Source organism: Lygodium microphyllum, chromosome 17 (assembly GCF_053477565.2).
Source record: "Lygodium microphyllum isolate KBCC chromosome 17, Lygodium_microphyllum_v1.1.10, whole genome shotgun sequence".
Taxonomy (NCBI): Eukaryota; Viridiplantae; Streptophyta; class Polypodiopsida; order Schizaeales; family Lygodiaceae; genus Lygodium; species Lygodium microphyllum.
In genome coordinates, this window is record NC_141151.1 from 77,392,535 (window position 1) to 77,464,623 (window position 72,089).

The following is a 72,089-nucleotide window of genomic DNA, read 5'->3' on the forward strand; positions in this document are numbered from 1 at the left end:
GGCTTTGGCTGATAGATGGGTACACCAATGAGGGAGCAGGGATTTCGTGTTGATGCGTCATGCACCCCATATGAGTAGAGCAAGGTGTACTGGTTTGATCTTGGAAGTGGACTCTTCAATAGTTGGGGGATCCATCATGTGACATATTTGGAATAGTTGTAAAATGCCTGAAGAATCTACTCAATATCTATTTTGGAATGTGTAGAAATCAAGGGCAGGTTCTATGCGACTTACATAAGGCTATTTGGAGGACGGTTTTTTGCTCAAAAATTTGGGAAATTTTATTAGCTTCACCTTGATCTATACTTCCAGCTTGGCATAAAAAAACTATAGAAAAATTGCAGGAAAAATGGTCAATTTTAGACTCGTGTTTTGATGCATTTTGGGTCATAAGGACATCATTTGGGATCCAATTTGGATGGTTCTTGTTGGGAACTGAATGTATGATATGTTGGCATCATGGATGGATGTATATGATAGTTTTTTGAACGCATGTATGACAGTCATATTGCTGGAAGCTATTTTTACATGCATTTTTGGACTATTTTTTATGCTTTTTTGGTCTCGGATTGGACCATTGATGTTTCAGATTCGGGAATGCTGCTGAATACCATTTGTGGACACTTTGTATTGCTGGTTTTTCTAAATTTGTAGCAGTCATAATGTCTGATAGGGCACAAATCATGCAGATTGTGGGAGACAAATTGACCAAAGACAATTATAGTGTTTGGTCTTACAGGATGGAGAATTTTTTGATGGGTAGAGGTCTATGGGATCTAATAACAAGTGATGATGAATGTCCAGAAGTTCCTGAACATCCAACTGAAGAGCAAAAGAAAGCATACAAGGATTGGACAGGGAAGAACATGAAGGTTTTGCATTGGATCTCCATATGTATTTCAGAAACCTTGGTTCCTCTTTAAAAAGGCAAGTACTTGTAAGGAGGCATGGAAAATCATAGAAAAAATGTATGGAACATGTACAGAGGCTTGTAAGATCCAACTTAAGTAGAGATTACATGGTGCATGGAGAGGCAATCACAGTATCAGTGAGTATGTGACAGAAATCAAGCAAATTGCAGAAGACCTTGCATCCTGTTAACCCCAACACGAAGAAAGCAAAATGAAATAAAAAAGACGCAGGGAAAAGGTGAAAAAAAGATAGCCCGACTGAAGAAAGAAGAGGAGAAAAGGCCAAAAGCGCAAGGGAAACCTTCAAAAGTCCAAGGCAAATGCAAAAGGGAAAAGGTGCATTTTAAATTACAAAGGCGCACCCTGAAATCTTGTAAAAGAGTGCCAGGCAGTGGGAAATCTGGAAAGCTAAAACAGAAGACAAAGACAAAGGCCAAGGCAAAGAGAAATGGAAGACAAAGGTGCATAAGGAAAAGTGCAAGTCAAAACTTTTGTAAAAGAGCGCAAGTGCATCATGGTTTAACTCAAGGAGCACCGGGCTCTCACCCGTGCAATTTGTAAATGTAGACGGGCAGTGGAAAGGAAGCTAGGAAGATAGAAGGACAATGGGAAAAAGGGCCTAGGCTACGGCCGGCCATGTAAAAAAGGGGAAAAGGGGATGATCACCCAAAAGGGATTTAGGGTTTTGTATATAAAGTTGAAAAGTGAATGAGAAGCTCATTCTTGTGTGTGGAAAAAAGTGGCTCTCCTCTTCTTCTTCTTCTTCTTCTTCTTACTTGCTTGAGCTTGTGCTTGAGAGAGGGAGTGTGAGGAAGTGAGTGTATGAGGGTGAGGGACCATGGGGTGGAGAAGCTCTCAATCTTCTCCTCTCTTCTTCTCTTATCTTCTCTTCTCTTCTCTCTTGCTCGTGGTGATGGAGCTTGGAGCGTGGGGCTTGAGGATGGAGCTTGCTTGAAGCTTGCACTTGGATCGTGGAGCTACCGGAGTGCACGGGAGAGGAGCTAACTCAAACGGCATGGAGGTAAGCTCACTACACCCATAGATATGGATGGCGTGTCGGCTATGTGAGAGGTAGCCATTAGTGCTCGGCTTGGAACGCTTGAATAAATAAGCGGTCTGTGGGTCTTGGCGGTTGAGCGAAAGCTCCCACATTTTGGTTCCATTGCCGGGACCTACGGATTCAAGCCTTGAGGACTTGTGCGCTTCGAATCGAGCATCGAAGTAAGGGCTTTCCCCGAACCGGTACTTGAGATAGGTAGGAAGTGAGGGGGTTGAAGATGGTATTCGATCTCCTTGGCAAGTAGGTTTTTTACTTTTTTGAGATTTATGTTGTGAGATGGAGTAGTGTAGGTATTTACTTTGTGAATTGGATGCATTAGAGTAGGAGAAAACAAAGAAAAACAAAGAAAATAAGCATCAGGGTTTATTGTTGCAAAACAGGGTAAAACAGGGCAAAAATTGTGCACAAAATGGTAAAAAGCTCGCTTGTGATGCCTAAGGTTGGCAAGTAAGTGATTGGGGGCTTCAACACCAAGAGGCCAAGGGAGAGCTCATTTGTGACCATTTCAGTGAGTGAGAGAGAGAGAGGGAGAGAGAGAGCCATCGCATGATTCGCTCCGATCTCGCCATCGACAAACCTACTGCTCTATTCAGGTATATGAATCCCTTTCCCTATCCCCCTAGATAGAATCTGGAGGTTTATGCTTGCTACGATTGGGTAAATCGCACGAATCGAGCAAGATCGACATCTCGCTGTCGTCGTCGCACCGTGTTCGGCCTGTCCGAGCGGTCGCTTCTGGGCCGAGTCCCAGAATCAACCCTCGGCCCTCTTTTGATCGGCCCACTCGGCTCGAAACCCTAATCGGCCCTCGGCCTAGACCCACTCGGCCCGTCCGAGTCGACCATTCAGACCATCGACCAATTCGGCCCTCTGCCACATGTCAAATTCGACCCTCGGCCCAAGTGCCTTAGCCCGTCCGAGTGACCTCATCCGAATTGACCACTCGGCCCGTCTGAGTCTACCATGTCCGAGTCACGAATTTGGCCCTCGGCCCGTGCGCCTCGGCTTGTCCGAGTGACCCACTCGAACCCTGCAATTCGGACCAGCAGGGCCGAGTGTAAATTGCTATCAACTTCTCAGAAATTTGACCTGGCCCGGCTAGAGTTCAGCAATGCAAGCTATCGAAAGTCCTTCTGACGCTTAGAACTTGATTCTGGCACATGGAATAGACGAAATTGTAGGGAGCAGCCGCTTAGCAACTTGAAGTAGGTAGCAGCAAGACCCAGAGACCTAGATGCAAAACGTTGAGCAATTAAAATCTGATTGGTCAAAAACAAACGAGGCAACATATTAGAAAAACCCTGAACCTCGAAATTGACCCCAAAGGCTACATAGAGCTAAAGGCACATCAGAGACCCATCACCGAGCTGAAACTTAGAACATTAGTTCAAAATTTGGCTAAATCGTCCTCCAAATTGCGCATGGTGTTTACCGCAACGGCTCCCCCAAATTAGACCTTAGTGTAGTAATGGCTCTACACGAACGTGGATCCTCATTGACAAAAGAGCAACCAAAAGCCAATACCCAAACTGAGAGAAACAGAGACCCTAGAGCCTCAATGGGCCAATCTAGCCAACAAGGACAAGAAGGCCACACTGCAAAAACACATACGTATTGCATTCGGACTATATCTAGTCAAAGCGGAAGGCAACAACCTCAGGCTACAATAGTGAGAATGACTATATATGACAGTCCTGACAATAGATGCTCCTTGAATAGCCCTGCACTAACGAGCTAAGACATCAGTGGAGAATCTACATCTGGTCCTGTAGTTGGGGACTCAAAGGCATTTGTCAGAAGGCTTAAATTTACAAGCCAAGACCCGGAAGATGAAGACATAGTACCACCTGCTTATCTTAGGGTCAAACTCACCGCGAAAAGAGAGCATACTATTGATGCTCTGATTGATGAAGGAGCAGATTTTAATGTCTTGACCTATGAGGCATGGACCCTACTAGGCCAACCAGAGCTGACACCGACTAATGCAACTCTTAGCCCTTATGGGGGACCTTCACAAGCACTCATAGGGAAGTGCAATATCCTTGCAACAATTGAAACGGAAATCTTGCCTATCCTATTTCATGCTCCTCCAAATAGTGCTAAATATGGTAAGGAAACCCTCCTGGGAAGACCCTTCAAAAGGGCAACCAAATGTGAGGCTGACTATGTAGCACAGAGGATACACCTAACACTACCGCGTGTGAGGATAGTCACAACCTTTAGTAAGGGTGACCTCATCAAACCTCTAGGGAAAGGCAAGGAAGGTGCTGACGTAACAGTCAAGCCTACTATCGAGAGCAAGGACTTGTTGGAAGAGCTGATACAAGCACAAGTCGAACAGTGAGAACTAATGAGTGAGGCCATGCTTGAAACAAGAAGGTCAAGAGACAATGCCAAGGAAGGGCTTTGGACTTACAAATATCATAGAAGACCCCAAAAGAAGCCCAAGCCTTATAGACGAAGGCATCAATGGAAGTTCAGCACAATGCCGCAATGGATATCCAAAGCGTTGCTACATGCTCAAGGGTATTATGCAGGTAACCGATGGATGTGGGTACCAAAATCCCCTACTAAACCATCTCTATCAGCTGAAGGCAAGATTGCATCAAAAGCAACGAAGCATAGGAGGAAATCTAAGAGAAACTCTAGGTCTTGAGGCGAGAGACCGGACACGAGTGTTCGAAAGAAAGAGCCTCAGCTTAGCATGCTTACTAAGCAGATGTCATATGTAGCCATTGAGCATGCACAAAAGCCATTAGTGCCCAAAGAGCCTTTGATTTTCCAAGAGGATAATAAGCATCATAGGCACAACATTGCTCATGGCAAGGCTGATTGCTCAACAAAGCAAATGGCACAATTGTCTAATAGCCTCGAGCAAATCATTCAGCCAGTGCCAAGTCCACCTAAGAGTCCTAGATCTCCTACATCCTCTTTTTCCAAACGGACAGAGGAAGCACAACAACGGTCGTCAATGGCGGCTGCTCACTCCCAACCTCTATCTCCATCAAAGCTTCCAGATGTCCAAGAGGCAGGACACAACACCACCCTTAGCTCTCAACCTAAGGATATGCCTGTGCAATCCACCGTGGCTAGCTCAACTGATACTTGATCTACGCAAGTGAATGCTCTAAGGGCAACAAAAGACACGACCACTTCCAATTGCCCTAAGGACTTGACACCGCAATCCACCAATAGTAGGAAGTCACAGCCCTTGGCCGTGACAATGCCCCTTGCTGAATGTGTCCTTAGTAGTTTACTTGTGGAGGAGGTGTCGCAACCAACTTCATTAACAACTCCTTCACTTCCAAAGCGCCTAAAGCCTAGGCTGGACGAGTTAAAAACATGGGAATTGGCTAAAGAGCTAGACTCTCCCACAAGGGAGACAATTGTACCCTCACAACCTGGCGAGGCTAATCAGCAAGCCATGGCTATGTCCCATGAGGACACAGTAGAGAAAGGAAATGCTAAGGCCCAACCAAGCACAACAACGGTTGACCTAGTCCAAGGTCCTGAGTCGTTGAGAGATGCACCTTCACTGACCAAGAAAAAGAGGAGAAAATAGCGAAAACAACAACAGTTGCTGATGGTTGTGGACCCCAAGAACATTGAGACGAAGAGCGTTGGAGAGCTGATGAATAAATCATCGAGTCCATCCACCAATGAACCCATTGATGCCTCTCCTAATAGCAGTGAAACCTCAGACACATCCGTGTGCTCTCAAAAATCAAAGCAGTCATTACCATCAATGGCTGCTTGCAACACTCAACCCACCGACAATAGAACTTGCATTGACCAATCAAGACTGGATATAACGCTGTCATGACAGGGTGACAATCACATCCAAGGAGAACCATGACGCAATAAGGAAGCCTCAGGAAAAACATGGAGACCCCAAGAGCATAAGAAATCCTAGCATTGGCCAAACTTGCGCATCTAGGCCTGAGCCCCCAGCTATGCTAAACCCCAGGCAAACCCCTAGAACCTTGCATGAGATAGCAACCGAGCAAGCCCTCGTTGAACATAGAAGTGTCACAGAGTGCTTGACTGAGTTGGATGCTAAGCTCAAAGTATTCGCATGTGTCTATGTCCTGGCAGACATGTGCGCATTCCCTAAAGAGCAGCTTGAAGAATACTTGCCATTTCCCTTATCTTGGGAAGAGCAAGAACATCTTGACGAGCACTATAATAGGCTCCTGTATGAACGCATGCGACTCATCTCTGGCGAGGAAGCCAACGAACTGTGCTTAACGGTCACATTCAATGATGAACTCTGCCAACCAAATCTCTTAGAGATAGAGCAACTAAAGCAACTATCAGAGGGCTGAAGTCAATTTGAATAGCGTTGGTATGAAAACCACATTGCAATGGCCGAACTAGGAGCCCAGATCATGACAGCCTCAGAGGAGCGATTGGCCAAATGGCGGTCTCAAAGAGACCCAACCTATGTGGCACCAACTACCCTTCGAGTGCTGACTGCCATTCGGGGTATGGACTTAGCTAAACCTAGCCAAGAGAACCCTCTGTGTGATAAGGTTCTCACTGAGGAGGAGTTACATGTTGCTAGTAGACTCGGACAAGGTTCCATGCTACTCGATGTTGCAAAATATCTGTCAGTATTGAGTAAGCTGCGATGCGTGCGCCATGCTCCAGTACAATCCAGAGTTCTACAATTGGCTTTTATCCTCATGAAGTGACATGGATTCATGGATATGTATGTAAGTAAACAATGGCTTTTGTGACCCTGTATAGACGCTATGAACACACACAAGCAATAATAGTCAAGCGCAAGGAGAAGAGTTGGGGTCAACAGGCTAAGCTCATCCGGTCCTCCTCTCACCACATATTTAGAAGTTGCATGACCATTTCCACCTTTGGGCGGAGGGCATGCACCCCTCATTGCCACCATGGGAAGCCCTGACCAACATCTCTGATGATGTAGGTAGGGTACAGTCCCTTTCTATACACCTTTCCCTTTCCAGTCTATCCTTTTGAGGATAAGCCCTGCCCCAGTCCATGACCACTAGTCCACGTAACTCAGCGTGAGCCAAGATTTGCTAATGGCTAGAGGCTAAATGAACATCATCACGGGGGCCATCCCTCTACAACAAGCACTACACGTCTCACCCCTCCCCTTCTTGTCATATGCGCTTGAAAACCCACACTATAATCCCTCCCATGCGAACGATTTTATTCCGTATCAAGGCCTACCCCTTGATTCGCATCTTGCAGGTCCCCCTACAAGAAAAACATGGAGAACCTATGGTAGCTGGCTTGCAAAGATGCCCTCCGTGGACGACGGGAACATGCAGCACACGCCCCTCCGCCAGTGCGCTACGTGCCCACCCTCAAAAGGTATGCAAAGAAACGAGGTCCCAAGCGACACCGCCCCGGACGAAGGCCGAAGAATCCCCAGGCCAAGGGAGTTGAGCTTAAAGAAGCACACAAGATGTGGCAACACCAGTTGCACAAACCCCCAACGGACACTCGGGCACCAGGTGCTCAAGGGCAGAAAGGGCAGCTCGGGACAGGGAAGAATTCAATGACTTGTTCAAAGGCATTTTGGAAACGTTGGCGGCCAGAGATTACACCATTCATGTCCCAGCCGACATGTTCCCTGCCCAACCTAACAGGAGCCCCGCACCAGCAGAGCCTCAGTCACCTGACCACCCGAACTCACCCTGCCTTGTGCAAATCGAGTAGCCCCTATGATGTACAAGCAGCTTGACAAGTCATCATGCCATAACTTTTTGTCTTTTGATGAATAAATGGGCAAGCTCTCCACTTGTACACACTTCCTTTACCTATCGTTAATGTATGCCACGTCTTTAACAAGCAATGGAATAGGCATTGCAATTAACATCATAGCATTTTGAAAAGTTATGTCTTAACATGATTGCATTTGTTCGATGTACTTGACACAAGCAAGCATATACTCTCATGAAGTGACAAGTGGATGCAAGATGACACAGGTCTTCGTGCAAACGTGTTCAACGCCCAGGTCACTGCAAGACCACCAACCACACAGAGCCACAACAAAGCCATGCTACCGAATGCAAAAAATCACCCTTGTGAGTGCCCACATTGCACAAATCAAAGCATAGTCATGGGCTAGACTCTCTTCTTCGGTCAAGCTCTATAGTGATGTCACGATGGTTGCTACCTCAATCATACCAACATCGCAACCACGGCTTCTCTAACAACGGGGCTAGGGCACAATCATCACAGTCATGTCCATTTCCTGAGCCCTCGAAGCTTGACATTTCCCATAGCCTCAATATATTGCAAGCATTGTACTCAGGCAAGGAAAAAAAAAAGATAAGAAGCACCCACGATCACAGTACCACCGCACCTAGGGATCCTCAAATTAGGTGCATCCAGTGACATGGGTCGACTGGCTCCATGCCTAATTCCCTAGCCCCCTAGCACCCCCCACAATAGTTCAGGGCACATCAAGAGCAGGACAGACCTAAGGATCTTGTCTCACCTATGGTTAGACCTGTCACCCTGACCCATTCATACAATTCCCTCTTGCACTCTGACTTAATACCATTGAATCAATTGTGGTAAACCCTGCATGAATGGCCATGAGCAGTACACTATCCTCATCGCACAGGTCCAATGTCTACCAGCTACCAATAGTGCAGTATCAGTGCGTTCTATTCTATTACATCGTGCAATCACAATGCACAGAATGTCACATACACCTTTGCGTGTACTTCTTCCCACCATGGACGACTTTGCTTCATCCACACGTCGTTATGAGGAACCAGCACGCGATCTTCTATCTTTGTAATATCTAAGTATGCACGAGCACTCACATAATATCTACACCAGAGTATATACACAGTTTGGGTCCTCAAGTGTAGGACAATACTCTTAGCTTGCTTAGAGTTTGACCTATCTCCCAAACTAATTGAACTATGTCTTGTGCACGATAAAGAAGACTAGCACTTCCCCTAGGGAGAAATCACCTATGAGAGGTTTTCAATTGCAGGTATAGAAGACTCCAACGAGGGTGTCGTTCGCTCTTCATCAACACTCAACTCTGAATTCCTATCCGTATCACCCTGTAAGCCTACCGTTGTACTCCATCAGTGCAACACCCACAAAGCATAGCCCTGCTACCTACCACCTACCATTTAACCCACAACGTGCCCCCAACGACCTTCCTCCCCACCACTACCAACACTCAGCTATGGCAACCACAGACGTCCTTGGCACCCACGTCTTTGGTGCATGCTAAACGCTTGCTACCTACGACAGTGAGTGCCATGGGACTGGCACTCGTCTAGGAGGGGGTAATGTTAACCCCAAGACGAAGAAAGCAAAATGAAATAAAAAAGACGCAAGGCAAAGGCGGAAAAAAGGTAGTCAAGATAGAAGGACAATGGGAAAAAGGGGCTACGGTCGGCCATGTTAAAAAGGGGAAAAGGGGATAACCGTCCAAAAGGGATTTATGGTTTTGTATATAAAGTTGAAAAGTGAATGAGAAGCTCATTCTTGTGTGTGGCAAAAAGTGGCTCTCCTCTTCTTCTTCTTCTTCTTCTTCTTCTTGCTTACTTGAGCTTGTGCTTGAGAGAGGGAGTGTGAGAGTGTGAGGGAGTGAGTGTGTGAGGGTGAGGGACCGTAGGGTGAAGAAGCTCTCCACCTTCTCCTCTCTTCTTCTCTTCTCTTCTCTTCTCTTCTCTTCTCTTCTCTTCTCTTCTCTTGCTCGCGATGATGTAGCTTGGAGCGTGGGGCTTGAGGATGGAGCTTGCTTGAAGCTTGCACTTGGATCGTGGAGCTACCGGAGTGCGCGGGAGAGGAGGTAACTCGAACGGCATGGAGATAAGCTCACTACACCCGTAGATAATGATGGTGCATCGGCTATGTGAGAGGTAGCCATTAGTGCTCGGCTTAGAATGCTTGAAGCCATAAGCGGTCTGTGGGTCTTGGCGGTTGAGCGAAAGCTCCCACACATCCATTAATGCACCTGTTGATGATGATGATTTAGTATCAGTGACACTAAATGGACTTGGATCAGCTTTCAAATCTTTGGATACCTCTATTTCAGTTAGAGGAGGCTCTATGCCTGACTTTGAGGAGCTTATTGGATTGCTACTTATAGAAGAAATCAAGTTGGGATTGAATGTATCTAGTAGTGGCAAAAATGCAGGTGGAGACAGTGTTTTCTATCACCAGAGAGGTCATGGCAGCACATTTAGAGCTAGAGGTTCTTCACTTGGTCGTAGTAATTATGGTTTTGCTCGTGGAAGAGGTAACTTTGGTCATGGTGACTTCGTGCATAGAGGCAGGGGGAGATCTTTCCCTAGAGGTAGAGAATGGTCTAGTTCTTCACAGAGAGATGGCACTTGTCATTATTGTGGGCAATTTGGGTCATTTTGAGAGGGATTGTTATCATAAACAAAATGCTATGTCTAGGGGCTGTAGAAGGACCCAATTGTTGAGTGTTGAAATGACTTGTTTTTTGGCTGATTTTTGTTGTTTTTGAGAGCTGAATGGTTGCTTTTATGAGATGATTGATTGATTTGGAAGTGGTTTGAGAGTGTTTTGGATGATAATGATTGTGTTTTGGAAGTTCATGATGTTTGTTAGTGGTTATGTGATGTTCTGATAGGTTCTGATTGGTTCTGTATACCTTCTGTTTTGCTCTGTTTTGGTCTGTTTTGTTCTGATTGTCTTCTGTAAGGAGGGATGGAGTATTGATTGATGAAGATTGAGATCCTATGAAAGCTTATTGAATGGTTTGTGAGAGTTTGGAATGGTTTGAGAATGAGTTATGAGGTTTTGATGACCTTCTGTAACCTTCTGTAGGTCTTCTGTTCTGTTCTGTTCTGTTCTGTTTTGTTCTGTTCTGTACTGTAGCTGTTCTGGTACTGTTCTGTAAGACTGTTCTGTATGCTTCTGTATGTGTTCTGATGGATGAGAGTGTAGCTTGGGGAAGTTTTCTAGCCTTGGAAAGAGGTGAATACAAGTGCAAAAGAGCTGAAAGAAGTGGAAGAAGTAGCTGCTGAAGATTCAAGTGAAGACTAGAGTGAAGTGACAGTAGTGAGCTATGAAAGGATACTGTAGTGGCTCTGGTGACTCTTCATATCAGACATACCTCTTGGGAGGGGTATCCACGACCTAAGAAGGATTATTGAGGGTGATTTTTGAGAGATTGTAGTGAGAATATGATGTATTATTGATGGAGAGAGAGAGAGAGAGTCAGAGATAGCCAATTCTACTAAAACAGAGTGATTGTATATGAGAGATTGAGAGAGAAGACTATGAAGATATTGAAGATGAATACTATGTGATGTATTTCCATTCAAAGATGGTGTATTCTTTCGCTTTCTTTGTTCTATTGATGGATTTTATGAAGATATTGAAGAATATGGTTGATTCTATCAAATCCGTGGGAGGTCTACATGATGCTGCATGAAGATTTGTTGTGCCTGGTGTTCTTTTCTTCATTGTGATCATATGAAACATGATAAACAAGCTTGTTGATGTTACAAGATAGATTTTCTTGCAAGAGAATTCCCTTTTCCTTGGTGTTCCTCTTGGGGCTCCATGTTTTTGGTGCACAGCCGGGGAAACTTGCCATCAATAAGCACCAGAAGAGGCTGAAAATGAAGGAAATGGCATTGCCAAGAAGAGAAGAATTCAATGGATGTTTGTAAAGTTCCTTGTTCCAGTGAAGAGTTGGAATTTCTCATAATCAAAGCCACTTTCCACAAGAAGTTCATCTCACAATGGCGGAAACACATCACCATCATGATGCATGCTCTATGTGGTGGACAGTTTTCCTCTTCCTGTTGAAGCAGCAGCAACTTGCATCTTGGTGGCCAACTGTTTGGGAATAAACTGAGGAGCAGAAACAGAGAGAATGACCATACATGGAAGATTTGGCATTCATTGAGAAGTTTCCAGACCTCATCAAGTGGGAGATTGTGAAGAAGCTTCAGGAGTCTTGGTCTGTAGAGGTTCACAGAGACAAGAAGGAAAAGAGTTGGAATTTGTTCGTGGATGCTCAACAGCAAGATACGTGGGATGCTTGGTGCACTGATAATCTTCTGTTTGTTCAATTAGCAACCCACTGGAAGTTGGTAGACAGAGTGTTCTTTACAACATACACTATTGAAACCATCAGAAGCTGGCATTACTATGATGATGGCACCACCACAATGCTTAGACGTATGCATTTTGACACCTTCAGAACCGAATACCTTCCCCTGTGCAGTGGCATGAAAGCAGAATTCAGGGACGTTGAAAAGAAAGAAGTAGAAAAAATGTTGGCAAGAGAATCCTCCAGGGACTGAAGCCTTCTGTTAACCCTCTGTGGAGCACTAACAACTTAGTGGAGCCAACCCCCTGATGAATGACGCAATAAAGAGGCAAGCGTTAGAACGAGTCCAGAGGTACGTGAGAAGAGAGAAAGCAAAAATCAAGGCTGAGAACGAGCTCGCAGCAGAAGCTGCCTTTGACGCCCTTGCGGAACTCTTTACAGAAGTCCCAATGGCACATCAAGCCCTTCCTCCTCCTGCTGGAGGTCCACTTCCAAGCCAAATCCGTCCTGGAAATATTGATGACAGGCCAGCGAATGTAGTCCCATTGCCAGTTTTTAAGGGAGAGTACAATGAAGACCCCGATCTTCATGTAGCAGAGTTTATGGTAGCGTGTGTGGCTAACAATGCCAGAACCCCTGAGCATTGGTTAGCAATATTCCCCGCCACTTTCAAGGGCGTGGCGTTTCAGTGGTATGAGAGACAAGCAGCAGGAACTTTTGGCACATGGGACGACCTGAAGTTGGCCTTCCTCACTAAATTCAGGCGTGAAGGTTTTGAAGAGCGGATGAGAGAGGAATTTATGAACCTAAGTCAGTCTTCTGGAGAGAGAGTGGAAGCTTATATCTCACGAATGGAATCCATCCTGAAGAGATGGACTAACCATAATCTAGATGATGGCATTCAGAAGGGGGTGTTTCTCAGAGGATTACAACCAGAAGTCCGTAAGTTTGTGGAGCTGCAAAGACCAGCCACCCTGCAAGCTGCAACAGAAGGTGCAAGGCTGTACGATGAAGTGGAAGCTAGATTAGCGATGAATACAGGAAGAGGAGTCCTACCTCCTCTGATGCCAGAAATGATGTATCCACCCAATGCAGTTCCTGGGACTGTCCCCTACCCTTACCAACAGATGCCCCCAATATCACAGTACAGTGCACCAAATCCACAGTGGCCACAATCCATGCCTCAAATGGTGGTTCAACCACAACAACAATGGTCCCAACCAATTTCCTCAATGCCAAATCAGCAGCAACAGTGGAATCCTACCAACTGGAGCCAACAGCCAACAGTTCAAACAGGAGCTCTGAATCAGAACCAGAACAGAGACCCCTCTGTACCAGCCCAACCCGTTTATGCAGTGATTACAGAGACTCCTCAAAACCCTCCTGCCAGTACGTCCGGAGGAGAAAGCTTGAAGGATTATTTATCCAACTCAGTTGCAAACATCAAAAAGGAGTTGATGGATGTGATTACAGAGCAGCTACAGACGCTGAAAGTGAATACCGCGAGCATATCCAACGTTGCAGGAGCAGGAAGAGATGTGATGCGGTCAAATACTTGGTGTGGTAAGTGTCATCAAGCAGGCCATTTAGCCACTGAATGTACACGAAAACCAACCATTCCTAGAGCCTTCTGTTCCTACTGTTTGCGGAAGAACCATACAGAGGACATTTGCTCTCTGAAGGAGATGCATGATAGGAGAAGGAAGGAAGAAGATACAAGATTCAACTTGCTGGAATCCAAAATGACAACACAAGATATTGGACCCAAGACTAGAGAGTTTGGTCCTAATTTCGGACCCAGAAGATTTTCCTCTCAAAGTTACAGAGGAAGATAGTCTGGCGGTGGTCAGAGATCAGAAGTGGAGTGTTATAGATGTGGAGAAAAGGGACACATTTCACCAAATTGTCCAAATCCCAGAAGGTCAATGGATTACAAGCCCTTGTGCAGTCGATGCAAAGTGAAAGGTGAGAAGGATCGAAGCTTGCACGCGAGCTATGGCGGGAGAGCAAGAGCAAGAAAGAGAGAGACAAGAAATGGGAACTCCAACAGTCACAATGTGTGACCGGGCCTTCCTTTATTCAAACTGTCACTAAAAGAATAAAGAATAAAGTGACGTGACGGGCGCCCGCCACCTGCAGTGTGCAGTGGCGGGTATTGTCAGTGTAGTAATACACAGGGCGGTACGTCGGAGGCGCCTTTACCCCCAACAACCTCCCACTTAAAGGCGAATCTGCCCTAGTGAGAGAGAAAAGAAAAAAGAAAAGACAGTACAAATGTACATAGGTACAAGGGATGAGGAAAGGTGACATCTCATCCAACGCCCATCAACCTCCTGAGGAAGGCAAAGCGCTCAATAGTGAGGCTCTTCGTGAGTAGATCTGCAGGATTCTCGTCAGTGGAGATCTTGACAAGGTCAACAGACTTGTCCTCCACGACACCACGTATGAAGTGATACCTCACCTCAATGTGTTTCGTCTTCGCATGGAAGACCGGATTCTTAGCCAACTGAATGGCACTCATAGAATCCGAATGCAGTGTAGGTGTAGCATCAATCCCAAGGTCAGCAACTAGATGGCCTAACCATATGGCCTCCTTGCAAGCCTCAGTGGCTGCAACATACTCGGCCTCAGTGGTAGACAAAGCCGTACACTTCTGAACCCTGGACATCCAAGAGACAGCCCCTCCAGCATAGGTGAATACATAGCTAGAAGTGGACTTCCTACTATCTGCATGTCCTGCATAATCGGAGTCAGTGTACCCCACGACCCCTGTATCCTGGCTGCCATAGCAAATACACATATCTGCTGTGCCCTTCAGGTATCTCATGATACCCTTCACAGCATCCCAATGTCTGCTGCCAGGTGTAGCCATATAGCGTGCCACAACACCAACTGCATGCGCAATATCTGGACGAGTGGCTATCATGGCATACATCAAACTGCCCACGGCTGAAGCATAAGGGATCTTGGCCATCTCGGCCCTCTGCTCATCTGTCTGCGGACAATCGACCTGTGATACCTTCACATAAGAAGGTAATGGACAGCCAATAGGCTTTACGTCCTGCATGCGGAAGCGCTCAAGGACTTTATGAATGTACTCCCGCTGTGAGAGATACAAAAGTCCCTGATGCCTATCGCGCTTAATGCGCATCCCAAGTATATGTGAGGCCTGTCCCAAATCCTTCATCTCAAAGCTCTTCTTCAGCTGAGATTTAAGAGCATCTAGCTCATCATGAGCTTTCCCTACTATCAGCATATCATCAACATAGAGTACCAAGATAAGCAAACTGCCATCACGGGCTTTCTTCGTGTAAAGACATGGATCCATAGCACTCCTGCTGTAGCCCTGTGACTGCATAAAGGCATCAAACTTATGATACCATTCCCTAGGTGCCTGCTTCAAGCCATACAAGCTCTTCTTCAACTTGCACACTAGGTGCTCCCTGCCAGGTTCTGCAAAGCCCTTAGGCTGATCCATATAGATCTCATCATGCAAGTCCCCATGTAGAAAAGCCGTCTTGACATCCATCTGATATAGATCTAAGTCAAGCTGTGCAACCAAAGCCAAGACTAGACGCAGGGTGGTCATCTTAACCACAGGAGAGAAGACCTCATCAAAGTCCACACCATGTTCCTGCTTAAAACCCTTTGCTACCAATCTAGCCTTGTATGCCGGCTTGGGGTGTCCAGGGGTACTTTTCAGCTTGTACACCCACTTGCATGGCAAAGCCTTCTTGCCCTTAGGCAAGGCAACCAAATCCCAAGTCTCATTCTTATGCAGGGAGTCTATCTCAGACTGCATAGCCCTCTCCCAGGAGTGACTGTCACCCCTCCGCATAGCCTCATCATAAGTGAAAGGCTCTCCTACATCTGTAACAAAAACATAATGCATAGAGGGCTGAAATCTGTCAGGTGGACGTCTGTCTCTAGCAGACCGTCTCACCGTAGGCTCTGCTGCCTGTCTAACTGCCTGTCCAACACCCTGGCCCTGTGGAGGAACTGCTGCAGGCTGTACTACTGGCTGTGCTGGAGCTCTAAGCTCCTCCTGAAAGATCACTCTGCAGATCTCAACCACCTTCTCAGGCTGCCTGTGCATCTTGTCTTCATGGAAGACGACATCATGGCTGCGTACTATTTTCCACGCCTGCGGATCCCATAGGCGATAGCCCATCTCTCCTGACTCACCATAGCCAAGGAATATGCATTTAATGCTCTTTGGATCCAATTTACTCCTCTTGTCCTTGGGCACATGGCAGAATGCCTCACATCCAAAGACACGGAGATGCGCATAAGAGGGTGGCTTACCAGCCCAAACTTCCTCTGCAACCTGGAAATCCAATCCACTGGAAGGCGATCGGTTTATGACATGCACTGCCGTACTAACTGCCTCAGCCCAAAAACTCTGGGGTAGGCCTGCATGGCTAAGCATAGAGCGCACACGCTCCTGAATAGTCCTGTTCATGCGCTCAGCCAAACCATTTTGGGCGGGGGTGTAAGGGGCGGTCAACTGACGCTTAATACCCCTGTCATCACAAAACTGCTCAAAAGCACGTGAGACATATTCTCCCCCATTGTCAGTCCTAAGGCATTTCAGCCTATACCCAGTCTGGTTCTCAACAAGAGCAAGCCAACGCTGAAAGACTGCCAAGACATCGGACTTTTGCTTTATGGGATAAGCCCACACTTTCCTAGAAAAATCATCAATGAAGGTAACAAAGTACTTCGCGCCACCCATAGACATACACGGCATGGGCCCACAAACATCTGAATGCACCAAAGCCAAGGGCTCACTCATGCATGGCCTACCCGATTTCTTATGCGTAGACCTATTCTTCTTACCATAAAGACAATGATCACACGAGTCAAAACGTGCATAGTCCAAAGGTGGAAGATACTGCAAACCAGATAACATTTTCATTCCCTTCAAAGACATATGCCCCAAATGGGCATGCCAAAGTGATACATGTGGGATAGAGCCCACTGCCAAAACATGGTCTACAGAAGACCCAGATACAACAAGAGGATAGAGGCTGCCAGCCTTGGCGCCTCTAGCAAGCACAAGTCTGCCTTTGGTAATCTTCCAGGCAGAATCCCCAAAACAGACATGAAACCCTGCATCATCCAACTGTCCTGCAGACATAAGACTGCGCGTAAGCGCAGGTACATGACGTACATCCCTGAGCAAAAAAGAACTGCCGGTGGAAAACTGCAACTGAATATCTCCACAGCCCACAATATCAAGAGACCTGTCATCTCCAAGTCTGACTGATCCAGATACAGTACGGTAAGAGTGAAACCACTCACGGTAAGGCGTCACATGGAAGGACGCACCTGAATCCAATAACCAGCACTGTGCATACATACTAGGTGTCTCAGTCAAGTGTGAAGCATCAGAAGAACTAGCTGCAAGTATAAACTCATCACCACCGTCGGACTCCTCAGTCTGCGTGACATTAATTTCCTCAATCTTGACGCTGGACTTCGCAGGTACTATGCTGCAATCAGAGGACTTCTCCTGCACTTTATCTTTCCCCTTATCCTTGCGCTTCTCATTGCGCAACTCATGACACTGTGGTCTAATATGGCCCTTTTTCCCACAATGATGACAAGTGACATTTGCATTGCGCCCACGCGACTTACTACGCGACTTGCCACCACAAGATTTAGAACGACCCTTCTGCGAGTCACGGCCTCGACCATTACCACGGTCATACCTGTCATTCCTCCCTCTAACTGTCAAAACATGACTACCACGAGAGGCATCCAAGTTTTTGCGATTCACCTCTTCCTGAAGAAGAGCACTCTCAACATCTGCCAATTTTAGAGTAGCACTAGAGGCACAAAGAGCAGTACGGAAAACATCCCATGACTCATTCAGAGTCCCAAGCAAGAAAAGAGGAGTTACTTCCTCTCCAAAGGTGATATCCTGCGAAGTCAGGTTCTTCAGTATAGCATGGAACTGGCTCAAGTGAGCAGACATAGTCGCATTATCCTTCATGCGCAGATCCATAAGCTGCTTCAACCAGTACATTTGACTCGCCGGACTTTTCTTATCATAAAGATTCTTGATCTTATTCCATAGATCCCATGCACTCTGTGCTTCCTCAAAGACATTATAATGTACCTGTTCAGTGAGAGACAATACAATCGTGGACTTGCATAGCTCATCAAGTTCAAGCCAGTCGTCATTGTCCATAGTTTCAAGCTGCTCTCCACTCAACCGAAGTGGCTTAATCTGAGATTTCTGCACCAAGAACTGCCAAATTTGACTCTTCCAGTAAGAGTAGTTGGTACCATCCAACTTTGTAATGTTAAAGATGGCACTATCATGCGAAGATGACGCCATTATGCAGGCTGGAAATGCCCAAACAGTCCAAAACTGCTTGCTGTTTTACTGCAGAAACTGCCCAAAAATGACCAAAACGGGGTCCAAAGGGCGAGCAAAGTGTGCCAAAAGTTGCTGCCCACTTAGTACTAGGTGAGGTACACCAAATCAGGATATTTCAGCATGAAAAGTACACCTCAGTCCACCAATAACTGCTTGCTGTAATAAATTGCATGTATGCAGTCTAGAGAGCAAACTGTCCCAAAATAGGATCCAATGTCAAGCAAACAATGCTAGGTCCAAAGCCGGCATGAAACGGACATAAGCAAGGCCAATGACAGTGAAAAGAACATGAGCTCAACACCGAAGCATGTCAGAATAACATCTGCCAGTGAAAGGCACACCCCCAGATACTCTAGGCAAAGTGTTCTTGTAACTGTCAAAACCTGACACAAATAGGTGTCTGCTCAAAGAGAAAGATCCAAATATGAGACTCAGCTCATAAGCATCCTGTGAACCAAGAGTACATCAATGCATATCCTTAAAGATCAGAGTATGATCCCAAAGTCTCAATGCGTATGTAGCTACTCAAGACATAAACTGCTCCAAATACATGTAAGTGCTCCAATAGCATGCAACTGTCAAAGGTCAAGCAAGCATGTAAAATGCTCCCACTGGCACAAAAGGCGTATAAAGCAAGCTCAGAAGCTCAAACAACCCAAGAGAAAGCACCAGTGATAAGTGACCCTGTCAATGCATCAAGCGCATCCAAGAGAGCATGACATACATGAAGCACCGGTCGTATTAACCATGAAGCAATACATAAGCCCAAATAAGCTCTCGGTCAACTCAATGACATCCAAATAGCAACCAAGATCAGTGATCAAGTAAGCCGGGAATGCTCAAATACATCCAAATCCAAGCTCCAAATGTCGGTATGGCATACACGAACCAAATAGCATATGTCACGAACCAAAGCATGTAATGCAAAAGCCTAACTGTCAAGCAGAGACATGAGGCATAGGCGGTCCATGAGCATGCCAAGTCGGTCCAAATGCTAGTGAAGACGGAGCTAATGCGAAGCTCAAAAGCATCCCATAATCTCATACATATGCTTCAAGCCGTCCCCAAATGTCAGAGACATCATGCCAAAGCTCAAAGCATACATCCGGTATCGGTAGGTAAGTGCCAAAGCCTGTAAAGTACCTTCAGCCCACTGTTATTCCAGCATGTATTTACTATTCTAAACAGTAGATTTCAGCCCCGAATTCAAGCCAAAATCATGGTCAAACCAAATGCATACATCCCCAATACATCCGGGTAGGTAGTAGACCGCATACGGGCATCAAATAAGGTAACCGGAGTAGAGTATAAGCATCAAATGCCAATGCCAAGTGTGGCTGCCCTGTTTCCAGCACTATATAACAGTAAATAACAGTCCCAAATCAGCCAATATTTCAAGCCAAAATCATGGCATAATCATGTGCATACATTCCCAAGGCACTAGGCATCATGTAGACCGCATACGGGCATCAAATAGCACAATCGGAATGGAGTATACGCAACAAATGCTAATGCCAATGGTGCTGCCCTGTTTTCAGCCTGTTATGATAGTTTATGACAGTCCCAAATCTGAAGAGATCAGCCCCGAATGATCAAGACCAATGCCCAAAGCTTGAATGACATCAAACATGAAGTCTATAGCCCTCTTGATCAAGGTAGAGAGCAAGAAGCAATGGCCAAGTGTGGAGCTGAAGTAGATGAGTGCTCACAGCCTGGAAAAAAATGATGCAATCTGCCCTGTTGGTGTGAACTTGCTGCTGCTCCACATGGGCTGAAAAGGGGGTAATGGGGGGCTCAATGATGGCCCAAGGTAGGCACATACCAAGCCATGAAGGCCCAATGCAAAGGGGAGGGAAGATATGAGCTATGGAGCTCAAGAAGAGTGGCTGCCCTTTGTTCCTGCCCTGTTTCAATCTGAGAATACACTCAAATGCCTGCAAATGCTGAAGCAATACCTCAAGGGCAAGGCCCTGATGAAGCTCAAGAAGGCCAGGATGGAGCTCGGGAAACCGGGGAGAGTCGGGAGCTCAAGAGGTCGGCTATGGCTGCCGGGATGGAGACCCAATGCGTGAAGCGAGTCGATGCGAAGGTCGGGAAGCACCGAGTCGAGCTCGAGCAAGAGAATGCCAAGCTCTGATACCAGTTGAAAGGTGAGAAGGATCAAAGCTTGCACGCGAGCTATGGCGGGAGAGCAAGAGCAAGAAAGAGAGAGACAAGAAATGGGAACTCCAACAGTCACAATGTGTGACCGGGCCTTCCTTTATTCAAACTGTCACTAAAAGAATAAAGAATAAAGTGACGTGACAGGCGCCCACCACCTGCAGTGTGCAGTGGCGGGTACTGTCAGTGTAGTAATACACGGGGCGGTACGGCGGAGGCGCCTTTACCCCCAACACAAAGGAGAAGGCCACACTACAAAAGACTGTCCAAGCCCAGCCCCAGTGAAAAACAGTGCTACTGATAGTCCGGCCAAGGCCCAAGAGCCTACCTCCAATTTGGTGGAATTGGAAGTTGCTGCCATCACGCGTGCAAAGCAGAAGGAACCACCTATCCAGAAAGAAAATAACCCTCCTGCCAGAACAGTGAAGTTCAATCTTCCACCAGAAGAACAGAACAGAACAGAGCCTAACAGTGCTGTACAGAGCACTACAGTGCCACAGAGAGTTACAGAGACAGTTACAGAGACAGGACCAGAGGTCCAGGAGACAGAAGAGGAGGAAGTGCCACAGGTGGCAGAAGAAGTTCCCATGATGCCCCTGTTGGAAGAAAGAGGGAAAATGAAAATGGGTGTTGCCCCATTCCCTAATCGGTTAGAGAAGCCAGTGGATCCTATTAAGGAATACGATCTGGTCAGAGATCTAGATACCTTTAAACCAAACCTTACATTCCGACAATTATTGATATTGTCTCCCAGTTGCCGGAAAAGGTTCAAAAGTATACTGACAAGAAGACGTGGTTTAAGGATTGCTCCCTCAACAGCAACAAAGTCCAACAAGGCTCCAGAGCCTGTAAAAGAAGTGGATGTGGCTAATGCTTTCCTAGATCCGGGTACTCCAGAGACTGGCGTGTGGATAGAAGGCTGCTTTATTGCAAATGCACTGATTGATGGAGGTTCATCAGTGAACATTATGATGGATGTTACAATGAAGGATCTAGGCCTACAAGGTGTGCAACCCACCCAATGGCTCATCAGACTGGCGGATCAGAGTAGAATCAAGCCTTTGGGTATTCTCCCATATGTGAAGACTACAGTGGCTGGAAAAGATTATTGGCTAACCTATTTGGTGGTGAAGCCAAACTCTTATGGTACATCCTATCCTCTGTTACTGGGCAGACCATGGCTTTTTGAAGCCCGAGCAAGGACGGATTGGTTCAAAGGAACCTTGACCTTGGGTAGAGGACCCAATAAAGTGGTGCTGAAGCTATATGGTTCTCAAAAAGAACATGGATCCACCTCCTTGGAATTATCTTCTGACTCCCCTAATGAGGCTACAGATGGACCGTCAGCAGACGAAGATGCTGTCAAACAGATCCTTCCCAAGAAAACAGTGGCACATTCCTTAACAGTGGATACTGTAAGCCGACTTCCAAAAGATGCAAAGCCATTATCAATGGGTGAATACTTCCTGCCTGAACCAGGAATGACTTCTGAAATCACTTCTGACAGTGAGATAGAAGCATGGATGTACTGCTCTCCCTGTTACATGGCCATAGCAGAGACAGAGACAGAGGCAGAAGAGGAAACAGAGAATCTGTTCTTCTGTTACAGAGCTCCTACAGAGACAGAGACAGAAGCAGAAACAGAAGCAGAGACAGAGACAGAGACAGAAGAGGATGGATATGATATGGACGAAGAAGATTATGAAAGTGAAATGGAAGAGTCTATCCCACCTGAAGAGGATACATTTGAAGAAGAAGTTCCAGAAGCATCAGAAGCAGACGAGCTCATGCTATGGGACAGAATGGTAATGGTACCATTTGGTCTAGTAAATGGAACTTCTTATATGCAAAATTCTTATAAGACGTGGGTTAAGAAGAACAAGCCGTCTTTTAGCAGTGGCTCTTGCCGTCCTAACCCATCCTTGCCAAAGAAAGATGATGATGATGCACCGTGCCAACAAGCACCAGTCCGACAAACCCAACAGAAGATAGAGGGTCCCTGTTATGTGACATTCTTGGATGTGTCATCTTCAGAAGAGGAGTCTTCAAGCCAAGAGGTAATTAGTTTTGAAACCAAACCCGAAACGGCTCTAATCCCATTTCAACATCTCAAGGAGAAAATTAAGTCTCCACCAAAAGAAGAAGTTGGTTCTAGTGGGACATCAGAAGAGGACACCACTCCTTTGAAGGAGTCGGATCTGTACCCAGAAGCAATCCGTGGAACCTTCATCCGTGAAGTAGAAGGTGAAAGGCAGTTAACCTTTGTGGATGCAGAAGGCATTGAACGCCACTTGAAGGTGGGTAGCAGTCTCCCAGAAGAGGAGTTGTCAACCTTGTACAACTTGTTGAAAGAAAATTTGGACGTGTTTGCATGGTCCTACAAAGACCTAAAGGGGATTGATCCCACAATATGTCAACATCATATTGACTTGGAGCCTGATGCCAAGCCAGTACGGCAACGACAGAGGCGAATGAACCCGAATTATTCCACATTGGTGAAAGCGGAGCTGCTGAAGCTTCTAACCCACATTGGGGTTTCCCATGTAGCATTGAGAAATTTAGCTTATTCTATAAAGAAGTCGAGTGGTACCAAAGTTTTCCGCTCTGTATGGTCAAGTGGTGGGGTAGGGGTTTCAAAGTCCATATCCTTTCTAGGTCTATGATTTTCAACTTGAAAAGGGATACCAACATGTAAGAATAAGTTTTTTTATAATAGACTTAGAGGATTCCAACCAATTTCTGAGATTAGTCGCATCTGTTGTCCAAAGCTTAGTGATAGCTCATCATGCTAGATTGAACAATGCAATGTGAAAGATAGAGGTAGATGTGTGCGTGTTTGTGTGGCCCTCTTTGCATGCTTTCTAAAGAATGAAAGAGATATGCATGCACAAAGAGTGAAAGATAGAGGTAGAGACTATTGGTGTGAGAGATAGTTAGCTTTGTTCAAGATCCTTAAAATTCTATATTTGATAGGAAAATCTCTCTATATCCACATTAGATGAGCATTAGGGAAGCACGATTGCTCCATGAGATTGTGTATATCTTTGCTCTATCGTACATATAGCATTTTTTCACAAAACTTGTACGATTAGATTAGGTAGGCCGAATTGGGAGGAACTTGTTCATTAAAGGAATTTAGATTGAAGGAGCAATTGTTGATAGGAGGAGGATTAGATAGAAAATTTTGTTTAAAACCCCAAAAAAGGTCATAAAAAGAATTTGTATAATTCATGAAAGTGGCTTGTTGTGTTGTATGATCAATCTTTGATGCATACAATGCATTTTGGGCATGCTTGAGGGAAATAATTGCATAACAAAGCACGAAAAACTAGTGCATGAACTCCAAGGAGCTAGTCCCATGAATTTGGACTAGATTTGAGCTTTGGAACACAAACACGGGTGATAACTTGCATGTAAGATTGAAATTGTGTCAATCTATGAATTGCACCACTCTACATGAGTATCAGTTTTGATAGTATGCATGAAAATCAGATTGCGTGAGTCTTGGTTCTCAAAATAGTGAAAAACCTACAATTTTTTTTTTGTATTTACTACCATTCAATCCACTTCTCACTACTTTTGATTATATTAACATGCTTGGAAAACTTTCAACATTGATTACACATCACTTGCTAGTACTAGGAAACACTGACTTGACTAGTTTGGTGTTTTGGTTGCTCAAACTAACTTGGATTGGGATTCTTAGAGTTTAAAACTGCTCTTAACCTGCTATTGATAGGCAAAAAGCACATTTTGCATTGAGGTTTGAGCATTAGTCTATATAGCAACCTTATATTGGCATACTCTTGAATCCTTCTTGTGCCTCTTGGAGAGTTCTACCACCATTCAGTTCATTTTTGCATTAGTGTTTTCCTCTTACTTGAGGGCTTGAAGGCATCATTGTGGGTTGGAAAGTAAGAGCTTGGCTCCTGCATGTCTCCCTCACATGTCCAACGCACAATTGAGATTTTGCACCATATGAAGAATGGAAAATGTTAGAAGAAAACCTAGGGTACAATGTTTAGAACCTTTAAATTCAAAGTACTTAAATTGCTCCATGAGTTCATATTATCATAATGGTCGATGTGCACTCATTGATGTGAACATGAATTACCTCAAGTCACTAGTGCATGAATATGAATGACCTCAACTTAAGTTCACTTCTCTACACACTTGCAAGTGACAATCATATTAACCTCTTTCAAACAAACATTACTCTCACCTTGTACAACCTTGTTATAAAAGTGATAAAATTTATAAAAGCATTGAAAAACTTGAAAATCTCTAAATTGAAAGTTTTCACATTTTTGTTTTCAATGGATTTTTTTCCATTGGTTTCCAACAACTTTTTCCTCCTTTGCTTTTGGTGAGCACTCTACTATTGGAAACATTTTCATACCTTCATATCTGAATGGAGTATAGCCTTTTTAGCAACATTGAGATAAGAGGTTACACTTGCAAGAAACGGAGGTAAAGAAACACCATTGATGCACTAACATGATACTTTTCAACCAAGGACAAAATACCTCTTGTGATTTGGTGGAGACCATATAATAGATTATTGATTCTCGTAATTACACTTATAGTCATCTTACATAGACGTTGGTTGCTTATCTTATTGCAAAGGATGGATGAGATCTTCAAGTGATTGACACAAGTAATGGCAACCTAACCGACACGACAAATAATTGTAATGTTATATGTGATCATTGAATGACTTCATTGATTGCAATTCTAAATTTGACCTTATGTAGTGAGTACAATGATGTGTTTGAATGAGGTTAGGACCCTTTTGTTATGGATTTGGGCCTTGCTTTTCAGTTTCCAACCCTATGTGGATGCTTTTATTATACATAATAGCTTCTTGGAAAAAGCAAGTCTAAATTATGTCAAAAGCAAGCATGTATATTGAAATTTTGAGTCTCTTGGATAACTCAGAATTGTAAAATTTTGGGCTTTATAAAACCACGTTTATTTGGAATTTTTGTGGACTTGAATGCCATTTTGTTAGTATCACAAATAAAATTCACAAGTGGATACTCAAAGCCTAGGCTTATAAGCACCCTCAAATAAAGTTCAAGCTACTTTCGTATGTCAAAAGCAACATAATGAAAAATTCACCACCATACTATATAATGCTTAAATTCTTTCTTATTATACAACATTTTTTCCACAACCCAAATGCTAATGAATAGTTCTTTCAAAACAATCATAGTCATTCCATTTTCTTTCACAATCTAAACTAGATAGTACCACTTAGAATTGCATGTTATAAATTTTGTTGCTTTGTTTGCATTCCATATGCTATAGGGTTGCCTTCTTTCTTTTGTAGCTCATTCAATATAGGACAATCAAGGGACAATCGCACATTATTCTTGTTTTTCAAGCATTCACTATCATAAAAAATCACTCCCTAAGGTACTCCATAAATTGATAAACTAGCATTGCACATATGCTTCACATGGTTACAATGTTGTGAACCATACATATCCCACATACGCATCCCTTGGGATATTTGCCCCCATTGACTACACCACACTTTTTAGATAATCAAATCTACACATCTAAGGTAAAAGCCCAACTCAAAGTACTAAGCACAAATACATTCTTGAGATGAGCATATGGAGGTGCCTTCTAGTGATGTCAATGGTGGACGTCATAGGGATCTTGTGTGACTAGGTGTAGTAAACTCCACACCTATAGCACTTCTTGATTGGCTTGTGAGTGAGAACATGTATTGTAGTGTACTAGTGGGTCATCTCTCCTTGCTTTAGCTTTCATAATTGCTACTTACCCCCTTTTCTTACCTATGGGCTATGGCATAAAAAATGGGTTATCTCACAAGGATTATAAATGTTAAGATGTTGGACTTCAATGGGCTAAGACTATGTGAATGATTCCTTTTATTTTCAAATAGAAAAATATATAAGAATCATTAAGTAATAAATTTACAAATTTAGTTCATTGGCTCTCAATATTAGCATACTTTATCATCACTTGGGTAGATTGTTCCAACTTTTATGTTGTGCATTGCATAGAATACCCTAAATTGGATGCCACAAGTGGGTAGATCCTAAATTGGATGTCACAAGTGGGGTGATCCAAGAGCTCAAGAAAAGATTAGTAATTTGTGGTTGGTCTCTACACGGTGGATCAAGGAGTACATGTTGAAAATGTAGAGCTCTATTCATTATGGTAAATATAGAGTTCTATCTATGAATTGATAATTTTAAGATTCTTTCATGTCTCCAACTATAGTATGCTTATAAAAAACTAAACTGTAAAACTTGAAAGAATGTAACATGTACACTTAGAAGTCTTAAGTGTGAGAATGTTTTTATGCACTCTTGAGAGAATAACCTAGGAATCCTCCTATTGATTTCAACCTAATGGCAACTTCAAAAAGGGGCATGATTCAATGGTCACTAAGATCAACCAATAGAAGAATGATCTTTGCCTTTTCTTTTTGCTTCGTGAAATGTGAAAGTTGAAGAACTGTTACTTTAGCTTCCTACTTTCTATCACTAAGAGGAACCTCCACCCACCTACATGGATTCCCTAGGTCTTTTTACAACTATTACTAGCAAGGTGCATGTTAAATTTGTAGGTTTCCTTGTATTTCCAAGCTCCATAAGATTCTCTTGTGCATATTGGAACCAAAGTTGCAAGGCATTTGCCTTGTTAATATCTAGAGAACCTTCCCAATTCATTTTTTCTTTCCAATATAGTTTCTCCTCCTTCTTATGGAGATTTATGTGTTCAACATGTAGGAATAAATAATACTATGTTAGTAACTTAGACTCGATCATCAAAACAAAGAAGTCATTTTCATTTCCAAGCATGTTTGTGCATAATTAATACCATACATAAGGTAATCATTTCAATTAACTTTCAAGCCTCTTGATAACATCACTTCCAATTGCATCAAATAACATCCAGCTTATCATTTATCATTTCAATGTTTCATGTCAAAATGGCTCTCACGTGAGTAATATTATAAGGAAAAAGACTATTTATGTACACATACATGCTTAACATGCTCAAGCCTCTTGAAATTTATTTGTGATTGAAAAGTAAATAGATCTCCTTAAACAAAAACACCTTGACCCATGATTTTGGGTTCTTAATATATTACTTGTCATAAAATAAATGCTCATTACCTAGGCATGAGTCACTACATACTACAAAATGATGTGCCTGTTCCATTTTGCTTTGTCCACGTTTGTCTTGCCCAAAGAGAGAGAGAGAGAGAGAGAGAGAGAGAGAGAGAGAGAGAGAGAGAGAGAGAGAGAGAGAGAGAGAGAGAGAGAGAGAGAGAGAGAGAGAGAGAGAGAGAGAGAGAGAGAGAGAGAGAGAGAGAGAGAGAGAGAGAGAGAGAGTCCATCACTAGATATAGCATGAGCATGATGTCAATTGCCATGCTTGTGCTTCCCAAATCAAAATGGCATGCTTTGATCATAATACTATCTAGTTGTCCCCAAAAGTTAATTTCCAATGTCCTTGAAAGTAAGTGTATGAAAAAGTCTCAAGACCTTATTTCAATGTTGAGGCCTTGATGGAACCACACATTCTTTTAGGGGTCTCTTCATAATCACACCTCACCTACCTATCACCTATGTTGCACTATCTCTACCTCTCTTATGCCGTCTTTTCATGCTTTACTTCTACTCCATGAATGTATGTGAGGTAGAATAAGAGAACTCAAGAGCTCGAGCTCAATGAGTAGTCATTAGCACCTCAAAGCTTATCATTATAATCCAAATGGTTTGGAGAGAAGCTTTGATAGTCTCTAGATATGTGATACAAACTTTAATAGTTCCTTATCCTTGCAAGTAAGTGCATGAAAGAGTCTTAAGGCCTTATTTCAATGTCAAGGACTTGATAGAACCACACATTTTTTCAAGGTCTCTTCATAATCACATACTCACCTACCTATCACCTATGTTGCTCTATCTCCACCTCTTTGATGCCTTCTTTTCTTGCTTCACTCCTCCTCCATGAATGTAGGTGAGGTAGAATGAGAGAGCTCAAGAGCTCAAGCTCAATGAGTTGTCATTAGTACCTCAAATTCTGTCATTATAGTCCAAATGGTTTGGAGAGAAGCTCTAAGAGTTTCTTGATTTGTGTGATCAAACTCTAGTAGCTCCTTTCGATCTATACTCCTTCGATCCCTTCCCCACCAAACCGATGAGAGAGAGGGATAAAAAAGAGAGAACACTTGAGAGAGAAATATCAAAGAAGCTCTCATAGTCTCAAGCTCAAGAATCCTCTCACATAAGCATACCTCACTCTCGCTCAAGTTTAAGCCATGGAAGATAAAGAAGAGAGAATAATTTAAAGAAAGGAGCACTGACAAGATTGCACATGCCAAGTTTATCTTTAATAATGTGGTTTGAACTTTATATAGAACTTGATTGTCACCTTGTTTAGCCTATGGTTGTTGATGCAAAGACGAAGGGTCCCATCCTTCTTCTTTTGGAACAACACTGGGGCTCCCCATGATGAGTTACTTGGGCATGATGTATCCTTGATCTAAGTGTTACTTGAGTTGCTCTTTTAGCTCAATGGCTTCTAGAATAAACATACGATAGGGTCTCTTTGCTACTGGAGCAACTCTTGGTGTTAGCTTGATTTCATGATCAACTTCTCTTTGTGGAGAAGTTCAATCAATTCTTCCAAGAACACATCTACATATTTCTTTAACCAAGATGGCCCTTCTTTAGTTTCCTTCCCTTGCTCAAATTTATTTAGCTTGATTAGGTAGAGCTATGGTAAAAGGAATGGCTGTTATGCGGGTATATTGGCTCTCGAGGGCCCTTAGGGCTACATAGCCTCATGCCAATTGCAGGCCTCAATTGCCCCCCTCAATGAAAATCTCATGCCAAAGAAAGTGACTCCCAAATATACATATTCTCCCATGTGCTCACTACATCTCCCCAAATGTGAACTCATACATAGATCGAGTCACCCATGCTACCAATGTGTTGAAAACAATGACTTTGGTTTCCCGAAGATTCATTGTGAGATCTCTATCTCTGCAAAAAGTATGTAATGTATCCAAGTGAACATTGCAAGCCCTTTGATGAGTCTAAAATGAGTACAATATCATTGGCATATAATTAAAATCGGTATTAACACTCCAAGTAGGATAGCTCTAGCTCTAGCTCTAGCTCCATCTCCCTTGTTAATGTAGCTAGACACCTCGTCTATATATAGTCTGCATAGTGTAGGTGAAAGGGGGCATCCCTATTTTACTCCTTTGGTGCTGTCAATCCTCTCATACGTCCCTTTAGGTGTGTACATACAACTTGTCACTCTCTCATACAATGCCTAAATGCCTCATTGCATGAGAGAGAGAGAGAGAGAGAGAGAGAGAGAGAGAGAGAGAGAGAGAGAGAGAGAGAGAGAGAGAGAGAGAGAGAGAGAGAGATTCTCTAAATTTTGCATTATGCAAATTTCAAAATGGAGTACCATCTAAAGTATGATTTACAATGGAGACTTCTTTACACTTGCCATGTATATGTATGTGTATATGTGTGGCTTGACGATGCGATGGATTTGTGTGAGTATCTACTAGTTATGCTTAATGTAGCACAATCTCACATAGCTATAAGTGTACCATTGTCACTTTCTATAAGTCCATTGAAAACAATGAGCAATTAATTGCATGACCCTTGCCCTTGTCTTTCTTACATTTTCTTTCATTTTTGTTACAATACAAAAGGTAAACTTTTACAACTTTTAGCACGCCACTATATAAGGAGACATGGTGCCTTTTGAGATGTGGGCACCTCTTTGCACTGAGCAAAATGCGGCATAATGTGAAGTGTGTGCTTCACAATGACATCCTAGGAGCAAAGCAATGCTACTACATATCAAAGTGCTTCACAATGACTCTTGAGAGTGAAGCTATTCTACCACACAATGCAAAGCACACTAGTGCATCTATATGTTTTTGTTTTTGTTGTTGTAATTTTATTATTATTATTATTATTATTATTATTAGTGTTGTTGTAATGAGATGCCATTTCTCACAGTTCATTTGGCCCTGGCCTCTCAAGTACATCCACTTTTCTTCTTCTCTAAAGACTTGCATTATTGTTGTGAAGAGTTAAGGGGGAAGTCAAAGGATTGGATCCTGCAAGACATTTAGAACACACACACACACACACTCTCCCTCTCTCTCTCTCTCTCTCTCTCTCTCTCTCTCTCTCTCTCTCGGTCTGTCTGTCTGTCTCTGTGACAGACCACCATCGCCTACCAGTTGAATTGCTGCATCCTTAGTCACATCGTGAAATCATCTTTACCGGATCGCTGCATCGATCGTTTGTCTTGATCAAGTAGCGTGCTTTTCGTCGCGAAACGCTTAAATATCAGGTATTAGTCTCCCTCTGGCCAGTTTCGCATTTCTGAACGCAATTCTTCATTCTCCTTCCAAGCACATGCACATGTAGTTTTGGCACATGGTGAAGATGTTACTCTAGCATCTCGAAACACGGTATTGCAGTCTACCTGACTCATGATCACGATACCAGGCATATGATTCTAAAGCTTCATTTTAAAAGTCTATGCAGACAACGGAAAATACTGAAGCTTCACCTTTGATGAGGTCTGCTTACCCTCTCAAGAGGTTTTGATCATAGGTTGGCAATAACTTTCGGATGATAGCTAATGCTTAATGTTAATTGTAGCGCCACTTCTTATTCCGCTTGGTCAGATATCTTGGTTACTAACCCTATGGGAGGAATTACAAGGTATATTAATTGGTTGGGTGTTACATAGCATAATGCCAATTATCATGTGGTCACTACTTAGTAATAAAAAAGGGCCGTTTTGACGGTTGCTAACAGATCTGCAATCGGTGGGCAACCTACCCTTCAGCAGCCTATAGGATTACAGCATCACTATCAACGATTGCTTTTGTCTGCTCTGCCTGCTTGGATCTCAATCAACTCCATCGTATCCACAATCATCCAAGCACTTTCTTCCAAGATATGCCTTGGAGATGGCACCAAAGGGCTCCTAAAAACTGTAGCATTAGATAAAGGACAAGCGTAGTGGATTACAACTATCATAGGTAGTCCAAGTAGGAGCGAATTAAGAAAGACGATCCAAAGTTTCCAACCATGTGGTCCACGAACCACCACACAATGAGAAGAAATGAGCGGAAGATTCCTCCAATTTCCAAAGGTGAGAAGCCCAATACTTCTTCAAAGGGTGAAGATAACGGGGTCTGTTTGACCATGGAGGCCACTTTTCAGAAGAACTAGTATGTGAGCAAAGCTAAAAAAATGTGAAAGCTGACTAAATCCAAGGGAGCTTTGGTAAAGTATTGGAACTTGCAATCGCAATCGAATATTGACATTGCCCCTCATCATTTGTTTCTTATGATGAAGACATCCTCATGGCAAGCCCCTACACACAACTTGCAGATGAGGTTTAAGTATTTGAATAGACATTCCCTTGGCATTTGGAAAAGTGGGAGAAGTACATTGATTGGGGAAGCTAGCCCCAGTTATAAAGCCCCTACATGTAACAGTCTTTATAAAAGGCAACTTGCAAATGAGGTTATATATGTGAACATATTGGCTCGGCATTTGGGAAAGTGGAAGAAGTATGGATCAATGTTGTATATGATGGATGATTTGATACTTGAAGTAGACCCTTTGGTAATGTCATTGCTTCGTCCATTATGATCATGGACATTGGGCCATAAAATGCTCTACAAATATGTATTGTTAAGGGCTAATTGTGTCGACTGGATGATTGATAGGGCAACAATGGCCTTCTATCTTTTATATTGGATACACTTGTCACGGTTTGAACTTTTGTTGATATTGTCTTTGATGCTATATTGTCAAAAGCAAACAAAATCGTCACATTCATGACAAATAAGCATATAGTTTTGTCTTTTTATAGACAATTCTGCACAAAGCAGTTGGTGAAGCCATGTTTAAACGTTTATTACATTAGCAAACTTGTTGGATGACAAATGCCACAACAGCCTACACCGCATGAATGGAGCTTGGACTATAAAGAGAGTTTGTTGCACTATGAGAGCAATGCATGTGGCTAGCATCATTTTTGGCCCTTGGGGTTTCTTCTTTGATAAAATGTGGGGCAGATTTGAAGATTCTGCATCTGTTTTGAAGTCCTTCCGCCTTCTACATAGGGAAGGTGCCACTATGGCCTGTGTGCATGAGCACACTAATTGCATGGCTGAGAAGATATAAAGCATATCAAGAATAGATGCTAATAAGTTTGAAGAGATCAGCAGCATTCATTCCAGACGTTTGACGAGGTGGCAGCACATTGGGCACCCTGATTTGGTCATTTTCGGCCTATCCCCCAGACTTGCACAGCAATAGCCTGGTGACATGTGGCATTTTTGGAGTATTTCTGCCTTTTTATGATCAGTCAGCTATTTTATGCAAGTCCGGCTAGTTTCTTGGTATTTTTCTATTTATTACTGTTGCCCCCAGAATCTTCATCAGTCTCATCATTATCATATTCTCTAAACTCTGTTCTCTCTCTCTTCTCTCTTCTTGTCAGCATCCCCCTCCTGCTTGTCCAATGGCCTCACTTACTTGCCCTTCCAGCATTCATGGAGGGGCCAATCATGTCACATCAGTCTAGTATCTAGTCCCAGTTTGTTCCAGCATTATTCAGGGTTTTATTCTTTTCTGTGGTCTTTTCTTTTTTGTGAATAAGTGTATATTAATGTATGGAAATATTTACATCAGGCCTTCTCTGTGTTCTCTCTTTCTCCCCCCTTCCCCCCGCCCCCCCCAACTGCTGTGTTCCTGCTTCAGCACTTGCATGGTATCATTGCCAAGTGTGCATCTATACGAGATTGTTGCAGCGTTTTTGTGGCTTCTGTTCTCTCTTCTCCCCCAACCATCCATACAAACCTGCTTGTGATTTTCTTCGAAAGGCTCTTTCAGTCACACTTCAGCGGGCTGGTGGTTGGCAACCCTCAACTCTTTGCATCATCTCCAGCAAGCTTTATGTCTACTTTTCTGCATTTACCCCTGCTGGTTTACCTTAGCCATGATCTCTTCTTCCAAGCATGGAAGCTTCCTTCCCCTTGTAGACTCCTCTATAGGAGACCCTCATGCCCTCACTGCCTCATCAGAGATTCCACCATAACCGATTGCCAAGACATGCAGCCTTCTCTCCCCTTCCCCTTCCTCCTTACCTTTGAGACATCTATTCCTTCTCTCTCTCTCTCAAGCGTTGAAATTAACTAATTTTGAAAATTAATTAATCGGCTGAAAATTGTTGGAAATGGGATTAGAAGACTGCCACTTGGCAAAACTCGCGTGGAAACTTTGATTTCTCTCTCTTCTCAACATTTTCTCACCTTCTCCAGCCCATTCTCTACAAATCTCAGCATTTCTCAGCCAATTGAAGGTATTCTCAACCAGATTTGGTGGACAATAGTGAGATTTCTACTGTTAACCCTAATTTATAGCAGAAATTAGGGTTTATTAGCAACCTTGGGACCCGTGCCAGCAGTTAGAGGCATTGTACACTGAAATTAGCAGCTGAAGTTCAAGGAATTGTTAGGAATTTTAGATGCCAGACCCATCCCATTTGATTTTGGCCAATCAAGGGTCCAATTTGTACAAGTCTTGGGTAAAGATCAAGGGGCACATTGCTCGAAAGCCTTGTTGATTGGTTGTGACAGCAAGGGGCTTTTGGATCAGCAAAGGAGATCAAGAAATCTTAGTTGTACTTTATCCAATAGAATGCAAATTAAAAAAATATTGCAAAGTTTTGGGGCCAATAGGATATCCAATGTCCAAGAATGTTATGGTAAAGTATGCATTTCAGTTTATGTTCATTTGTTAATTGCTGTAATTAAGTTTTTGATTAGGTTTTGTCACCCTCTTTGAGAAGGAAGGTTGGTTTTATGGTTCCATTGCTGAGATATCACTCAATCCTTTGACTTAGTGGGTTGAGGCACTTGATTGCAAGCCAAAAGCTTTGTGCTAGTATTGATTTTGTGCTCAGCTGCGTAATTATAGCAAGATGTCATCATACAGTGAGATGGAATTGAGCAGTGATGACACTCCTCAGTATGGAGATTCACATGGGGAAGAAGGAAATGCAATGCTTAATCTTCGACAAGGCTCAAATGATGGATAACAAGCTGAAAATGTTGATGTTGGGCAAGATACAAGGCCTCTCAAGGCAAAATGAGACTGATGACCAGCAAGGGGAAGAGGAATTTGATAACTAGTTCAAGAATTGGATGAGGACAATAGCAAATCTCTTCGTTGAATTGGCAAAGGATCCTCAAATTTTTTGATTTTTTGAATGTTTTTACGAAGGATAGCAAGGGCAAGAAGAATAAGAAGTCATCTTCTAGATTTTCGGGACAGCAAGGTGCATCGAAGATAGTGCCAAGGCCTTCACTTGAAGCTTCCAAAGACGCCAATGAAGAAAATGAGTTGGTACCTATGGGGCAAGGTATGCAAATGTAACACTATCATGGAGGTGTCAATCCAATGGATTTTGGACAATCAGACATGCATGCAATGATGGGGCAGCTAGGATACTTTGGTGGTAGCACAATTTTTCATACAATGGTTAGACAAGGATTACACACGGGAATGTATAGCACAACTCCCTATGGTATGCAACAGCCAATGCATGGTGTGCCAGGCCCAATGTGTCCGGGTATGGCTGGTAATATGCAAAATCCTATGTATGGCAGCATTGGTTTGATGCATGGGTCACAAAGTGGCATGTTTGGTAATGCATATACACGCGTGAATGCTTATGGGACTCAAGGAATGATTGCTGGTCATGCAAATGCTTCTTTTGGTCTTGGTCATGATATGGATACAACAAATGCACCATTTTTGCAGCAACCAGTGTATGGCAACTTGGCTCCCAAAGGGCCAGCAAAAGACTATGATGAGGATGGAAAAGGAGTGAAGTTTGAGTCCTTCAATGGTGCACAAGACAGGCTAAAAGACTTTTATTCAATAGTTTGATGCAACTTATTTAGGGGGAAACTTCACCAAATCCTCAAAGATTCGAAAGGTAGCCACTTTCTTGAAGGGGAATGCATTGTAGTGGTGGTCCACGCTCTCAATGCAAGGAAGAGCACCGTCAACATGGATACAATTCAATCAAATATTTGCATCGAATTGGTTAACAAGTACTTTTGAGGTGGACATCATGATAGCTTGGAATACGACTGATGCAAAAAAATGCAAGAATTTAGAGTAATACAATAAAAAGTTTTGAGATTCATTGCTGTCTGTCACTTCTTATTGTCCGGTTTCTCTTCATAAGCAAGTGGAAAAGTGTGTATGTAGGCTGTCCAAAGGAATTAGGGATTTTTGTATAAAATTCATAGTGTCGAGTATGCCTCAGCTCATAGAGATTGTGGTTATAGCTGATGCTTTGATGTGTGGGAAAGATTTGGGCTTCCAAGAGAGTGCGAATAAGAAGTTGTCAAAGGTTGAGAAAAGGGGCAAATCTGAAAATCAACTTGAAAAGAGGTCAAAACAACAAAGAAAGGACTAGAGATCACTTGCACAAGGTAGGGAATTAATGGTTGCAAATAAATGCTTTATTTGTGAATAGGAGGGTCACATTGCAAAGGAATGTTTCAATAGAAAACAAGCTAGAAAATAAGAAAATCAAGATCCTAAGGGTAATAAGTCCAAAATATCAATTGGATTGGTGTCGGATATTGTTAGTGATCAGCCCAATGGTGATGCTATTGAGTTATACAAGGCATGGGGTAAAATCAGGGATTAGCATGCTTTGATCTTCTTTGATAATGACGCACGAGCCAACTTCATCTCTATAGATATGGTAGCCTATCTAGGCATCAGAGAAAATGAGATGTTAGCAGAGTATTTGTCAGCTCATGTGTGAGTTTGAGCTTGATCTGGGCTGGGCATTTTTATTAGGTATTTTAGGTATGTTTCTGGTGTGGCATTTTATGCCAGTGGAGCATTTTATGCACCAGTCGGCCAGCATTAATGCTGTCCGACCAGCATTTATTGCTCCCCACTTTTTCAGCCTATTTATACTCGGTGGCTCCTCCTCAGTCAGTATCATCACCTTCACCATCTGCAGACTCTGTGGAGAGAGGAGCCAGTGCCAGTGCCAGTGCCCATGCAGCCAGTGACTCACTGTTGTATGCGACTGTCTCCTGTTCAGATAATGGATTCCATTTCCCGTGCATACATCTGAGTTCTCATTTGTATCGTGTTCTTTCTTTTCTCTTTTTGTCTTGTGTTTCAGCAGTTTATTTCAGCACATGTTTATGCTTCCACTGCTGCTCCACTTCTGACATGGTATCAGATTTCAGGATCTGTGCTCTTGCTGTGTTTTCTTGCTGATTTCAGGACTGTTTTGTACCCCTGCTGATCCTGCGACTGCTGTAGCAGCCAGGCAACCTGTTTTGGGGCTGTTCCAGCCTGCGTTTTTTGCAGTTTTGCTATCGCCTGCTGCCTACGCACCCTCTGCTGCCTGCATTTTTCATCAGCAGCTGCTGGCAACAGTTTTCTACCTGTTTTTCTCCAGTTTACAGCCTGCGTTTTTGCTGATTCAGCATCTCTCATGGCTGGGTGACTGTTACTTCAAGCCGTTTTTGCTGTTTTTGGCAGTTTTTGACTGATTTTTTGACTTTCTGCAACAGATTTTGTCTTCTATTGATCAGATTTTGGGTTATATTGCATGTGAACTCTCATTTTCTGCAGTCTGTGCTTGTGTTTTGGCTGTGTTTCCTCTCTAAATTCCATCTCTTCTCTACTTCTCTTCTTATCCTCTCCATATGGCTCCTCCGTGCACTTCCACTGATGATAAGTTACATGGACCTGATTATCTCACATGGAGTGTTGTTATGAAAGCTTGGTTTGTGCAGAAGCGGTTATGATACATCGTTTGTGGAGCTCTTCCTCACCCTCTCCGTCCTTTTCCTCTTCTTGAAGACTTTGATAAGGACAACCATGAGGAAGCGGTGCTTACATGGGACTCGGACGATGCCCGTGCTTACTCGGCGTTGCTTCGGTATATTTCTAAAGCGGTCTTACCGACGATTACCTCTTGTAGGACATCTCCTGAAGTATGGTAGAAGTTGCAGCAGATGTACGAGGCACCTTCCACCATGCGGGCAGTCACACTTTATGGCCAGCTCCAGTAGATGAAGTTTGAGCCGAAAGATACTATTCAGTCTTTTCTACTTCGTGTTACGCAGGTACAGGACCAGCTTCGGCACATGCAATCTGCTCTTCCCGAGGCACATCTCGTCGGGCCGGTCCTCTATAAGCTCCCCCCGGAGTTTGATGGAGTGGCCAATGCTTTGCGGGCGCACACATCATCGACTCCTGTCAATTTTACACATATGATCTCGATGCTTCTTGAGCATGAGACATCCTTGAGATTACAGGGGCGGCTTCCGGCACATTATGGAGGCGAGGCTTATGTAGCTTCAGAGAGGAGTAACGGGAAGAAGAAGTCGAAGACCCAGTGTTACCACTGTGGCAAGAAGGGACATTTGCGGAAGGACTGCAAGACGTTAGCGGCTTCCAGGAAGAAGGAGCAGAAGTCGAAGCGGGATGTTGACTCGCCCGATGGGTCCTCTCCTTCATCAGACTCCGACTCAGATCCTTCGACCAAGGTGAAGTCCAAGGCGTGGAAGAGATTCTCTTCTTCGGATCGCGGGAAGGGCTTGGTGGCCCCTTCCTCAGGTGCTTTCTAGTGGTGGTGATGAGGTCATCCCTCACGACTCTCTTGTGCCAGAGAGGGAGTGTGAGCGGGTGTTCAGATGGCACAGCCGCGCCTCATCTATACTTTTATACAGGTGCACAGGTTCTAGAGAGGGACGTCCCTGACGCATCGACTTCAGTCTGGCGAAATCAAATCCTGGAGCTGGGATTGACATCCAGGTTCATGATGAGCTGGTTATCTGACAGAGAGCGGGAGGCTTTCGTCTGGAGCTCACATGAGGGGACACTTTGGCGGTCTGGCCAAAGGCGGGGAATCCATGGTCACCTATGTTCAAGGGCATTTTTGACAGGATGGTCTTGTATGCTACTGCGAGACATTGATGATGGACACAGACACATGCTATGATCTTCTCTATTTTCAGGTGTTTGGTACGATCGACATCGACATCAGGTTCTCTCCGAGGCACCTTGGTGGTGGCTTGATCACCCACTGCTTGGGTATCCATGGTTCTACTTGGTGGTTCTATGTTGTATAGTTTCTGATCCCTATTCATTGTATTGTATCGATCACCCATGATCTGAGAGAGAGTGTTAGCAGAGTATTTGTCAGCTCATATGTGAGTCTGAGCTTGATCTGGGTTGGGCATTTTTATTAGGTATTTTAGGTATTTTTTTGGTGTGGCATTTTATGCCAGTGGAGCATTTTATGCACCAGTCGGCCAACATTAATGCTGTCTGACCAACATTTATTGCTCCCCACTTTTTCAGCCTATTTATACTCAGTGGCTCCTTCTCAGTCAGTATCATCACCTTCACCATGTGCAGACTCTGTGGAGAGAGGAGCCAGTGCCAGTGCCAGTGCCCATGCAGCCAGTGACTCACTGTTGTATGCGACTGTCTCGTGTTCAGATATATGAATTTCATTTCCTGTGCATACATCTGAGTTCTCATCTGTATCGTGTTCTTTCTTTTCTCTTTTTGTCTTGTGTTTCAGCAGTTTATTTCAGCACATGTTTATGCTTCCACCGCTGCTCCACTTCTGACAATGGGATCCATAGGGGAAGTTGGAATGGCATGCAAGGTCCATGTAGAGCCTGTCGCACCGCTCATTGGAAAGCTTTAGTTGCACATTCATAGATATGTGGAGTGTGGAGAGTTCTTTATTTCTCCACTTGAGGGTTATGATGTCTTGCTTGGTATACCGTGGTGCCATTGTATACATGCAATGATTGATTCACATGCGAAAGTGATCACTATTTAGCAAAGGGCAAGACCTATACACTTGATGTAAAGTTGAAAGAGAAACTTTTTCTTCTTGTATTAGTTATTGCTATTTCTAAAATAATGGAAAATCACCTTTTAGTGTACTTGGTGTTTTATAAGGATAAAGTTGATAATGAAAATGTTGGGAACATGTCAAAGTTAGAGAAGAATTGTATTTCATTTTTGTAAATGTATGTTGATTGCTTCTCTTAGTCACTTCTAGGGCAGCTATCACCTGAAAATCCTGAAGATCATGGCATAGATCTTATCCTTGAAAGTAGCCTACCTAATAAACCACCCTATAGGTTAAGTGCAGCCCCAAGAAGAGGAGATTGAGCAGCTTGAATGAGCTGTTAGAAAATTCAAAAAGGGCTGATTTAGCCCAGCTTTCATTGTCTCGTTTTTCAGTGCTTTTGGTGTAAGAAAATGATGATTCATGGTGTATGTGTATTGACTATCATACTTTAAATAAAATCACAATAAAGAATCGTTTGTGATGCCTGGGATTGATGATGCTATGGATCGATTGCAGGTGGCAGTCATATTCAATTGAATAGATTTGAAAAGTGGGTATCATCAGATACACATTAGATTAGAGGATGTGCCTAAGACGGCTTTTAGGATATCTTTTGGATTGTATGAGTTGCCTATGATGCCTTTTGGACTTAGGAATGCTCCTATCACTTTTAATTGGATGATGGATCACATCTTTAGGCCACATAGAGGATTTATGAGTACTTTTCTACTCAAAGAATGAGACAGAGCATAGAAAGCAATTGAACATTGTGTTCAATAAACTATAAAAGCATAGATTGGTCATTAATGATAAGAAAAGTGAAATCTTTTTGCATGAGATTAACTTTTTGGGACACATTGCATTAGTTGATGGTATTTATATGGACCTTGCAAAGGTTGAGGCAATATGCTCACGGCCACCTTTGAAGAATGTACATGAGATCCATAGTTTCTTAGGTCTATATTTCTATTATAGGAAGTATTTATGCGGTTTTGTTGAAATTGCATCTCCATTGTATGCTTTGTAGAAGAAAAATATAAAATTTAGATGGACAACAATGGAAATTTAGCATTTGAAAAGTTAAAGGAAAAGATGACTTCAGATCTTGTTGTTGTATTGTCTGATCTAAGATAGTCATTTGTAGTTTAGTGTGATGTATGTGGAAATAGCATTGGGGCTGTTTCAATGCAGGATGGCTGAGTTATGGCTTATGAGAGCTATCTTCTTCATGGTGCAAAGAGGAATTTGTAGATCTATGATAAAGAGCTCTTGGTTTTAATTTATGCATTGTCTATATGGAAACATTATTTGTTAGGGGCTGATTTTATAGTGCAAATAGATCATTAGATATTAAGATACTTTTTAACGCAGATAAAGTTGTTAGAGAAATATATAAGATGGGTAAATTTTCTCTATGTTTCATTTTCAGATTGTACACATTGATGGTAAAAAGAATGGTGTGGTTGACGCACTGTCACATAAGCCATAAATTTTAGTTATCATAATGGTTTGACATTGAGCTAGATGCTATGAAGGAACAATATGCTGCCAATTCAGACTTTGCTAATGTTTATGATTAGCTTTGCAACGGCCAAAGGTATGAGCACTTTGTGCTTAGAGATGGATTTTTGATAATGCATGGATAACCATGTATCACAAAGTAGTTAAAGACCTAGAGTGACGATTAAGAGTCATGCTCCTCCTTATGCAAGGCATAGAGGGATTGATACCATAGTCAAAGCAGTGGAGCATTTCTTTTATTGGCTAACTTTGAGCATGATGTAGAGTAGTTTGTCAGGACATGCATCGTATGTTGAAAAGTAAAGCATGATAGAAAAAAGATACTGGGTTTGTTGTAACCCTTGCCTATTTTAGAAAGGCCTTGGTAGAACATTGCTATGGATTTTATTTTTGAGCTTCCTAGGACACATAGAGGGAATGATAGGGTATGGATTATCATTTGTAGGTTTAGCAAACATACCCATTTTATTCCAGTGAGGAAGAAGATAAAGGCTGATAATATGACACAATTATTCTTGCAGCATATCTTTAAATATCATGGTATGTGAGAGTCGATTGTTAGTGATTGGATCCTCAGATAATCGGTTTATTTTAGAAGGGGTTGATTGAAAATATGGATACTATACTGAAATTCTTATCCTTCTTCCAACCCCAGATAGATGATTAGTCTAAAGAGACAAATTTCATAGCGTTGGATCTTTTGAGGTGCTATGTATTAGACCAAAAGACATAGTGGGAGTAGTACTTGCCATTGGTTGAGTTTGTATATAATAATATGGCGCATAGCTCCATTAGCAAAGTTCCATTTGAGTTTGTTAAGAGTGGCAAGAAGGTACTACCTATCTTGCACACTAAGGATAAGATCTTTAAAGCTGATCACAACGTGGAAAGCTTGGATGTTGCCTATGCAAAGATAAAGTATATACTTCAAAAATCATAGGAAAAGCAAAAGAAAGCAATTGATCGCTATAGAAGTGCTTTGCAATTTACAAAGGGTGATTATGTATTGTTGCATTTTGAAAAGGCAAGGTTGAAAAAAATGAAAGGAAGAGAGAGGTTGTATTCGAAGCCAAGTATGATACACTGACCCTTCGAAGTGTTGGAGAAGATCAACGATGTGGTATATTGGCTAAAATAAATTCCACCTTGGTGGATATACAATGCCTTTCATGTCAGTTTGCCAAGGCCTTTTCATGGTGATATGCTAGAGGATGTATTTTCTGAAATTTAGCTTGAGGTTGAGGAGTTGGATGAGATCTTGGTACCTAGCAGATTTTGGCACATAAGGAAGGAAAGGTTAGGGGTAAAGTATCCAGGAGATATTTGGTGAGGTTTCAGAATTATTCACCAATGGGTGCAAAATGGATGGAAGATGATGACTCAGCAGATCATCCTCAATTGTTGTAGCTTTACCTAGATGCCTTTCAGTTAAAGCAAAGTGTGGATCGAGTGCAGTCAGGTTTAGTAGAGCAAGGGTCCAGAGTAGTGTCTAATGCTTAAGGGGGAGGTAGCACTTCCACTCCAATTATGGACACAGATCTTGTATGTAGTGGATCTCAGATGCATTTAGCATATATCCAAGGTACTTTGCTGATTGTATGTTTGCCACAAGATCACTACTCAGTGTACTAGTCATTGTGAATGAGGATGGTTGTTACCGCGGCTTTCAGACTATACTTTTGCAAACATTTTGGGATCAGTTCATGATCAGTTAGAGATCAGTTTATGTTCACTTTTGGATCACTTATGCATCAGTTTCTGATCAGTTTTTGCATTTAGTTTGTGATCAGCTTGGAATCACATTTGCAGCAGTTTGTGATTAGTTTTCAAATTAGGATATGATGAATTTATGCTCAATTTTCAATGGTTTTCAGCTGGTTCCATGCACAATAGCATATTTAGTGAATGCCATTGACAGTTTTAGCCATGATTTATGCCAAGTCTATGCTTTACTATGGTAGTCAGAATAGTTTAGAAACAGGAGTTATGGATGCATTCGATGAGTTTCTAGCAATAGTTCTGGACAAATTTTCAGTTTTATGTTATGTTTATGCTAGCTGGAAATTTTCAGCAAGTTTTAGGCATATGGCATGGTTAGACAACAATGGCTAGTGTTGTGATTGTGATGTCTTATGGAAATTCTAATGCAGTATACTCTTTGCCTTGGCACAATGCAGTGCAATCAAGGATGATTATAGGGATTTCAAGGGGGAGGTTTGTTACGGGGACATGAAATTTTTGAGATGCTTTGCTTTTGCTAGTGACATTTGATTAATTTAATAATCAAATGTGCAATGTTGTAAGGCACATGTGATGCACATGGCAGTTATTTCATGGTAATAGGCCAAGGACCTCGGGGAAGCAGTGGGTTTAAAGGCAAAAGTTGTGACAAGTTATGCCAGCTGGGTTTTGGATATCAGTTGGTGTTAAATTTGACCTTAGGACAATTAATTGACCATTAAGTGCTAGTGGTGACACTAGGGAGTAGGTACTAATTAATTAATTTGTACGTGTCCAAGTGTTAATTAAGGTTGGGGACCACTTGAGGTTGCAAATGGCCTAGTCAATTAAATTGTGGATGGACACATTCAATTTTGGGCAGGGTCAAAAGGGCTGAAATTATTTTTTAATTAACTGGTTGGAAATTGCTAGAAAATAGGGTTAGAAGACTACCACTGCAAGAATGTGCATGCAATGGGAGAGAAGGCTGTTTGGGACTAGGAGAGACTCATTCGATGCATTCAACTTGTGGAAGAAAGAGAGAAGGTGCTGCTGATCAATTTTCAGAATAGAAATTAGTCATTTGCTGCTGGTGACAGCAGCCAAGGACCATTGGGAAGGTGACAGCAGTTTGGCGACTCACAAGGGCGGGCAACTGCAGTTGAAAGTTGGTGACAACATTTTGGTTCCTCTCCAGTCAACAGGCTACTGCATTTATTGCAGATCAAGTAGGCAGCAGGCTGTTTGGAGGGTTTTCCTGCATGGAAAATCTGATTTCTCTCTCTTATCCAAAATTTAACCGTATGGCACGTTTGGGCTTGACTGCAGTTGCAGATGCCACCCTTGCCAGCCGCAATGTGTTGATATCGTTTTACAGCCAGGAGGCTTTTCAGGATCCCTCATGGATACCGTGATTTATGGGGTCAACTTTTGATGGTGCTCTAAAGCAGGCAACCCTTTCCTGCCCTTGCTTTGGATCGTCCTTGGCAGGACTGGGACCTTGCAGGCCGGCTGAATTTGGAAAAGGCCTCAGCTAACCAGGTGTATCATCTTCTGATTAAAGATCATCAATGGCTGCTTACTAAAGCTAATACTATATGGGGTTTGCGTAAACCTTAGTTATGGTGGAAGGTAACTGTGATGGAGGGCTGGTTGAACAAGACACCTTTCAAATGCAAGGTCTTTCTTTGGAGGGTGATGATTGCTGGTCTTCCCCTTGCTTCAGCCCTTTCCAAGCGTTGAATCTCCAACGGCAATTGTTTCTTTTGCACCTACAAAGAAGTCTTATCTGTAAATGCATGCTTGGTTGATGTAGATGGATGGATGGCTTGAGAAGGAGGATAGGTGGGTGGCAGGGGATAGAAAGTTGGATAACTAGGTGATACATGAGGCATCAAAGTGCCTTGTATTGTGACTCTAGATATGTGCCCTAAAGGAGGTGATTGACTTGTGGATGGTCTACATGTTGAAAAGGTATAGGAGGGCCCACTAGGTATTGTCATGTTGGTAAATTGTATGGTCACCTGGGAGATGATAGAATAGGATGGGGCTTGAGACGCGTGAGTGGGATATCCATGCGTTTTGGTTCCCATGAATGGTTGGGTTGAGGGGTAAACCCCCCACCACCGGTGCATTGCCACATACAGGTGGAATGGTGAAAGGTGATGGGAAAAATGGTGTGAATGTAGATGTGGGTATAGTGGAAGAAAAGGGTGGGATTGGAAATTATGGTGTAGATGGAATAGAAGTAAATGGAAATTCATTTTTAGGAAATTGAAAATTAGAGGATAATGGTTTAAAACTTGGAAGGAAAACTTCATTTTGACTTTGAGAAACAAAACTTGGAAGGAAAACTTGAAGAATGAAAATTTAAGTTTTGCTCATAATACCATTTCTTGTGTTTATATACAAATACTTATCCTCTTTAGGACTTATGAACCAATAACAACTTTGAAGAGTTACTTCATTTGGAGTGTCACCCATTTCATGCTTGAAAGAGGAAACATTAAAAAAGATTGAGAAGCAAATGTATGCATACTTGGTACAGGAATAAATGAAGGAGAGGAGAAGATAGCCTTATACTCCATGTTGGTGTCTCCAATAGGATGGCTAGTCCTTTGTGGAGGTTATGCCCTTGCTGCATAATCACTAGATTGGTGCACCAACTCTAAAGGGGATAACTAATGTTTATGCTCCAATTGTTGTTGAGCCCGATGCATATAGATAAGTTTGTTCTTGGCTTGTGTGACCTCATAGGATCTACAGACACCATGATAGTTAGATGTCTCTCCTCTAGTATTAGAGCGTCGCTTGGCAAGCTATGAAGCCCACTTATGCTCGGTTCTCGGCATTGGATGTTGTGGAAATTGAAGTGGTGAAGTAGTGTTCGAAGTCATCTTTCCTTTGTGAACTTGTTTCTAATGACAAGCTCTCCAATCAAAAGCCTAGGTTTCTCTAAGTGTACCTAGCTTTGATACTATGTAAAGAAATACTCATCTACAAATAACAAACAAAATCTTATGACAAAGCATAGACTAATAAAGAATATAGTTAGGGTTAGGGTAACTCAAAGACAATAAACGCTGAAGGAGATAAAGAATGAATGATTAGATCTAAGTGTACCTAGCTTTGATACCATGTAAAGAAATACTCATCTACAAATAACAAACAAAATCTTATGATAGCGCAGACTAATAAAGAATATAGTTAAGGTTAGGGTAACTCAAAGACAATGAACGCTGAAGGAGATAAAGAATGAATGATTAGATACGATGCTCAATGCAGCAAACAAACCATGCAAAGGTGAAATATTGACCCTCGAACTCGTGTCTCGAGGACTGAGGTAGAGAGTATGAGTAGGAGAGTGTCTCGTACTTTGACGAATCCTAAAACGTAGCAAACAGTCTATGAAAATATCAATTAGCAGCAAACACAACTCAAAAGAGTCTGGATTAGTGTTTGGCAGAGCAATCAGGCATGGAATCAATGAAATGCTGATTGGATGATGTGGCAGCTGGGCGACAGGTTGGAACAGCAAAGCACATGGCTGAGTTGTGGTAGTGAATGAAAATTTAAGTTTTGCTCATAGTACCATTTCTTGTGTTTATATACAAATACTTATCCTCTTTAGGACTTATGAACCAATAACAACTTTGAAGAGTTACTTCATTTGGAGTGTCACCCATTTCATGCTTGAAAGAGGAAACATTAAAAAAGATTGAGAAGCAAATGTATGCATACTTGGTACAGGAATAAATGAAGGAGAGGAGAAGATAGCCTTATACTCCATGTTGGTGTCTCCAATAGGATGGCTAGTCCTTTGTGGAGGTTATGCCCTTGCTGCATAATCACTAGATTGGTGCACCAAATCTAAAGGGGATAACTAATGTTTATGCTCCAATTGTTGTTGAGCCCGATGCATATAGATAAGTTTGTACTTGGCTTGTGTGACCTCATAGGGTCTATAGACACCATGATAGTTAGATGTCTCTCCTCTAGTATTAGAGCGTCGCTTGGCAAGCTATGAAGCCCACTTATGCTCGGTTCTCGGCATTGGATGTTGTGGAAATTGAAGTGGTGAAGTAGTGTTCGAAGTCATCTTTCCTTTGTGAACTTGTTTCTAATGACAAGCTCTCCAATCGAAAGCCTAGGTTTCTCTAAGTGTACCTAGCTTTGATACTATGTAAAGAAATACTCATCTACAAATAACAAACAAAATCTTATGACAAAGCACAGACTAATAAAGAATATAGTTAGGGTTAGGGTAACTCAAAGACAATGAACGCTGAAGGAGATAAAGAATGAATGATTAGATCTAAGTGTACCTAGCTTTGATACCATGTAAAGAAATACTCATCTACAAATAACAAACAAAATCTTATGACAGCGCAGACTAATAAAGAATATAGTTAGGGTTAGGGTAACTCAAAGACAATGAACGCTGAAGGAGATAAAGAATGAATGATTAGATCTAAGTGTACCTAGCTTTGATACCATGTAAAGAAATACTCATCTACAAATAACAAACAAAATCTTATGACAGCGCAGACTAATAAAGAATATAGTTAGGGTTAGGGTAACTCAAAGACAATGAACGCTGAAGGAGATAAAGAATGAATGATTAGATACGATGCTCAATGCAGCAAACAAACCATGCAAAGGTGAAATATTGACCCTCGAACTCGTGTCTCGAGGACTGAGGTAGAGAGTATGAGTAGGAGAGTGTCTCGTACTTTGACGAATCCTAAAACGTAGCAACAGCCTCTGAAAATATCAATTAGTAGCAAACGCAGCTCAAAAGAGTCTGGATTAGTGTTTGGTAGAGCAATCAGGCATGGAATCAATGAAATGCTGATTGGATGATGTGGCAGCTGGGCGACAGGTTGGAACAGCAAAGCACATGGCTGAGTTGTGGTAGTGCTGGTACAGCAAGCACAGGGTCTGCTGATGACGTTAGTAGGTGGCAATAGTAGGGAGAGGATAAATGCAAGCTGGAACACAATGTGCAGAAGTAAACACAATTGTTCTGGTGATGACAGCGGGCTGGAAATAGTTGCCAACAGTAGCAGGGGGTTGGATAGTAGGCGCCTAATGATGGACAATAGTGGGCGGTAAGCTCAAACTGAGATATCCTCCATGAACAGGGTATGGACAGCAGAGAGATGCCACCTCCAAATTGCAAAAATGAGATTAAGGCTGAATGGTAGGCAGCCTATGTATCTATAGATGGATGGGTCCTCCCAAATTAGGGTTTGGCTTATGGGACATAGATACTCTCTAGGATTGTGTTTCTTTTTAATGAAAGTGTGGTAATTAGATTAATTAATTTTGTTTTGGGCCTGTTTAGTATTGCTAATCAGCATATAATGTATTTTTGGCTCAACACATGCAAGTAGATAGAGGCTGGTTGGAGGCTGGGAGAGAGGGGAGCGAGTCATTTTTCCAAGGAAGAGCTAGGAGGAGGCCATGTATGCAGGTCACCAGCTGATTAGGGTACTTCTAGCCATTGAGAGCTGTAGGGACGGTAGGCAACAACACCCCAAGCCTTTGTTGGAGCTGGTGATAGCAGTTTGGCAGCAAGCGATTGCATTCAAGAGCTCCTTGGCTGTGGGTGACAGCTCCAAGGGTTGTTAGGACAGGGCGGCAGTAAATTTTAGCCTCTTTGTGAGAACAAAATCGGAATTTCTCTCTCTTCAGTATTCTCTCTCATCCTCCAGCTAGTTTTCATCCTTCCTAGGTGGATTCCAGCAATTCCACCCTTGAGAGGTGGAAATTTTGAAAAATCTCTGCTGTAAACTCTAATTTACAGCAGAAATTAGGGTTCAACAGCCACCTTGAGAAGTGTCTTAGATTTGAAGGCCTAGAGACTTGAATTTCAGTCATAGAATTGGGAAATTTCTAGAGATTCAAGAGGTCAAGTAGACAATAGTGATTTGGGGCTGAATTTATCACCCCCAAGGAGCATAGTTATTAGTGAAGGCCAATTCCCCAAGCAAACCAAGGGGCAAATTGGTTTGAAAGCTTGCTGGTCATTTGTGACAACAAGAGGCAATTGAAGAAGGAGATTCAAGGAATCCTGGTGTATTCCATCCAGATTGCAATACAAGATACAAAAATATTGGAAGGGTTGCCAATTTCGGGGTCAACAGGCTGTCCATTGTCCAAGATTATGTGGTAAATTTGCATTTTCAGTTTATGTGAATTTTATGCTTGTTGTAACTAGTGCTTAATCAGGTTATTTACTAGCCTATCCGAGAATGAAGACTAGTTTCATTGCTGGTGGCAATCTGATCTACTGTTCTATTTGTAAAGCAAGATGCTTACTAATGATGGCCACTTAGACCAACTCGTGTGAGCTAATTCATTCTCATGTGTGTGTGTGTGTCTTAAATGACATGCAAGATTTGTCTACGGTCCATGAAGCCCCCTATTATTTTCGGAATCACATCATTGTCTATGGTTGCATTGAAAGATTTATAAGAAATCAATGCAATCTTTAATGTCCAAATATGAAACCTATCCAGATTTAATGGCCAATAGGACTTTGCATACTTAGGGATCTCATTGCAAAGATTAATATTCGGAGTTCAATGTGTAAAGTAGATATTCCCATTTTGATATGTAGTTCAGACATTGCTTTGCTGAAGAGGCTGAAATGGGATTTTGATGTCAGCAATGGAATACTAAGAAATTATTGAATTCCTTACATCTTTGTTGCCACTGTGATTACATTTATCTATGGATTATAGTTTGATTATTTCACTCATTGACTTCAAGTAGCTAGATCAGAGTGATAGATTTGAGAGCTTGTTCGTCTAATATAGTTCCTTAATCAGATGGTAAGCACATGATTGTATGTGGACAATACAGACACTTCCATGATATTTTCCAAGAGAAGCCTATTCATTGTGGGTTCTTGAATGCATTTCACAACTGCAGTCTAACAATTGTGAGAAAATATGCTAGTTAGTTGATGAGTTAAACTTTTGGTGAGCTGAATCATGGTTTTTAGTTCTCCATGTTGGACTCTGGGTGATGGTGTGGCAAGTTTAAATTCTTTATTTACCTCTGCTAATAAGTCTCCTTTTCTGTTATGGATTGCCAGGATGGATTATGGTGTTTCTAGTAGACCACGATCTCAGATAGCTGGCAAGGTTGTGGTAGCTTGCACGTTAACTATGCTCTGCATGTTCATGCTCAGGCAGTCAAATCCAGAAACAGATGTGGTATTGTCGATGGTTATATGTTATCTGCTTTAACTGTGAAAACTGTGTGTTTGTTGCCTTCAGATTATGTACCAGCTGCTGATTTTGTAACTTTGATGCTCAGTTTTCTAGGCATGATGGGGTCATGCATATTCTTGTCACTGGTGGGGCGGGTTTCATTGGATCACATGCTGCTCTTCGTCTTCTTGAAGATCATCATAGGGTCACCATAGTGGTATGGCTTATCTGGGAATTATTGGGATGAGGCATGGCATTTCTCTTGTAATTTCAAGGGGGGAAGGTTTTTCGGGACTGTTTTAAAAAGAGGCACCAAACACATGGAAGTTGTCTGGACTGTGCAGGATAATCTTTCCCGAGGCAATATTGGAGCTGTTCAAACTTTGCAATTCTTATTCCCAGAGCCTGGCCGGCTGCAGTTTCTTTTAGCGGACTTGGGAGACCCCAGAGCTGTATCCTTGCTCCTGTGTATAATGTTGTTTCAATACAACTTGTATAATAGAGGAGGTTGTATTATGGGTTCAGGCTTGCATTTTTGTATCCTTGACTCACTTGCTAGGTCAATAAGATATTTGTCAGTAACGCATTTGATGCTGTGATGCATTTTGCTGCTGTAGCCTATGTAGGAGAGAGTATGGAAGAGCCTCTACGGTATGCAATCATGGTCTAGTCTAGTGGATGACTGCTCGTCTGCTGGATTGATTCTGTTTGTAACTTTCTTACATGGCTACTGACTTGATACTTACAACCTGTAATGTTTTAAGGCAGCTATTACAAGAACATTACGGCAAACACAATGATACTTCTTGATGCAATGAAAAAGCATGGGGTAAAGAAACTTATTTATTCCAGTACCTGTGCCACATATGGAGAGCCTGATAGTATGCCAATTACAGAGGAGACACCTCAGGTATTCTCTGGTCTTTGATATTTAGAGACTGCTTTTTCATTTTCTTGTGACTATATAGTCTAACTCTACTCATGTTTGCAAAGGTTCCCATATATCTTGTGACTATACAGTCTAACTCTACTCATATTTGCAAAGGTTCCCATAAATCCTTATGGAAAAGCCAAGAAGATGTCTGAAGACATCATTAAAGACTATGCAGCAACAACAAATCTGGCAGCCACTATATTGCGGTGGGTGTCGATCTCACAATCTAGTGTGGTAAATTCTCTATCATTATCAGGCAAGTCACAAATATTGTTTTCAGGTATTTCAATGTTATTGGGTCGGATCCAAATGGGAGACTTGGTGAAGCACCAAGACCAGACTTGCGACACCATGGCAGAATCTCTGGTGCATGCTTTGATGCTGCTATGGGCATAATTCCAGAAATCCAGGTTCATCCTCATGCTTTGTAAACTTAGAGTGGTTTCAGTTCTGTTATTTATTTTGTTGTTCACTGAAGACTTTTTTATTCAAGTATGAAGATTCTGATTGCAATGCCAAATAGAAAACCTCATTATCCAAAAATACAGAGCCAATTCAGATGTGGTGATTCAGTGGCATAAATGAAAAAATATAATCGTATTGCCTCAATTACTATCCATTTGTAGTGTCAAATAGATAGATCTGTTAAATCCTCCTTTTTTGCATAGTGGGTCCTGAGGCAACATTTGGAGTACTCCATGCAGGGACTTCCAATTGAAAATGACAGTAGGATAAGCTTGAAGTTGACAAGAATAATGTGTTGCTTGACATAGGTTTGTTAGTGAGTCAATTGAGTAAGGTTTATTCTACAGGTGAAGGGGACTGATTATGATACAGAGGATGGAACATGCATTCGTGACTACATACATGTGACAGATCTTGTTGATGCTCATGTGAAGGCTTTAGAAAAGCTGGTACCTTCCACGGTTAATGTATACAATGTTGGTACTGGCCAAGGTTAGTTATGTTTGCTTGTCTTAGTAGCTATCATTTTGTAGTTATTTTTGTGTTTCTTTTTACCAATCATTATTATTAATGTTCATTAATAGACCATCTAATTGCACATTTTCTGGTCTCATCAACAGGCAAGTCTGTAAAAGAATTTGTGGATGCTTGCAAGGCTGCAACGGGTGTAAATGTCACTGTGACTTATTTGGAACGAAGACCAGGAGATTATGCTGCAGTTTGGAGTGACCCCAGAAAAATAAACATTGAGCTCAACTGGACTGCAAAGTACACTGATCTGACAGAGGCATTGGGGATGTCGTGGCAGTGGCATCAAGCACACCCTATGGGCTACTCATCATCATATATGTAACACAGGCACCAAATTAGTTTTTTGTAAAGGGTGGCAAGGAGTTTTGGGTAACCAGTCTCGTATCTAGATGACAAATACCCAGTGGCAGTAAAAGCTGACGGAAATGCCAAACTGTACATCTTATTTAATATACCCCTTGCAATAACTGGGCTTTGTATAAATAGACAGCGATGTCCATGAGGAGGGGTGATTTCATAGGTTAGTCTTGAGTCCATCGTGAGAAGATCGTAGTTTGTGTAGGTTCTACAATTTGTATTCTTGTTACCCTTTTCTTAACATATCATGTTGACTGATGTATTCTCCCAAATCATTACATGATCTGATTATGCTGGATCCAGTACATAGATGCTTGAATATAGGGTTAGATTATTTTTGATGTTGGGACTTTGTTTAGGTTTATGTCTGGTAGTTTTCGAGACTTGATCTTTCTTCCTTTTACTAAGAGTTTATTTAGTTGCATGGCCTTTGCTGTCCTCCCCTGATGTGCAGGTCCAAGTAATAAGTCATTCACCACCACGCATTTGCAAGTTGTTAAGCTATGATGAATACAAAAAAAGGAGGGGCGCTTGTGTGACAAACATGAAATTGCAGGGTAATTCACAGGCATTAACCTCCATCTAATGTACATTTATTGATGAGCCTATTCATGAGCTGCAACCTTGGATGGTGTATTTTGTGGTGTCAGTAAGGTCCCTTCTTGTCCTAGTGTTTTGCCAATTGCGTGATCCACATGTCTCCTAATCTTTCTTTCTGGCCCACCATCGACTGCTATAATAAGAAGAGAGAGAGTGAAGTGATGGTTAACGTTCATCCTGGCAGACAATGCCACAGTACATTGAGGTCTTACTACAATCCACTTCTGTTGTGCCTACTACCAGAAGGTGAAAAAACATGAAAACTGCCTTCTCCTAGAGTAGCCTATTGTTCAGGTTTGTAAAATTGGCTATGACAATTTTGGGTAGGTTGCGGATGATTTCATTTGGTATTTCCTGGTATTAGCTCATTTGCTACCAGATTTTGGTTGTTTAAAACGCTCTGAGCCTTGCATGTTTGAGATGTCTTTCATATCACCATGCTTTATGATTGCCTGATCGTTCCCATTCTCTGTGATAGACCATGCAACTACTGATTCGAATCCATCTGCTATCAATATGTCCTACAGCTTGGGTTCTTCCTGGTGGGCAATTGAACTACAACTCAAATCCACCCACTGTCATTTCAATAAGAATGTGACACATCATCTAAGATCATTCTAAAAAAGGGTTAAAAACAGTAATATCATGTATAAAGTTGGATAAATTAAGTACAAATTGGAGGGTGCTATGCTTTCTAGAACCAATAAGAATGTGACACATCATCAAATATCAATTCTAAAATAGGACAATATCATTTATGAAATTGGATAAATTCAAGTACAAAAGTGGAGCAGTGCTATGCGTCCTTTTTGGGTCTCCTGTGAATCCATGATTAACCAATTGATCTAAATTGATGAGCAATGCATCACTACTTGCACAACAAACAAGAGATGTGCCAATGCAGATCTTTTGCTAAAGGAACTCTTTAACATAAAAGTATTTTGCAAATGGTGATTTAGGCATGCCCCCAGCATTGGCACTTGAAAAGAGAGCATTCAACATTGTCTTAAAACCCATACCAAAAGCTCATATTGTTGAAGTATCATTGGTATGAGATATCATGTTATCCTATCATCATGCCTTGTTCAAATCAAGCTTGATCTTACAAACTTTAAATTATGTCAAAGCATAGTCCAAGGCAAGCTTCAAGTTCAAAATGGCATCATGAATCTTTTGGTTATGTGCAAATGCAAACTAATATTTATGCACAACTTCAACTAACACATACTTGATTCTCAAGTCAAGAGCCTTTGCAAGAACTTTGTAGGGCATAGTTAGCATAAATAGGGGCCCTTGATCTGTGCAAATATGCTTCTTCCAAGGCTGTGGGATGAGTTTTATCAACCTTATATTCACATGAAGAGACAAGACATGGGGATCGCTAGAGAATTTCTTAGATGTTCATCCTTGATGATTTCCTTTCTTAGTAACAAGACCTTTGATAAGAAAGCAAAAAATCAAATATCTTAGAATCACATGTGATGAAGATTATAGTATCCTACTTCTAGATTAGTTCTAGGCTACACTATTGGCCTAGGTTTGGCATTCAAACAAAGGCTTCATATACTACAATCACTCACTATTTTTGTTGTCATCATGTTACCATTCAATAGGAATCTTTGGCAAAATTTGTAGAGGCTCTTTAAAAAAATTAGTAATGACTAATAGTGGTAAAGAGTGCTAACACTCTATATCTTGTGGTCAAGTCGCTATGCTCAAGAAATATGGTGGTCTTGGGTGTTAGTTGACTTGTACACAAAAGTGTTTGCAACTTTTTCATAAATGGCTCTAGTGCAAATGGATTTATAGCAATCGGGGTCAATTCTTCTTTAGTAACTCCTTGGTATTTGGTAAGAAATAGCCTAATGGCTATTGGATGGAAATCTTCCTGGGGTGCTTTTAAATTTTGTGTTGGTGTAGATAGGGTGACTCATTTAGTGAAGGTGAGTCAATCTTAATTTGAAAAACCACTCAACTTTAAAAGATGACATGTAGGAATGCCAAAGAAAAATTGTATGCATAGCCTAGCTCTCTCTCTCTCTCTCTCTCTCTCTCTCTCTCTCTCTCTCTCTCTCTCTCTCTCTCTCTCTCTCTCTCTCTCTCTCTCTCTCTCTCTCTCTCTCATGCCTCCTTGGATCCTCCCTTGTGTACAAGATGGGAGTTAGAGAGGAGGGAAGAGAGGAAATGACCCACTATTCACTTAGTTTCATAGCCATCCCACCTTTATTCATAGAGCACTCTTTTTCTAAATTACTCCTCAGGTGAATTGTTAATAAATCATACCTTTCAAAATTGAAGCTTGCTTTCCTTTGCCTTGTCTTGTTTTGCTATAGTGGTTGTCTCTCTTGCTCAACGGTTGCTCTCCTTCCCCGTAAACTACATTTCCTTTTTATCAATGTACAATTATCTTTAGTATATGTAAGAAAACATAAATTTATTTTTAAAAAGAACAAAAAAGGAACAAAAGATCCAATTATCCCACATTGCATATGCAATTATTACACTTAGGGATCCTCAAGTGATCCTTGGTGGCCTAGGTTGATTAGCTCCTTCACTAAGCCCCAAACCCCTCCCCCACTATCAACCACTCTAGGGCACATTAACAAGGGTAGGAAATGATTTTGGCCTTGCTCATAACAAATCTAACCCCCTAGATCGACCACACTACACTTTACTAGCTCATTGATGGAATCCTCAAGGGTGGCACATACCCGCCAAGGAGTTTTGGCTTGCCTAGCATTAGATTCATTTCCAATCGCACCATCCACCATCACTTATGGAAAGGAAGATGGATCCTAAGGGAGAGCAAATATGCCATCATCTCCTACTAGATCCATCAACTATTGCCTATATTTTGTCACCAAACCCTTCACATCTATGAAGACCCTTTCACCCCGCTAGTGTTGAGAAAAGGAAATATTCTAGCAAGGAAGGTAATGTTACTACTCTATGTGAAATATGCTAAAAAGGAAATAAAAGAAAAGCTATATGAAGGAAAGGCACCGAGTCACAAGGGAAGCTAAACATGCAAGCCATGTTAGGAAGAAGCATGAGTGTCAACCTACAAATACAATGTCATGCCACTAAATTTTGATCGTTTTAATCTCACAACTACAATGAATACTCATTGTAAATGGAAGTGTCGAGCTCTCTTGCATGCAAGTTGTAGAATCCCATGAGCAGAAGTTCCAAAGGCTAAGGCTAAGAGCTTAACATTTTACTTATAAGAGAAGGGAAAAAATGCCAAGTGGAAGAGTGAAAACACTATCCAACTTATATATGATGTTCAAACCATATGATGAAATTTTAGATATTGTGTGTGCAACCTTGTGGAGTTCCTTTCTCTATCTTCTTCTCTCTTCTCTACCTTACATAACTTGAGCTTGAGTCAGACCATTAAAACTTTTGTCCAAAATGTTTGGACTACAATACTAGAGGTGGGGGTATCAATCATGAGCTTTCTTCTTTCGGAGGTAAAAGCTAGGTGAGCATGCTCTCTTGATCCTATTGTAGTGGCAAAATAGGGTGTGCATTGATTGCCAGTATTGAGTCAAAGTTTTCTCTTTGACAACATGTCTATGGGAGTTTCAAACCTATTAGGGATAGTTTAGAATAAAGTCATTGGTAGTGGCTTAGGTAGAAATTTCCATTTAACTAAAGCAAATGGAAAAGATTAGGTTTAGATTTTGAAATTAGCATAGAGTTGCATATTTGTGAGTGCTTGTTTTGTTGAAGGAAATTTCTCTTTGGAATCAACATTAGTAAATACAAGGGTGATGTAATGAATTGTTCATGGTGATGTTCCAATGAAAATCAATTCCAAAACCTAATTATCATCTTGGATTCATCCCAAGGGGCATCCACACCTAATTTTTAAATGACTAAGGGTCTTGGATGTGCCCACAAAAAGGGGGCATCACTATGTGTGTGTGTGTGTGTGTGTGTGTGTGTGTGTGTGTGTGTGTGTGTGTGTGTGTGTGTGTGTGTGTGTGTGTGTGTGTGTGTGTGTGTGTGTGTGTGAGTGATTTTTTTCTCTTTAGGTGTATGAAAGTGGGCACACATGCATGCTTACAATGTGACATCAAAGCATGTGTACTAATGCACGTGCGTGCACATGGGCGCGCGCACACACACACACACACACACACTCTCTCTCTCTCTCTCTCTCTCTCTCTCTCTCTCTCTCTCTCTCTCTCTCTCTCTCTCTCTCTCTCTCTCTCTCTCTCTCTCTCTCTCTCTCTCTCTCTCTCTCTCTCTCAATTCTTGCTTTGGTCAAGAGCCATAGCCAAAGGGAGTGAGAAAGGGAGAGTGTGTGAGCTTGGGAAAAGCTTCCCTTCTCCTCATCTTTCCTCTATTCTTCTTCCTTTGTCCTTATCTTTACTCATAGTGGTGGTGGTGGAAAGATTGAGGAATTGAAGATACATATATATAAATGAGCCACACTCAAATCACAAAAGCCCCTCTTCAATCATAGATTATACCAAAACGCTAGAGAGAGTTTTGGTGAGTTTACTACACCATTTGACTTACAATTACTTTTTTGTATCCTTAGGATAAAGTGAAGAGAACATAGTTGGTTTTTTGCATCCTTAGGATAAATTGAGAGAGCATAGTTTTTGGCAAAACTGGAGTGTGATCTTGCCATATGAGAGGTATCCTAAGCCATGAGAGAGTCTAATATCTTGAAGGAATAAGAGTTTTGCCTAATCCCAACATTGCGTTGAGCTCTCATGAGCACCTAATGATGGCATCATCTTCTTTTGCTTCAATGTTTTTCTTGGTGTGCTTTCTTTTTTTTTCTCCTTGTGATATATTTCTTTTTAAGCTTCATGTAATATTATAAATGAGCAAAGTTTGACTTTTTTGAGGGCAGTGATGTGACTCAACCAACCAGTTTTGCATTCTCCTCTTGGGACTTTTGCAATCATCTGACAAACTCTTTTGTCTCAAGGTTGCTCAACTCCTTTAGGGTCATAGCTCTATTTGCTTGTATCTGCAACCTGCAGGGTTGAACTTGGCAATGACATTGGCTGTAGGTAAGGTTAAGTGTATTACCCTAGCCTTATGGTTGACCTTATAGCTTGTCTCTACCTTATAGGGTCTACCAGTAGCAATATCTTCTTTGCATCTGCTTAATTGGGGCAAAAAGAAATTAGATGGAATACTCTCAGTTTCCATCATCATTATATGACTTTGAGTTTGCCTAACATTGAGTAGAGTTGGCCTCCATAAGGTTGGATTATAGCATCAAAAGCACAAAAATTTATTATCCTAATTTAGTTAGTTTTCATAAGATAATATGCAATGTTCTACACCTTTATTGATTTGTGTATCTAATGTGAACTCACTCTTGACTACTAATCTAACATGTAAGTAGGCTGGTAGTATTATGGGTTCATCACCATTAGAGTTCAACATTTTTTAATTGGGCTACACTTGTCTTAAATGCCTACTTTATTTCTATGGTTGTAGCTTTTATTTTTGTCATGGGCTTTTCTTGGTCTAGAGGAATATTCTAACATCTCTGGGAGATCCAAAGATGGCAAAGGGGGAAGGTTGTGATGTGCTTGTAAGAAAACACATCACAACAAAAGATAACAGTGAACACAAGTACAAGAGTGAATATGAGAGAACAAAAATAAGTTCTCTTTTACCAAACTGATACAATTGGTGGCTAAAGGCTCTTTCCATTGTAATACAATTGGTAGTTGAAGGCTCTATCCATTCTAATAAAATGGGTAAAAAAAGTTTTCTTTTACCAAATCAATACAATTGGTGGTGGCTGAAGGCTCTATCTTTCTTGCACTCCTATGAGCTTCGATGGTTATCAATGTAGATGATGGATAGAGGACAATGAGTACGGAAGGTATCTCTCTCAATGCTCAATAGCTATGTTGTATTTATTTACACAATAGCCTCATGAAGAGGTCAACAAGGTTGGTGAGGAAAAGGTGGATCCATAAAGGGTTGGTAGGTAAATCCACAAAGTGCATGTAAGGTGAGAAAAGGTGGATCCATAAAGTGATGGTGAATGGATAAGGTTGTTGGGGAATAATGTTGACTACACATGTAGGATATTAAATATCCTCCAAAAAAAGGTGGATTCATAAAGTGCATGTTAGGTGAGAAAGAGGTGGATCCATATAGTAAGAGGTGGAAAAAGGGGGTAGCATTGAGTACACATGTAGAATATTATATCCTTCAACATGATTCCCCATAACTCACCACTCATGTTGTTTGCCTTGACTCACTGCCCACATGGTCCATCTAACCCACTGATCACCACTTGAGAATATTCTAGGGAATATCCCCAAGATCCCATAACTTGTCACTCAGTGCATACCACTACCTTCATTAACTCTTTTCCACATGACACAACGGTCAAGTCCACATAGGCCACTCCATAACCATCTAGTTTTTAAGATTAGACCCCTTCGAATATCTAAACCAGGAGCCCTGCTTTTAGTGCCAATCATGGCTACTCCTCATTTGGGGTCTTTACAATGTTAAGCACTCAAAGCATAGGTAGATGACTAAGTCTCCTTGAAAGTGAACTGCTTGTTTGGTCCAACACCAAGTCGATGAAGGTCTAGGGCTAGTTGATCAATCCCAAGAGCCTTGGTAAATATGCCAATATAGTTATCCTCTATAAAACAATATTCCATCTCCATAACTCTATCCTCAATGAGCTCCTGTGTACAGTGATATTGAATCTCCAAATGCTTTGTGCAAGCATGAAACACAAGGTTCTTTGCACTCACCATGCAACTCTACACAATTTCATGATTGTTTCCTATTTGACTAGAAGTCCCCTATTTCCTAAAGTCCTCCTTATCCAAACTAGTTTGTAGTAGCAAAGCATGCTACCTTGGACTCAACCTCTATTAAAGGTAATGGCACTCCAAGTTGCCTCTTGTTGATCCAAGAGAAACTCTTGATCCAACAATATCTTATGATTGGTTTTCTAGAATTGATATCTTCTTCCCAATCTAAATCATAGAGTCCAACTAAGGTCTTAACTAATCTATAGGTGATACCATAGTCTATTGTATCCTTCTAGTACTTCAACACCCTCATCCTTGGTCTTCAGTGCTTCTCTCAAGGCTCATTTGAGAACCTACTTAGGACTCCAACTACATAATTAAGATATTGTCTACTATTGCATAGATAGATAAGACTTCCCACAAGTTTCCAATACTAGTTGATGTCCATAGGTAGTGATGCATTCTTTGATGATAGTTTTACATTTGGTTCCATTGGTGTAACCACTACCTTACACTTGGTCATCCTAAATGCCTTCAAAATCTCCCCATCATGCAATTACTAAGAAAACAAGATCTTGCTAAGCTCTTGAGATACCTTAATGCCTAAGTAGAAATGCATATAAGGCTTAATCCTATAATTTCAAATTGAAAACTTAGCATCTCCCTAGTCTTCTAAAGCAAATGCTCATCATCTCCCATGATGATCAAGTCATTTACATCAAAACAATGATCACATAATTGCTATTTTTCCTAAATGCATATATGCATCAAAAGCAGTTCTAGTAAACTTAATGCATTTGAAAAATCCATCTATCCTTTGATACCATGCCCTTGGGACTTGTTTTATCCCATATGATGCTTTTCTAACCCTAGAAATATTATTTTCTTGATTGAGCACCTCAAAGCCTACTACTTGGGTCACATATACCTCCTCCTTGAGGTGTCCATTCAAGAATACAAATTTTGCATCATTTGAAAGATTGGCTGCCTCTTTCAACCAAGCCCCAAGATTGATTTGCAGCAATAATGTCATACTTTGATTGCTTATAGCTTTCCACTTTGGATTCTCCAAAGGCTCCTTTTCTTGCATTTCTCAACCACATAACGGCCATATTAACAATGTGTTTTAGAATGCCTCCTTTGCTTCTCTATCCTCTGACATTCAAAGCCCACCAACAAGTGATTTCTCCTCGACTATATAAGGTATATTCTTCTCACCAAAGAACTACTTCGTCCACTTGGGAAGTGGCATCCCTTGTGGCACTAAAGTAAGCCATTGTGATTGAGGAATGTTATCATTTGAGAGATCCTCCTCATCCTCCTTTTTAGATACTTCGAGCATTTGATATATGCACAAGGTGGGTTAATTCTTCTTATGATATTATAGAAGAACCTTTCTTCTATGTTGCATGTGGTTGTTGCACAAACATCACATGGTGACCATCACTTACCTTTTTAGCCTCACAATCATACAACTCATAAGGTATAGATTCTTGACTATACATAAAAAAGATATGTTTCTTGCTTCTAGCTTCTATCTTGGTCCTTTTCTCAACTAGCGCATGAATATAACACCCACATCCAAATATTCTAAAATGTGCAATAGAGAGCTTCTTACCTAAGGGGGCTTCTTGAGGTGTTTTCCTCTTCAGCACCTTAGTGTAGCTTGGGTTGAGGATGCATATTCTTGTGTTGACTGCTTCACCCCAAAAACAATTTTATAATCATTTCCCCTTTAACGTTCACCACACCATCTCCATGATAGTATAGTTGCATCATTCCATTATGCCAATTTACTAAGATGTGTATGTTGTTGTGAGTTGGTGCTTGATTTCATTCTCCTTCAAGTAATTAACAAACTTATTATAAGTAAACTATCCTCCTATATCACTATGAAAGCTCTTCATCTTCTTGCCACTTTTATACTCCACAAGCTAAAGTCATTGTTTGAACTTGCTAAGACCTTCACCTTATGTTGAAGAAAATACACCCACATCTTTCTACTATAGTTGTCAACAAGTAGCATAACGTTGATAGATACTCCTAAAGATTTAGTAATCATCTTACCATATGGCATAGAGATCAACATGCACCAACTCTAGAGAGGAGTCTTTCCCCGATAGCTACTCTATTTGGAAACGACTTCCTTTGTTGCTCACCAATTATCCAAGCTTCACATGTTTGTTGCATTTCACTAAAGTTAGGTGTGTGTAATCATCAGCGACTTTTAGATTTCTTTGAGCATAGAAAAACTCATGTGGCCAAATCCCTCATACCAAAGCTTACTAGTTCCTTCTCGAATGGTGGTTGTAAGAGCTATGGACTCATATAAGTTATCTTATCTCACCCCTTTATTGACAACATTGCCATCATCATCAAGAATCTCTATTGTTATATTATCGAAGACAATTTTGAGACCATGATGTATAATTGATGCCATAGATTGCAAGTTCTTAATCTAAAGCACATATAATATAATTGAAAGTTTCTTAGACTCTCCATATAATGTTCAGTCAACCATGCATTTTGCATTGTTCTTGACTAGCGAATGATGGGTTCTCTTAGGCCTTAGAGAAATATCCCACTCTCTCCTTACTTCGGGTCTTCACATTCAATCCTTTTGGCTTGTGGACTCTCCTAAAGAAGTCTTTATAAACGTGCCCTAGACCATCTTTAGATGTTGCTCAGTTGGAATTTAAAAATGCTATGAGAACATCCTACACAATGGGGAACTGGCGCTCGTTACCATAATTAGAAAGGTAGTTACTCTTGATTTTGTACACAAAAAGATTGCCTTCTTGATTATTGAGCCGGCCTCTAGAAAAACTAGATGGACCAACTATGCTAAAGATGGCCAATTTTCCTTTTTACTCATAAGGGCCATGAATATTAATACTTGGATTATTAATAATACTTTCATTACCTTATTCGGTACCACTAGAGAATAATGTTGTGGCACTCCTATGGGATTTAGCTACTCGCCATCATGATGCAATCTCTACCTTAGTTTCTTCAAATATCAATTATGTAAAAGACTTGCATTAGCCATGAGGTATGACATTTTCAAGCATTTCTAGCATACCTTTAGATTCTATGATAATATACTCTTAATCAATGTGCCTAAACCCACCATATTCTTGGGGCAACAAATAGCTTCCATATTTTCTATCTATCCTGGCCTTCCTCTACAATTTGACTTCTCTAAAAACATCTTCCATTACTTTGATAGTGGCCATTTTGTTTCACCATTACATATTTTCTTAATATGGTATTGCATTGCTCACCTTCAAAGCTAAGCATATATACTTTTGACAAAAAGGACAAACTGCCATCCAACTGCATTAGATACATTTACAAAAGTAGTAATAGACCATCGGATTGGGACCACAAAGTTATCATTTCTCAAATCATGCCTATCTTATACTCTATCAACTCTACACCTTTTGCTTCTATCCAAATCAAACTTCTTTTGCAAATGTTTGCAATTAATGTATTTGAAAGAGTATGTCTTTGGAGACTCATTTTAGCATCTTTGAAATCTAATCCCCCCCCTCAAGTTGGACCTCTCCCATCTTAAACTACTATCGAGAAATTAACCTTGGTGTGTACCTTGGGATCTAGGGCAGAGGTCCCTTGGTGCACCACCGCCTAACCATTTCTCCCAAGAGTACGGGTAGATGGCGGGTTACATAGACTTAAGAATGGTTCCCAAAGCTCACTAGTCTTGGTAAGTGGAACTCTAAATTGGGATTCTTACTTTTGAATAGCTAATTCATTAACTCCTGGTTTTTATTGTTATTTGTATGCCTCCTTCATGTTTAACTAACAATTTTTTTGGAAGCTCCTTGCACCCATTTTCTATAACACTTTGTTATGGTTCATGCTCCACTAAGTAATTTATAGCCTTTAATTTTAAATTTACTTAAATGATTTTTACTTATCCTTTATTATTTGGAAATTGGTGCGTAGATCGGATGCTGTATGCATACGTAGCGAGCGTCGGAAGGTCCCCAAGAACAAAATAACTCTAGTTTTGCACAAAAAACAAGAGAGAAGACTTGCACGACATGAAGCAAAAGACTAATTGGGTACAATCTCCCCCCCATGCCTTTTGTGAGCGCTCCACAAAGCATGTATTTGATATATTATTCATCTCCAAGCTCAAAAAATTTCCCAATTTACAATTAGCACACTTTAGCTTTTGTGTTTGCTTTTGTCCGACTAAAGAATTAAAGCGATTGGGCGCCCAAAGAGTCGGGATGTGCCCAAATACAATGCCCAATAACAAATATTTAAATCGTGCATCCATGCGTCTATAAAATAATAAATAAATGCCAAGCACTTCAATAAATAAGCGCGTCAAAATAAATATTGGTGCCACGCCTAAGATGTGCGCCCATCAAAATGATAATTTCTTCTAAATAACTTGAATATACTCTATCGCCCAATGCTTCCCAACGCCACCGCTGCCTGCTCTACACATCAACTGAAGCATTCACAATTGTTAGAAAATAATAAAATTAAATCGACAAAAGTGAATACCTAGCAGTCTTCAGCTACAAAATAAATAAATTGGTTAGAACTCAATCCTAACCTTAATTTATTACGAGTGTGCACTCTAAACTCATAAACTTCCATTAATTTAAATATGTATTTTGCGGAATCACCCGCTATGGAATCACCCACTTGCACATTAAATTAACAAGACGCCCGAAAAGGACATGCGTCTCCATTGAATTTTCGCACAAGAAATCCACCTTGTGTATGAGCCCCGGCAACAAATATAATTTTACGGAATCCACCGTGGAATATGTCTCAGGGGTATCCCCGGAGGCACATATTCCACTGTGGATTCCGTGAGGTTTTGCGATGGATTCCCCCGAAGGCATATTCCACGGTGGATTCCGTGAGGTTTTGCGGTGGATTCCGTAAAATTATATTTGTTGCCAGGGCTCATACACAAGGTGGATTCTTGGTGCGAAAAGTCGATGGGGACGCATGTCCTTTTCGGGTGTCTTATTAATTTAATGTGCAAGTGGGTGATTCCATAGCGAGTGATTCCGCAAAATACATATTTAAATTAATGGACGTTTATGAGTTTAGAGTGCACACTCATAATAAATTAAGGTCAGGATTGGGTTCTAACCAATTTATTTATTTTGTAGCTGAAGACTGCTAGGTATTCACTTTTGTCGGTTTAATTTTATTATTTTCTAACAATTGTGAATGCTTCAGTTGATGTGTAGACAGCAAGCAGCGGTGGCATTGGGAAGCACTAGGCAATAGCGTGTATTCAAGTTATTTAGAAGAAATTATCATTTTGATGGGCGCGCATCTTAGGCATGGCACCAATATTTATTTTGATGTGCTTATTTATTGAAGTGCTTGGCATTTATTTATTATTTTTTGTGCGCATGGATGCACGATTTAAATATTTGTTATTGAACATTGTATTTGGGCACAACCCGACTCTTTGGGCACCCAATTGCTTTAATTCTTTAGTGGGACAAAAGCAAATACAAAAGTTAAAGCGCGCTAATTGTAAATTAGGATATTTTTTGAGCTTGGAGATGAATAATATATCAAATACATGCTTTGTGAAGCGCTCACACAAGGCATGGGGGGAGATTGTACCCAATTAGTCTTTTGCTTTATGTCATGCAAGTCTCCTCTCTTGTTTTTTGTGCAAAAGTAGAGTTCTTTTGTTCTTGAGGACCTTTCGACGCTCGCTACGTATGCATCCAGCATCCGATTTGTGCACCAGGCTAAAATTGATGTCACGGTCTTCTTCCAAAAAGATATTCGTGTATGTAGTTTGCGTGTGGCAATCTTGTTTGCTGGAATTAAACTCTATCAGTCCACAGGTGTGAAAAGGGGCTTGCCAGAGGATTGAAAATCCATTTGAGACTAGCTGTGTATGAACAGCCACTATGGGAGGGGCTGAAACTTAAGAATTGGTAACCTTAGTAGCTTTAAACTTTAAAGCTCTTAGTTTTTTTTAAATAAAAAACTAATCGTTTGCTATTGCCGTGAGAAGAGGGGCCATTTTTTGACACCGTCCTCCGTGACGACATACTCCCACCATGAAAGATCAAAATCTCAAGAGCTTTAAGCTCTTATAAGCTTTTAAAGCTTATCACTAACTTAAATAATGATAATTAACTTCTTCTCTTATCTATGAATAGACGACTTGATGTAGGAGTTTGTCTACTGGTCCTCCGCCTGTAGAGGCTGGTTCTTCGTGATTCAAGTGCATAGCAGGGGGTTCTTCACTGCCAGGAACACGCTAGTATTGACGGATTGCCGCGAGACTGACTATAGAGCTCGATTGTTCCAGGAGCTCTGCCTTCGTGTGAGATGGTAAGCGATTGGAAGCCCTAGATCTCAGCTTCACTCTGATACCACTGGTGCATAGATCGGATGCTGTATATATGTATATAGCGAGCGTCGGAAGGTCCCCAAGAACAAAAGAACTCTAGTTTTGCACAAAAAACAAGAGAGAATACTTGCACGACATGAAGCAAAAGACTAATTGGGTACAATCTCCCCCCATGCCTTGTGTGAGCGCTCCACAAAGCATGTATTTGATATATTATTCATCTCCAAGCTCAAAAAATATCCCAATTTACAATTAGCACACTTTAGCCTTTGTGTTTGCTTTTGTCCCACTAAAGAATTAAAGCAATTGGGCGCCCAAAGAGTCGGGATGTGCCTAAATACAATGTCCAATAACAAATATTTAAATCGTGTGTCCATGCGTATACTAAATAATAAATAAATGCCAAGCACATCAATAAATAAGCGCATCAAAATAAATATTGGCACCACGCCTAAGATGTGCGCCCATCAAAATGATAATTTCTTCTAAATAACTTGAATATATGCTATCGCCCAGTGCTTCCCAACGCCACCGCTGTCTGCTCTACACATCAACTGAAGCATTCACAATTGTTAGAAAATAATAAAATTAAACCGACAAAAGTGAATACCTAGCAGTCTTCAGCTACAAAATAAATAAATTGGTTAGAACTCAATCCTAACCTTAATTTATTACGAGTGTGCACTCTAAACTCATAAACATCCATTAATTTAAATATGTATTTTTGCGGAATCACCCGCTATGGAATCACCCACTTGCACATTAAATTAACAAGATGCCCGAAAAGGACATGCGTCTCCATCGACTTTTCGCACAAGGAATCCACTTTGTGTATGAGCCCCGACAACAAATATAATTTTATGGAATCCATTGCAAAACCTCACGAAATCCACCATGGAATATGCCTCCTAGCATCAGAGATAATGCAAGTGGTCCCCTAATCTAAATTGGACCTTAGTCTCCTTTTGATGCATCCACATGTAAGTCCATGTTTAGGGTTTGATCGTACATAGATATCCAGCAATTGGCCTTCTTTACCCCTCTTTTTTTTCACACTTATTCTTGGACAGGATTTCTATTGTTGGGCTTTTATTGTCGTAACCCTAACTTCCCTTTAATTCTTGCCTCTCTCCTTTAATTATTTTGTATAGGCTAAATGATGGCCTAGTTTGGTTGTTGTGATAGAGTAAGGACAATTCATCTGCTACATGAAGATGAGCCAAACTTATTGTTGTAGTCGCCCTGATGAAGATCTACCTTCTATTGATTACCAAACCTTTGGATTGTAAGTCCTTCGCTTCTTTCTAACCCCTTTTGCAAGTCCTTTATGAATTTTGTAAGTCCTTGCAAATTTTGCAAATTATTTCTTTCTTCCCTTAGCATACACATATGGTATGTTGTAGCCTTTTGGCTTTGTATATGGTGTTACTATGACAACCCCTCTGCTATATATCTCTACACACTGATTGGCTCATATATCTGCTGCTTGTATGGTTTTTATGTGCTGATATTTGAGAGTTATGCACTATTATCTTATTATTGCAGGCATATTTTTCTTATCTAGCTACTCATACACTATCTCATCTCTGCTTTCTTGATGGGTAATTGCTAGCATATTTGTGTCTTAAACTTTAACCTTTTGATTTATTGGTGTTTATTGACATGCATGTTTGTGTCTTAAACTTTAACCTTTTGATTTATTGGTGTTTATTGACATGCATGTAATTAGTTCCTTGTTCCTTCAACTATTGATAATTGTTGCACTAGGTGGGTTGTTTAAAAATGGTGCTATGAGGATGTAATTGGCCCTCTTCTATTAGTGTTGGGGTCTTGAATTCCTTAGTCCCCATTTACCCTTCCCTCTCTTCCTTCATGCATTTTGTCAAAGGTAGCATGTTTATATCTAATTTCAGTTCAGAACTAATATTTTCTCAACTTAATCTATTGGAATTATGTAAGTTGAAACATATTCTATTGGATCATAACTAACATTTTCCTCCATGTAAAATAGGTTTTCTTTTTCCTTAAATGTTTTTGTACTTATGCAGTACTCTTAATAGTAATTGGTAGGGAAATAATACTTGAACTACAGTTGATGACAATAGTTAAAATATATTTTTTCAATTTTCTATGGTTGTTATTTCCATAATCCTTCTAGTTTTACATGCTATTTTTTAGTCTACTTTTGTTTTCCTTTAAATTATACCGTGTGATTTAACTAATAATTTAGTTAGTGGACTATATTGGAATTGGTTATGGTAATTGTTACATGTGTTTAGGCGAATTTTTTTTTAAATAAATGATTATCAATAGCTCATAATGTACTTAATTAAGGTATGATTTTATACCCCACATACTCTATTGGCCTAAATTTTGATGTATTAAAAGGTATTTTCTTAGCAAACTATTGATCATTTACCATATCCATCTTCTTATGATTAATGAGTCTACCCTAATTTACATAGAACCAATTATTTAGGCCCTCCAATGGCCTTTCAAGGTATTCTAATCTCCTACCTCGCTCTCTTTTCTTTGTGGCATTATACCTCTCATCTTGCTTTCTTGCTTCTTCTTATTACACTGTCCTTTCTGAAACTTTGGTTTCCACAACCCCTTTTGTTCCTTGTATACTCTCACATTTGGTGGTATGATTTCCCTAGAAATGTTTACTAGTTTAGTACATAATCTCTCCCTTTAACTATTCATTGAAATATTGTAGTTGATCTCCTTTTCTTTGCACTCTCATCTCTTCACCCCTTGGGGTAAATTTTACGCTTATCGTATTAATACTACATGCCATAGACTACTACTTCTGCATGGTTGTGTAGTCCTTCTCCCCCCTTTGTAGGTATGATACCTTTTGGGGTAATTACCCTTTTTCCCTCTCCTCACCCTAACCCTAGATACCTTTTGGGCCTCATTTAGTCTGGTCTAATAGCCAAACCTATTTTATCTAGTATGATTTAGACTTGTTTGAAGGCCTATAAAAGCATAGTGCTGGCCTTGAAACCTTCATGCTATCCAAATTTGCCTTTCTTTTTCCTTGCTCTCAACAAGAGTGGACTAGCTCTTTGAGTATCACCATGGACATGAACAATGTATACTTGTTCTAATGGGTGACCAAGATAGCAAATGAATGCTACTATCAACATCTACAATGTAGGTTGGATTATCTAGTCCTTATTGATAATCTGTATGTTTGGTTTTGCATCCTTCCCTTTGGATCTTGTATCTTTGCTTATGTTCATCATACTCATGTTGAAGCCTGCGAATGTCATACTCTTGTTCTTATTTTGTAAAATAGTTGAAAATGTTCACTCTTTGTAGATTATCACAATCCTTTGTGCATGCACCCATGCCACGCACACGCACGCATGCGCGCGCGTGCACGCACGCACGCACGCACACACACACACACACACACACACACACACACACACACACACACACACACACACACACACACACACACACACACACACACACACACACACACACACACACACACACACACACACACACACACACACACACACACACACACACACACACACACACACACACACACACACACACACACACACACACACACACACACACACACAAGGTTAAACCCTTACCTCTTTCCCTCTTATTGTGGTTTGGCCTTAAAAAAGTGAGGCTTCAACATCACTTGGTTCAAGGTGCATAGCTTATGGGAGATCTATTTTCATCCACAAATTAATCACCCCTCCATACATGTTTGTGCATGAGGAGAGATAGAAGAAGAAGAGTAGCACGAAAGACAAAGGGGCCCCTCTTTTCTTCCCTTCTCTCTCTCTCTAAATATAAATATTAATACAAATATATAAATATATAGCTATGGATCGAGAAGGAGAAGGACCCAAAGAAGAATATAAGAAACAATAGCTCTTTACAAATTTCATCTCCAAGAATGAGATCTCTATTGAATTTTGAACTTTAGCTACACCAATTTGCACTTGGGCACCCGTAACCATTTTAATTATAATATCCATAGGCCTTTTGAATTTGCCACCTTGAATCTAGATAGTGTATGGCGGTTATAAGTTTTTGATATTTACTTGACATTTTAGAGAAATTGTATATGCTTTCAACTTTACACATGCGATGACAAGTTTTAATTGACTTATTAATGCAATTTGCACAAAAATGAGCTCAATGCTCAAATGTTACACCAAATATCATCTCCATACTACAAGGTTCTCAAATCAATCTTTCTACAACAACATCTTCTACTTGGTGCAATTGTATCTTTTTGTTTGAATGCCTTGTGCTTAGCTTGTTGCTTGTTGCTTTGAATTCCTCTTTATCTATGAATGATAAATCTAGTATAGCTAAGATGTGCATTCAATCATGAGCACCCTTAGGGGTGGTGATATACTGGTTCATAGACTTTGCATATGAGACACTGCCGTTTTTCGATTTTTGTTTCTAGCTTCTTTCTATTTATTTCCCAATAAGATAGTCTTGCATTTATCATGTTGTTGCTCTATGTTAGAAGTCAAGCTCACTTCAGTTCGTCTTTATGAGTGACCGACATCTGTGACAGCTAGTGTGTGTGTACAGCTGTCTCCATGTGACTACATTGAATAAGTCGGGTGTGTGTTATAGTCAGTGACCTGACTAGAGTTAGTCAGTTAGGTCTACACCTAGTCTAGTTTACTTTTACATTGTATTGTGTGCTTCTCAGTTAGTTCTTGAATAATAAAGAAAACACAATGAGAGCCTGAAGGCTCATGGATATGGAGTATTCCCTGTCACTCTCTCCCATCTTTGAACATGGTATCAGAGCATTGCCAGGTTGAGCTCTTTGGAGCAGGAGGGAGTCAAGAAGACTTGAAGAAGCTGAAGAACAAGGTTTTTTGAAAACAAAACAGGCTGCGATTACTCTATCAAGGTATGCATTTGCTCATTTGGACTCTATGCTTTATCACAATGGTTGAGGCCTTTCTGGGAGCCTTGGTGGGCATCTTTGAGCATATGTAAGTGCTCATTGAGCCTCATGATGAGAAGGACCAGCTATCAAACCAGATCTAGATATCAGCATGACTGCGCCTGCTGGACTGTTGATCACAGATCTCTGCAAACTATCAACTACATCATTTACTAAGTGATATGGAGCTTGTCTACACCTTCTGAAGGTACTTGAAGACTACATGAAGCCATTGCTTGTGCTGGAGCTCTATTATGAGCTGGGAACAGAGTACACAGATTTGTGAAACAATCTTGAACTATTGGGAAAATGAAAGGATAGCTTGCATTTGATTATCATTGAGCTACAGAAGCTCTTGGTTATGCCCAAAAGCATCAACAAGGCGTAGACATTTGCTTGGAGGCCGTATGTATATGTTCTCATGTGTTGGAGCTGGTTTTTTATGACTAAAATATTCAGATCTGGAAATATTTTAATGGCAGGAAACTGTCATACACAGTGAATAGCAAGCATTGTATCTTGCTGAAGCAATACATGTCACTTTGGAGCTTCTATCACCTATATGAGCTGACATATACATGCTGAATGTATGGAGGATTGTGGAAAGCATTGGATGCTACTGAATACTCAAATCTGGACCTGAAATAATTGCCTTGACAGTGCTTGGGCTGGTTATGAACAGTCATGTATTCCTTGATAGTGATTAATGAAGACAGGTTGTCTATGCTTACCCAAATGCTCATGTATTGAACCTATCACTTCAAAGTGAATGTATGACATGTCTTGAAGATTTTTGGAGCTGAAATACATCTTGGTTACCAGAGTATTGGTTTTTGTAATCTGTGAGCAGATTTATGTCACTTGTACTTGCTAGATATGCACTACTTTGTGCTCAAATGGTTATGTTTGGACTGCCACATGTACTAGCAGATACTCTGGAGTTTTTGAGACATGTATGACATGTATACACATTGATTTTGGCCTTGAAATTGATGTTGGTTACTCATAGTTTACAGTTTTCAGACTGCATGTAATTACCCTGGCAGTGAGGTTGCAGGAGTTTAAGCTGAAGCAACTACAAAGTATATGTATTG

The 72,089-nt window shown here is 41.3% G+C and overlaps 1 protein-coding gene across 1 annotated transcript; it reads left to right on the forward strand.

Moving 5' to 3' along the window:
- The first annotated feature begins 30,701 nt into the window (after positions 1-30,701).
- On the forward strand, positions 30,702-52,631 carry LOC148022061 (putative UDP-arabinose 4-epimerase 2). The gene is made up of 10 exons (XM_087697674.1): positions 30,702-30,947; positions 49,894-50,014; positions 50,118-50,228; positions 50,356-50,463; positions 50,571-50,662; positions 50,780-50,921; positions 51,057-51,151; positions 51,226-51,355; positions 51,758-51,902; positions 52,031-52,631. Exons 2-10 carry the CDS (start codon positions 49,895-49,897, stop codon positions 52,261-52,263), a joined length of 1,176 nt encoding a protein of 391 aa, XP_087553800.1. The 5' UTR covers positions 30,702-30,947; position 49,894; the 3' UTR covers positions 52,264-52,631.
- Positions 52,632-72,089: the final 19,458 nt, after the last annotated feature.

Coding starts and splice junctions, on each gene's coding strand:
- LOC148022061 (XM_087697674.1), top strand. CDS start 49,895: ATGGATTATGGTGTTTCTAGTAGACCACGATCTCAGATAGCTGGCAAG. Junction 51,152..51,225: donor CTGGCAGCCACTATATTGCG/GTGGGTGTCGAT, acceptor TATTGTTTTCAG/GTATTTCAATGTTATTGGGT. Junction 51,903..52,030: donor CAATGTTGGTACTGGCCAAG/GTTAGTTATGTT, acceptor TCTCATCAACAG/GCAAGTCTGTAAAAGAATTT.